Source organism: Magallana gigas, chromosome 1, assembly GCF_963853765.1.
Source record: "Magallana gigas chromosome 1, xbMagGiga1.1, whole genome shotgun sequence".
NCBI classification, from domain to species: Eukaryota; Metazoa; Mollusca; class Bivalvia; order Ostreida; family Ostreidae; genus Magallana; species Magallana gigas.
In genome coordinates, this window is record NC_088853.1 from 13,657,871 (window position 1) to 13,729,959 (window position 72,089).

Below are 72,089 nucleotides of genomic sequence, written 5' to 3' on the forward strand. Positions count from 1 at the left end.
CATTCACAAATGATTTTTCCAGACCCGTTTTATAACTATAAATGGTAAAAGCTCATAATTTCAAATTTTAACCTTCCTGTTAGTGAAATGTAAATAGTTTCATGAAAATATGTACTTTATGTAAGTGACTTTTATGGGAGTTGTTTATGCTTGAAATATTCGAAAATAATGTCACAATTTATACATCTTTATTGTGTAAACATGTGGAAAATACATAAGTATCGGTATGGTCTTTTCCAAAAAAAAAAAAAGAAGAAAAAATAAATTACGGCTTGTTGTAGGAAATTCTTTTAAATATTGATATTTAAAACATTTATTTGAGATAACTACAGTATTAAGATTATATATGAGAACAAAAAAACCTTTGATTAAGCATTTCGACCCCACCCCATCTTTCTCTGGATCCGCCAATGTAGAATGAGAAGAGATAAATTATACTGAAGACCTGTCTACTCTTTATATGATAATATGATTATCAATTAATTTTGTTTGGCACAGAGACTTCAGAAAGCCATATAGGCCGATTTCAAGGACGAGTGAAATACGAATACCATAAATCATACACATGGATTAAAAAGTTAAAAAACAAAGATATGCTGCCTTAATTTTTATTATGTACAAAAATTATCAGGTAGTACAAAAGAAGTAGAAAAAAGCGGAGCATTCTATTAACAATCCGTGTCCTGTAAATGGCAAAAAGAGAAAAATTAAAACAAGATTGATGGTATATAAAATAGAAAGATCGATAGAAGAGAGAGAGAGAGAGAGAGAGAGAGAGAGAGAGAGAGAGAGAGAGAGAGAGAGAGAATTGCTTTAGATACTTGATAAATTCTTCTAGTTTTCTCAGGCCTCATCAAATAGTACTTGTCTATTTTTTTTACAAGCAATGTATATCTATTTGTGTTAACATAATCTTGATGGAGGATATCAACCCATTCAGAGAAGGTTTCCCAATACAGCATCTCATACTATATACATGTATATAATATTTAATTCGTAAGGCCTAATTAATTTATTAGGCAATTTCACTTGAACTAGATTGTCGTGAGATCCATGAGAGAGAGAGAGAGAGAGAGAGAGAGAGAGAGAGAGAGAGAGAGAGAGAGAGAGAGAGTGAGTGAGAGAGTCTGTTACGTACATTTGTCGGGTTAGGACGTCCAGCACTGAGTAGAGTTCAATTTAATACACAGAGCTCCTTTTGTATCCCACGCCCGAGTTGTATCCCCCGCCATGATGACCCCACACGCTGGGGTAACCGTTCCACATGCCTTGGTTGTACTGCCAGGGGTTGTGTCCGTAATAGTTGTTGAACATGTTGCCGTATGGTCTGAAATGAACAAATGACAATAACAAACCGTGAACCATCTCAAAAATCCATAAAACGAAATACAAATTCAAAGCAGAGCAACACGGACCTCCAAGTAGATAGAGGTAGGATCAGGTGCCTAGGAGGAGTGAGCATCCTCTACTGACCGGTATTTCCATTATTGGAATTCGTAGAGATAAAATAGTTATATATTATGTGTATGCGTGGGGGGGGGGGGGGGGGGGGGGTTACATAGGATTTTCAAGATTGGAAGTCTCCGCCGGTAATCCGTCATTACAATTTTGTCTGTTATTTTGTAAAATTTTCATTCGATAATTGTGTTGCTAGATCACAAAAATGTTTCTTTTTTTCATTGAAGTTGCATTTGAATTAAAGTCTAATTTTAATGGAATGAAAATAAAAAATAAAATAACAAATATCCTGATGATCCGAACTTTGATTCAATTTTATTTCAAACCCACAATCTTATCAAAAATATCTATATGTAATAAAATGGCCATATCTGATATATCCTAGGGTACTCAGTTGAAAAAAGTCTCATTTGTAACGAATTAAAATATAGGTATGTATATCAGCTGGATACAACTTTGTTGTAATTCGAATTTGAACCCACGGCCACACTTTGAAAAAAAATTATATCAATGATATTCTTCAATATCAACACTGAGTTAGTTAAAAAAATGAAAAAAAATACAACCATTGGAGAGTTTTAAGAAATATATTTCCGTAGAGAATGGATTGAATGTTCTAGTTATAGGACTTCGTACGTTGCAATTCGAATTCGAGTTCGAACCTGCGACCACCCACAACACCTCCGCTTACCTGAAGTAGTTGTTGTAGTCATCATCCCCATACCATCCGTTGTTCAGTCCGCCATGCCATCCGTTGTTCAGTCCGCCATGCCATCCGTTGTATAGTCCGTTATATCCCATATTGTATAACCCATTCATATGACCATATCCAAGGTTGCTATATCCGTAGCCCTGGTTACCGTAGCCGTAACCTCCATGATGACCCTTTCCTGCCTGGACAGCAACAAGACCAGCGAGAGCAACCGCGAGCAACAGCAACCCGTTCATTGTTGTACGAGGATCTATAAAAGAAATTGGCCTTGCATTTATTGTGTTTAGGGTATTTTTTCTTTTGTTTGTGCGCGCTTCCATTTTAGGTATTTTATGCAGAAGCCGGGGGAGGGGGGGGGGGGCAACACTTTTTTACGTTAACGTACAGAGATTTTTAGGAAACAAAATATATACATGTATTAGATAATGAATGTCAATACTACTGGATAATTATCAGTGAAAATAAAATAAAAACAAGCACGTTAAATAATAGAATCGTTGTAAAATAAATCTAGATATTGGAAACAGTTTTTACGTATTTCCCCAATGAAAGAGGACATTTTCTTTAAAATTATATCGTAATACCCATCAAATGGAGTCTGTTTAGAACTAATATATATTTTTGCTTTTTATGTTACACTAAGATGTAGTATATTTTCTTTCTTGTTCTCATAAATTTCTGTTTGGTAAAACAAAACGAATTCTTAATCTTCGATAATTTTATTATTAACCATCATTCTTGTTACAACATGTGATATCTGACCAAATTTCATTTTATTCCATTTTTTTAACTTCAAAATGGGACTGATGCTTGCGCAATTTAAAAATGACCTCACTATATTTTACCCGCCTCGTTCTAAGTATCTAAATATTTTTTTTTTTAATTTTGGCATCGTTACAGAAAATGAACAGTTTAGAAAACCATTTTTTTTTTTATTAAGAATGACAAGAGATTATTATAGAATAAAAATCATATGCTTCAATTTGATAAAAAAGCAAATTTTACCGTTTAGCAACAAAACATCTGGAAAAAAAAATATGTGACTTTATCCCTCTTATTTATATTGTACTTTACATAATCTTTAAATATTCCCTGCTTGTTTAAAAAAAGAAAACATTCGTATATTCAGCTATGTATTTGTATTTGTACTTGTAGTTTATCGTTATCATACCATACAGTTTTTAGTTTAAAGAGAACAAATGATTCTATTTTAATCCATATCTTTAGAAAAAAAGCAATTTTATACATAGTCACACGCTGAACGCTCCTATTCCAAATGTTCTTTTTCAATTCAATGTATTGTATAAATATAGAAATTACAAAATAAACTGTAGTGTTACCAGTATCTGTTAAAATGAATATAATATAGTTCCACTAGTTGCTCTTAAAGATGGCTATGATATAGTGTTACAAGTATATCTTGGAAGTTTATTAATAGTTACTAATATCTTTTTAAAAGGATGTAATATGTACATTTGTAGTTACTAGTATCTTTTCATAAATTATCATACAGAGTTACTTTTTTTTTTTTTAAAGTCCATAATATGATTACTATTTTCTCTTAAAATGACTATGATACAGAGCTACTAGTATCTCTTAAAACGACTGTGATATAGAGAGACTAGTGAATATCTTTTAAAACGCCTGTAATGTAAAACAAATGTAATACATGGATGTGTAAGTAGTAGTTCTTACCTTTGACCAACCTAAGAAATCCCGGTAAAGCAGCTACGTTACCGCTTGACTTTTATACTATTGTTTAGTGACCTCATTGAATTTAATTGGTCGATACCTAATTAAGGATATAAAGTCAACAATAACTCAATTAATCACGTTTGCTACCAAAAGAGGTGTTTCAAAAGGCGATCACTTAGGAGTTGACATAACTAATGAACTTCTGTTGCTATTTTCACCTGTCCTGTACATTATGAATTCATTCTGTATAATCCCTGATTTACGGTTGTTTTGATAGATGCGCTTGTAACCACCGTTTTGTATTTCTTTCTCTCCGCAAGATAATTCACTGTTAATTATCAATTGTATCTAGTTAACCAAATATTTGTTTTTGCTTTTTGTGCCTGGATTTTAACAGACGTAAGGGTTATATGGTATATTGTATTGTATTGTTTATTACCAAGAACCATACGATTCATAGGTCTAACATATATACATAAGTGAACAAACATATGAAAACATTTTTTACAAAAAAAAAGAAAAAAAGAAAAGAAAGGAAGACCATCATAATCTTGTATTAGAGTGCGTGTGCACATAGCAGTCTGCGAAATGTACATGACAGAAGTAAACAGGATAATGAAGAGTATATTCTCAAAACAAAAACAATAATTATAATTTTATCGTAATTTTGAGCATTTATATAGGTATTTACCCAAATTGCACAACTCTTTGATATTCTTTGTCGAGAGTAATTGAATAAGTTTAAAAACAGAAGGCTTTTCATAATAATATTTTTTTACATACAACTTTCTTATTTCCTTATAAAATGGACATATCAAAATAAAATGAAACTCATCTTCAATCTGTGATAGTGAACATAGTGTACCAACTCTCTCATTTTTATGGATATTATAAAATCTGCCACGCTCAATCTCGAGTTGATGAGAGGATAAACGGTATTTACTTATAAATTGTACATATACAGTTGGTATTGGTTTTGTTAAATATTCTTGTACTTCTAAATTATTACATAAGTGCTTATACATTATACATTTGGGAGAATTTTCCAAGTAGCCATGTCCTTCTTGTATAAACATGTCGGTCAACCTCTGCTTCACTTCGAGTAGGAATACTTTGTTCATTTAATTGTTCTTTACAGTTTCATATATATATCCAAAACCTAAATTGTTCTTCAATTGTTTTATGTAAGAGAGCCAACAATTAGAGGCTAACTGTGTTTCACATTCATTTACCATATCTTGGTATATATTGCTAAAAATACAATTATCACTATTCTTTAATTTTATCCAATATTTCAACATTCTATAATTTCTATCCAACTGCAGTGGTTTACGCCCCAATTCAAAATACACCATCATTGATGTAACACTTTTCTTAACACATAATAACTTCTTACAAAAATCTAAATGTATACTTTCTAATTCTCTTGCTGGGTGCTGTCCCCATAATTCACAACCATAATGTACTATGCTACCAATATATGTATCAAACAGTGACAATTTTGTATTAACGTTCAATTGTAATGGCTTCATTTTGGACAAAAAACAATACATCGCTTTTTAGGTCACCTGAGTCATTCAGGTGACCTATTGCAATTGGTCTTCGTCCGTCGTCGTATGTCGTGCGTCGTGCGTTAACAATTTTACATTTTTAACTTCTTCTTGAAAACTACCAGACCAATCGTTACCATTTTTGGTGTGAAGCATCTCTATGGTAAGAAGAATCTAAATTGTGAATTTCATGGCTCTACCACCCCTTGGGTGCCACGGGTGGGGCCAAATATGCAAAAAAGCCAAATTTTCAAAAATCTTCTTCTCTACTCCCATGCATGTGAGGAAAAAACTGGTTGCATGGTTATGATGTCCATGAAGCCCTCTACCAAAATTGTGAAATTTATGGCCCATGGGTCAGGGGTTCTGGCTCTAGGGTGGGGCCAATATGGCCATATAGTAAAAATGTATTAAATCTTAGAAAATCTTCTTCTCTACTACCATATATATTTGTTAAAAACTAAATGCATGATAATGATGTCCATGAAGCCCTCTACCTTAATTGTGAAATTCATGACCCCTTGGTCAGGTGTTCAGGCTCTAGGGTGGGGCCAATATGACCATATAGTAAAAATGTTTTAAATCTTAAAAAATCTTCTTCTCTACTTCAACACATGTGGGCAATAAACTGAATACATGGTTATGATATCCACAATCTCCTTTACCTAAATTGTGAAATTCATGGCCCCTGGGTCAGGGGTTCAGGACATGAAGGGGGGGGGGGCGCAATATGGCAATGTAATATTAATGCATATAATGTTTAAAAATTTTCTTCTTTATTCTCACACATCTGTATAAAAACTGACTAATAGTTATGTTTACCAGGAAGTCCTCTACTGAAATTTTAATTTTCATGTCCCCTCAAGGATGGGTTTTGACTCTAGGGCAGGGCCAAAATGGATGTATAGATGTTAATGCATATAACGTTAAAAAATTATCTTCTTTACTCCCACACACCTGAAAGGAAAATTGAATTCATGATTTTGTAGACCAGATCTTTAGTTGTTCACCAAAATTATAGGTTTCACAGTTCTTTTTGAAATGTGGTCGTCATTACAAATTTATAATTTTTCTACTCCAGTATGAAACTTTATTAATTAGATGCATATTTGAGACTCCATGACAAGTTTGTGTATAGGATATATGCTACTCAGGTGACCGTTAAGGCCAATTGACCTCTTGTCTACTTTGTGATGCTAAAACAATGATATATATATATATATATCTCCAATGCAATGGCGAAAGAAAATTGTCAGAATAAAATAAGAGGGTGGGAAAAGAAACTGTTAATTCATAAATACTGTATACATACTGAATTACTTTTGTTTTTTTTAATTTGTATTTTGCTGTCACAATTCTATATAAACATGATACACACATATAAAGGATCTCTCAGAATTTGTGATATGTAGGATTTTTATCCTACGACTTGTGTGTTTTGTAGAAAACACACAACGAGTTGGGTAAAAGTCCTCTACAGTCACAAATCATGAGAGAATCTCTTTGTCACATGTTTGCCACGTCTTTGTTCAACATCAATTTTTCTTAAAACATTGTATTTGTAAGCCGCACAACACATTTACAACAAGTCGTCAAAAACTTTGCGCATGGAAAAAAGTTCCTTGAAAATAACTTGCTGATACAGATTCTGCAGGGCTGATATTGATTTGTATCGCACCGGACCCCTCTCGGAACTCCTCTGGTATATTCCACTTTATTGAACTCAAAATCAAGTAGCTAGATAGGTGTAAACTTGTTTTAACCAAATTCGTTATAAGCGTAAAAGTTTGAAGGATTTTTTATATTATCGATCGTAATAACTGAGTTTTACTATGTGCAATTTATTTGTGCATTTGACGCCAAATACAAATCGGCAGCTTTTTGGATGCTTGTTTTTACTTATGTGCCTACAGTAGGGGGTCTGTCATGTATTTTTTGTACATGTGTTATATAATATTTCTAGTCCTTCGGTCCCCTATCTTGTGTTTTGTGTAGATATTTATTTTCCATATGTGTGTATAATAGGGGGTCATGGTTGCATTCAGCACCACATGTTTTATTACTATGTAACATGTTTTTGAATGCCCCCTATTTTGTATATATCTTTTCGTCATTTACTAAATAAACGACAACTTTCATTCTTGCACATGTGTTCTGTTTTATACCTGCTTAAGCAAAAACAAGCTCAGTCTCCTTGGCTAGAACATAAAAGCTAAGGAACATAAATCATTTTACGAACTACGCTAAAAATAAATATCGATAATAAAAAAACAGACCCCCTCCCCCCAAAAAAAAAATCACCACCACTACCCCATCCCTGGCAAATATAAACATCCCTCGGACCCTCCCCCCAGCTTTCTCCCTCCCAAAAAAAAAATGGATCCGCGCATGAAAACCTTTTCTGTAATTCAAGGGTACGTGTTTTTATACCTCTTTGCACTCCATCTAGCGTTAATTCAGTGCACAACTGACTGTTGATTTTGCATCGTTGATCGTTTGTTATGCATTCATGTCTGTTGATTTTGCAAAAAGGGGGTTCAAAATGCTTTTCGCTGGTTTGTTTCAAATTTTAGCATGTTTTTAGAAAACAGTTGTTCCCTTTGCATGAATGTCTTTTTTTTTACCCTTTCCGCCGCCCTTACCTTAAGCTTTATTGGATTTGATCACCTAGACTGTATTTAATCACCTTATTATAATCAAAGAATTGTTCCTATAGGTATTTCTTAAATACATCCGGAAGAACGTTTTATTTCATTTTTCTTTTCTGACGGCAGTAAAAGAAGAGACAGAAATTATCCCGCATTTTAGACAAAAATCTACCACGCATTTAATCAACCAATGGTTTGATTTTCAGCGTAGAGGAAAATATGACGAAATTGATTTATACGGTAATATGATACCAGTTTTAGCGGTTATCAAGATTTCCCTTCTCAATTTGAATTTTAAATTTTTGCGGCACCTCAATCATTATAAGAATCACTGTAATACATTTTTCAATGCGGATAAAAATAACTTTGTAATTGCTTCATTTAGGTTAGAAAATTTATACTACACGTAAGATAAATGATTTATGTGAGTGTACCAAAAGAATTTCTAAGAAGGACTTAAATAGGATTTGGAGCAAAATGTATTAAGAAAACAGAATTATTATACTTTGTTCCAGATAATTAGCCCGGAACAAAATAATGTTATACACCTTAATTTATGGCCTCAGTTATAAGCATGCCTTTTCCTTCATGTCAATGACCTGATGATGGGAGAAAAAAGAACGCACATTTTATTTCTTTATATCTTAACGATTTTATTTCCTACGTGTTTTGTACTATAAAGCATACATATAGCCACATAAAAAAATACCGAAAGATTATATTAACATTGAATTAACACTAGTTTTGGCCTGCTATTTAACTGTAGGCACATGGAAAAAGAAGCAGTGGGCGGAGAGAAAGGACGAAGGTTAGTAGAGAATGAGATGAATGATCAGGGATGGACTTGCAATTGGGGCATGGTACAGTAGATGTCAGCAGTCAGGCAGAAATGGAGTTCCGTGTTCTGACCGAGAAGTTGCAATTATTACCAACAATAGCTTTCAAAACACGGTGTGGACTCGATTAATAACAAGGAAGGTTTATCGAAAATAATATCAGAGAAAAAAACCACGAGAAATCGGACTTATAGAGACAACGATTAGTAAAGTGAAATATACATGTATATACCCTTTCCTATATTCAGATTAAACAATTGATTATTGCAAAATGTTTATTACTTCTAACTTTGAGACCGTGAGATAAGTAAAATCCGCATAATTTAGTTGGATTGTTGACGTTTTTTTTAAAATTCATAAAGCGTTCCTTTTAAAGAATTGGCAGTTATGTTCTATTCATATTTTTTTTATCAAAGATTGTTGATTGAATAAATTTGCTTGATAGAGCATTGTATTATTTTTTCCTTTGCGAACAATTAAATGGAGGGTTCTACAAAAAGGCATGGATGTAACTTTAGTATATCGTATATGACGTAGGAGTCGTTACTTTCTTTTAGAGCGCATGCCTTCTGACTATCCAATTTATTCATTAGCATTATTATTGGCAATGTCTTTCAGAAAACTTTGTAACAACATTAAACCCTGTTTACTATCTCACTGTAAGTATGATGTATTATACATACAATACAACTATTTTTGTTGGAATTTTTACAATCATGCAAGCAAAAAGCAAAACCGCTTCGCATCCTTTGTCGAATGTCTCTTATTCTTTGATTGAGAGTTTTAAAGCACCGCGTAGTAATTGTAAAACAAACAATGCCGTTCTTATTAATTTTGTTTACAACAGGTAAAAAACTTAATGAATTATGTTTATCAAGTGGTTAGAAGCTTTTTGAAACTATCTACCGGATAACTATACAATTATGAACCTAGACATGAATTTAGGACTCTAATGATGACCAACAACACATAGTATGTTTTAAACTTCCAATTTGAATTAAAATGATGATTTAGCAAAAGGACTAAGTGCGGTTTTATGCAATTTTTGCCCCCCAAAATCAAAGTTCTAGAAAGAGCTTTAAAATAAGGTGAAAGATAGTTCAAATCATATTGGAAATAAAGGTGTAAAAGGTTATCACCACAGTGACGTCATAATGTAGAAATGACGTCATGAATATTGCATTATTTTGATAAATTGATGTTTGTGGCAATAAATGGGTGTTTTCCAATGATTTTTCGACTGGGAAACATCGAGCGCAGGCTTGCTCAAGTACCATTTTTTAGTATGATATGTATAACTATCTGAAGAAAAACATATGTTAAAATCGCACTTGAGCAGACCTGCGCTCTATACTTCCGAATGCAAAATATAGAGCAAAAATGAGAATATCTTCATTTGTTTGCAAATTTCCGGGAATTAGGTCATTTAGGTGACGTCATAGATAAACAGCGAGTGAAAAATGATGACTAAAATCAAGATTAAAGTTATAGGCATCCTCTTTACAATGATTTGTGAAGATTTCATTTTTATACGATACTATTTAAAAATTGGTTGAAATCGGGGGCAAATATTTGACCATACCGCACATAGTCCTTTGATGCATTATGAAATTTCTGTAATACAACACCGAGGGGAAGTACAACGTTTTGTGTGGCTATACTTTTGGACCAACTCTAGTAATCATCGGGTGTTTTGTGGCAGTGATTATCTTTAGCGTTACTTAGCGTTTGATTAATTCCTTTAATATACTGGAATTAGCGCCCTTTGATTACATGTATAATCATTGCATTGGATAATTACTTTTTCATTTTTATTTTTTCCATTCTTTGTTTATTAACTTCAGCTCCAAGACCTATGATATGGGTGAATCTATCTCAGCAACCCTGGTAATTCGTCCCTCTGAAGTCTTTTGTTAAATATAACATGTAGTGATAACGAACAGTGTGCAAAATAAAATGTCCAAAGGAAAAAATACAAAACAGGAGCAGAGCAAACACGGACCTCTAAAAATAAAAAGACTGAGGTAGGATCAGGTTCCATGGAGGAGTAAGCATCCTCTGCTGACCGATCACACCCGCCGTTGAATATCTTAAATATCTTCTTGGTTTTGTACAAAGGTACTTCACAACACCTTCAAATAGTTTCTCAAATCAGCAGACAATTACTTGATTATGATAGAGAGCATGATGGATAAGAAGTATATATGTCAAATAGGCTTAAAAATGTGCAATTTTGGATAAAAATGATATTTTTAAAAATTTCATTCTGTAAACACGAACAAAAGCCACAGGCGGATTCGAACTCATGATCAGCGGTTCACAAGCCTGATACTTTAACCACTGAGCTATGACGATATACATCTGAATTGATTGATACAAACAATTTAACAAAACATTTAAATCGCCATCTTGTGACGTAGTGTCTTAAAAATTATAAGTCTAGGTGTAGTGAAGTACCTTAACATCTCAAATGACACTTATACTTCTTTCCCTGAAGAACACGTTTTTGCTTTCAATCAAACTATCTACTGTCTAAACTCTGTTTATCCGACTGACAACCTTTTATACCTTTGTGTTTCAATCGCCTTCCAAGTCACGTGACTTTTGAACATTTTACGTTCCAATATATACAAAAGATACATTCTGATTAACGAAACACAGATCAATCACAAGTCGAGAAATATTTACTACGTAAACTATATAGGTCTGTTTTTACCTGTTGAATTGTGCACACTATTTGCTTTGAGTGCATACTGCATACACAACTCTTTTTAAAATGTAAATCAAAGATCGCATTTAAAGTCCTTCTCCATAAATCTCCAACAATGCCGTACTTTCATCGGCGCAACTATGATGACATGGGCGAATAATGCACCCTATGGTCAAACTTCTCGAAATATGAATAACAAAATAGGTATTTGAAGTTAGAATTGACCTACAAACTGAAGGTATCGATGATTATTACAATGCTTACAAAAAGAAAGTATCGGTGATTATCACGATGCCTACAAACAGAATGTATTGATGATTATTATGATGCTTACATTACAAACAGAAGGTACCGATGATTATCATGATGCTTACATTACAAACAGAAGATATCGATGATTATCATGATGCTTACAAATAGAAAGTATCGAGGCTTGCAATGCCCTTTTTTCTTGGCATTTCCAACACTGTAGGAACTATTGTAAACGTATTCTATTTGGCATAAATAAGTTTTTGAACAAGTTGGCGTAGATTTGAATTTGCGTATTCCTGAATGTGACTATTTTTATACATAAATGACATTAAGTGATGTACTTGATTAAGCGCAATCCGCATTCCGCCAAATACAATACACAGCCAAATGTTGTACGTTTACAGTATTTTGTCAAATTTTGATTATATGCATATCCTTGTATATCAAAGCCTTGTATAAAGGTATAGGAAATTAGTCAATTTTCAAAGAAATATTACGTATATTCCAGATAGACGTTAAGGGTTAAGTTTTAGGGCAGCTGAAAATGGTTGTCGATCATCTGTCATTCTTATAATGAAAATCAAAAAATATAGCAGAGGTACGTTGTACAGCCTTTTTAATAGTAATAGTAAAAAGATAGATTATAGTGTTTGCGCTCAAAATCAAAATGGTTTAGAGATTGCGTAGTACGGTGCTGATTTCAGATAGCCATGGACAAGGCATGTCAGAGGGGGATTCGCGGACGTCTGGTACTTCTGAGAGAAAATATGTAAACATTTATTAAACCGGCTTGTTTGTACCTGACTAAAACTGTTTTCAAAGATAAAAAAGCAATTTATATGACTTCATATATGTTGTTTTGTATGCAAATTACGCACAAAAAAAGCAAAAAAAAAACCCCTACCTTTTAATAGTTTTATGATAAGTACGAAATGACGGTCGTCATTCTTCATCAAATTGAATTGTCTCTCTTTACGTTTTGACTACATTTATGTCTCTGAAATTATCTGAAAACTTAATTAGGCGTACACCATTCTAAATTTAATTTTGTTATTTTATAATTTCTTTTAAAATTGGGTCATATTTCCCTCAAACAAATCTTGAAAATAACTTCAGAGAAAATTTTAAGGCTGTAACAGCAATTTGATATCAAAATCAAAATGTACAAATATTCCATATTCCTCTGTTAAATTTAATGTATCTGTAAAAGAAGTGGTCATGAACAGCCTATGTACCAGTTATAAGAAGACTCTACTGATTCTTTATATATTTCATTTGTCAAAACCTAGAAAGAACATTATAAATTTTGAAGTCGGTTTGCTTAATATTTCACAAAAAATGGCAGTAAGATATGCAACTCTTTTTACAGCTGAGAAAGTATTTCTCGGTTCACATTAACAAACCAAACTATTAATATGAAGCATCGTCGAAGAGATTCATTGCTGAAATTTCTGAAGTTCTTTTTTGCTTTTCCTAGTCATAAGATCTTCTCCTTGAGTTTATTTAGTGTGAAATAAACGAATTGGTTCACACTTGCCAAAGTTTGGCCTATTTACAAATCTAATTTAAATAATTTTACCATAAAGGTCATTATGAGCAAACAAATTTATCTGTTTTAATATATGCGATATCGGAATTGTTATTTGACTGTGTCATTTAACACATAGTTAAAATAAAAGAAAAAAAATCATGATTGGATCATTGTTGATTAAAAAAAAGAATACCTATATGTTCTAAAATGTTTGTTTATTATTATCAGAAAAAAGTTATCTTTTATTGTATATCATTTACTATTTACGATTTCATTTTATGAATTTTGAATACATCTATTTATGTTTGAAGATTTATAAAGATACAATGTACATAATATTTGATTTTTCTTCAAAATTGTATCTCAGGGATAATATAAGCATTTTGTAGCATGATTGTATCGTTGAATGATATTTTTACGTTTGTGATATTCTCTATGTATTTTCAAAAGAAATGAAAAATAAGTAACCTTAAAAGAGCATTGTATAACTCCTCTTTTGAATAACATAGGGTAAACCATTTAATTCAATAAAGAAAAATCTTATAACAAATGTTCTGTACTCTAATCAAGTGTTATTAAACGGCCGGTGTTTAAACACATTATTAAATCAAGTCAGACTATTCATAACGACTAATTTTGATTACAACAATCTTTGAAATGGCTACTAATTTCAAATTATTCTTAATAATTTTGTTTATTAGGTTTGTTACTGACTGTTTACAGAAATTTGTGGGATCGGTAAAGTTCATAGAAAAGGTGAGGCGAAGTGTTTTGTTATGTCGAGGACCTAAAGTTTGATATGTTTACAAACAAAAGATTATATAACAATGAAATTCATAGCTTAATTTTCTTATTTTTTTTTTCATTCCTCGACAGTCGTCTGAGCAGACCTGGATGCTATTGTAGAATCGTAATATTAGGTCACGGGCAAAGGGAGGGGGGGGGGGTTCAAATTAAATATTTTGGGGCTTAAAAATTAAAGAAATAGTCGAACGTTTATGTAAAAAATCAAAATCAAACAACAATACTTAAGTTATAAATTTGTAAGTTCGTCATTGCAAGATATTTGTATGGCAATCACGTGACGTGTTTCATCCAATGACGTCGAGACATTCTAGTCTGAGGCAAAACATTGTTTGTTATAGTACCGTTTTCTTATGTCTGTACTATAACGTTTTTTATGTTTTTGCAATGCTAGTCATCCTTTGTAAATTATTGTTTTAATTTCCTCAAACAATGGACTGCATTGTGATGTATTGTTTCAAACTGAATACCAACTTATCACTTATCCATACACTATCTTTATTGCTGTTTAACATTTTCATTTTTCGAAAACTAATTCAGTGACCTGTATAAGCACTTACTAACTCTATGCATCACACAGTCAATATCCCTCCTTTTTTATTCTGATTTACTTACTTATATATTAACACAAATGAATTTAATCAATATAATATTATTCAGGCGTTTAACGTTCTTTTTGACAGCTATGATTTTACAATAATTATATAGAAAAAATTGTTACGGAAATTAACTGCAATTCATAGCTCTGTAGAATCTGACATATCTGAAATAACAACCACACGTCTCGTATACCAATTGGTCAAACCTTCATCGACCTAAGAAAAATCACAGATCGCACAAAATAATCATGACGACGTCAGATTCAAAATCCCATAAACAACGATTTGGCTGTTTCCTTTATCCAACGTACTGACGTTGGCGTTGCAAGAGTTCCAGTCAAGGTCATAAATACTCTGTTTAAAAATATGTTGTACTGAAAGATTTCAACCTTCTCATTATATGAATATTACATATAAAATTAAAGGTCTAGGTATAAATACAGACATTTCCTGTGTAATTCTTAAAAAAATCTATATTTTTTCCATTTGGCAAATAATTTGGCATATGAATATGCAGATGTAAAGTTTGAAACAGGCAATCTATGACCTTGACTGGAACTCTTCAACAATGGAGGTGCAAGTGGATGTGGAAATGAATTGAAAAATAAACAAGTTCATATTTTGTGGGATTTAAACTTTTTAACAGTAGAAAACTAATATGTTATGTTGAAAGGAACTTAAAAGGATGTTCAAAGTAAAAAGTTGAAGCGGGCCCTTGATTTAATTCAGCGTATTTCTATCGTAACAACCGGCCAACGTTGGGGCAAATTTTCCCGAATCACTTTGTGTGGCACTGGTCTGAGATTTGGAAGAGACGTCCGTCAAAAGTTTTTGTCTCTACGAAAATCTCTCTGAGATTAGCTAATAGTAACATCCAGCTACACGTCTGATAAATAACTACACAAACCTACCAAACAAGTTCAACGAATATCCCGTATGTGTTGTGTTTAGTTTGTGTGTATGGTACACGTGTAGTACCCTCGATAACATAACTACCTAGTGACTTATAAAGCGTAAATAAAAAAATGATAATGATAACGCCGACCTATGAACGATAACTCTTACGTTATATAATAAACAAATATGCATGAATAATAAAAAAAAAATGAACACACTTTCTAAAGTGACAATGATATTTATTGTAATACAACTTTGCTTTTGTATTGATTATAGTAGTTATGAAAATATTGAGTTTATCGTCTTTGCTAGAGTAACTCAAACAATAAAACGGTGATCTATTTACTTTATATCAATTGTAAACAAATATATGACTTGAGCTTGTTTGCAAAACAATATAATCTGACCTCTGTATCTTGACATCCATTTTTTTAAATCAATCGAGTAAACCATTTTCTTCTTTAAGATTTACAAGATAAAATGTTGATTCCAAAAAAATGTCTTGGTCCCTTTAAATAATTAGGTAAACCTCAAACACTTTTGTATTACCTGACAAATACGTTCGTATGTGCAAAAATAAATCAGAATGCAAACATACATAATTGTTGCTTATTCATATTATTGTTAACCAATTTTTATTAGCGGTGATTTTGTCTACAGATTAACAGGAGATAAACAGGGTTGTGTTGGCTAATTTTCATGATCATGATGTGATTATCTGTAAAATAGATTACATGTACCAGAGAAATTTGGTGACATGTTCGCGGAGAGAAATATTCGCGGTAACGAGGTTTTCGCGAACCTTGCGTATATTTCTCGCACACAAATAGAAATTGGTTTACAGTAAATGTTTCGAGTAAGAAAAGAAGTTATCCGTTTGATTCATAATGACTTTTCAGTGTTATAAGATTTTCCACTGTAGGATCTACGAAATATTTATACATCTAATGTTATCACCCTTGAGGAAAAACTGATAAGTTTGATTATTAATGACCAATTAAAAATAAGTCAACGAAGTACAGAGATCAGATACTAGTGGTTCATTCAAGACCAGACACACAATAAAGGAAATGAAACCGATGTTTTAATAATTCATTTTATTTGATTAGTTGCAAATCGCACTTTCCACCATATAGTATTCCAATGAGTCCTGTTGAAAAAGAAAATGTGTTTATTGAAGTCAAGTAGAGATGTTGAAACATTCAAACGTCGGCTTAATTTACATGTATCTAGTCTTAAACATTGTGTGTTTAACATTATTCAATTTGTATTTTTGAAAAAAACAATCTACATAAAACTTAAAAAATACATATCAATTAATATTTTATTTCATGTTTTATTTGATATTTAAAATATTCATTTTATTAATCTCGTAATGCATTTTAATAACATCTTACCTCAGATGTAATCCACTCTGGAATTAAGTTTAGGATAGGGTCCTGGTTTTAAGTATGTTTCTGGTTTAAGGAGTGCTCCCGAATTTAGTTGACTAGACGACAAAAAGCTGTTACTTCCTGACAAGCCAAAACCACTATCCAACCCACCTCTTAATCCAAGCGAATCACCAAAATCATCATCGTCAAAACTTCCCGATCTGATCAAATTTGACCTTGTGCCTCCTCCGAGAGCACTAAAATCGTCATCTAATCGTGATGAGAGTGTCAGATCATTTCTTTGTAGTCCTGTCAAACCTCCTCTAAAGGCTGGCAATGGTTTTGGATAAGATAAATCAGAATAAGGATCAGCCCGATAGGAATTTTGTGGAAGAATAGGCGCTGGGGAAATTGAAGAAAAACTATCATCATCGAGTCCTTGAAGCCCAGACAAACTTAATCCAGAACTAGCAGAGAATCCCCTTTGTGGAAGACTGGACAATGGGGAAATTGAGGAAAAACCGTCATCTTCGAAACCACGAAGACCAGACAAACTAAGTCCGGAGCTAGAAGAGAAACCACCACTTCTAATGCTTGGGTAGGTTTCTAATGATCTAGTATAACCTCCAAGCTTGGGAAAGGCCCTCGAGGATAGACCACTCAAGGGGGCAGAGACAGCGGAAGCAGAAAATGGGGCAACAGAAGAGAAATCATCGTCAAAGCTACTATCAAAACCATTAAGTCCTGAACCTCCAGACAAGCCTAATCCAGATCTGGAGGAGAAACTATTATACCTAATGCTTGGGTAGGTTCTCAATGATCTAGTATAACCTTCAAGCTTTGGAAAAGTATGCGAGTATGGACCCTTTGGGTAGGCACTTGAGGAAGAGGAAGCGGAAAATGGGGCGATAGAAGAGAAATCATCGTCAAAGCTACTATCAAAACCATTAAGTCCTGAACCTCCGGACAAGCCTAATCCAGATCTTGAAGAGAAACCAATACTCCTAATGCTTGGGTAGGTTTTTAATGATTTAGTATAACCTCCAAGCTTGGGAAAGGCCCGCGGGTATGGACCCTTATGGTAGGCACTTGAGGAAGAGGAAGCAGAAAATGGGGCGATAGAAGAGAAATCATCGTCAAAGCTACTATCAAAACCATTAAGTCCTGAACCTCCGGACAAGCCTAATCCAGATCTTGAAGAGAAACCAATACTCCTAATGCTTGGGTAGGTTTTTAATGATTTAGTATAACCTCCAAGCTTGGGAAAGGCCCGCGGGTATGGACCACTCAAGATGGCACTTGAGGAAGTTGAAATTGGGGCAATTGATCTAGAAGAAAAATCATTGCCAAAGTTATCATCAAGTCCAGAAAGTCCGGATAAGCCCGATCCAACACTTGCCGAAGAAAAAGAGAGATCCCTGCCGAAATTTCTGGAACCTCTGAAAGTTCTTCCGAGATCGAAATACTTGGGATACGTTGAAGAATGTCCGTGCTTCTGGTAGGTATATCTCCCAGGCAATAAACTTCGCCTGCTTACTGATGATAATGACCCAAGTGATCCCAGGGAATTGAAGTCGTCTAGGCTGGAACCGGAGAATGATGTGGTACGAAAACCCTCATCAAAACCGCCAGATAAACCACCTCTTAATCCACTCAATGAACTTCTTCCGTACGGTCCATATTGGAAGTATTTTCCATGGTATTTCTGACGATAACTCTCTACGGATAGGAAAACCAATGATAGGCTCACAATCAAGAGAAACTCTTTCATGGTTAGGCTCTGAAAATACGACATTAAGCAATTTTTATTAATAAAGTAAAGTTTATTTCTTACATCATTGATTTAATGTTATGATAATCTATTACAGACTGTCTTTAAATTTGCAGTCTTACAGACGCTGGGTGGTTAACAAATTGACCATCAGATCTTCATTAAATTTTTGAATATGATATTTTGGACCATAAATTAATTTTTAATAAAAAAATACACATATTTGGTTTATAAATATTCAGTTTTTTTCTACATCTTTATTCTGAATTCTTCATCCAAAGAAGCTATATATATAGTCTAAAAATGGCTATGACTTCCAAACCTTTGTTTACCTTTAACCGTACTTTATATCAATTAAAGTTTCATCTCAAAAAATTAATTTCAAAGACTGGTTCATTTTTATTAAAAAAAACCCAATACAGATGTAGGTTGTGACGAACCTAAATACAGACCCCATAAACCTAACGCTCAATTTTACATATCTTTTACAAGTTATTTATAGCAAAAAGGTTTACAGTTGATTAAATAAAATAAATTGAATTCGAAATTGATATATTAGAACAGGTTTCTTCTTTATTTATAAACATAATATTTTGTTATTGTGATAATCTATGATGAAATGCATACATGTATTCTAAAATATCAAATTTTATTTCAGTTAGGTTATTTTTCTTCTTAAAGTGTCACACTTGAAGACAAAATAAAAAAAAACGTTATACCATGATATTTTAAAATATATTGCCGTCTGAATTTCAATTTCTGCAAGATCTTTATTACTTTATGTTTATAAAAATTAAAATAAAAAAAGGAACCAAATCGAATTTCATGTCATTGCAAAATATGTTTCTCGTTGTAACTACTTTGGTTGGATTTGTTCTTTTTTTGGTATATAACTGATTGAAATCCTTAAATGGACTCAAGTAAAGGTGATATTTATATATAATTATCAAGCAAATGCATATAAGCAATGATCACATCGCGAAAAACTGGTTATTTACAAGCTGCAGTCATTGAGTTAAATGTTTTACCATGATAAAAAAGCATACGTATTAAAAGAAATGCCCTGGACTTGCAGAATATGCACTCAATTTAAACATACCTTGATATTTCCAGCAGAGGACTTAGTGAACATGTGAAAAAATGCAGCTCTTTTATAGTTAATGCTAAGAATAATATCGTTGTTGTAATTGGTCACCAAAGCAATTAAGCCCCATCATTCATTTCATACAAGGATATAAGTGAATCTAATTTAATGCACCTTATCGATCACTCATTTCACAGTCAATGCATCTGAAGCCAGCGTTTAAATCACTTCTTCTTATCATTTTTCTTTCTCATTAAAAGAAACACTTCTTTGGTTGTGACACGATTGTCTTCACAGCACTGATATCATATTTTAAATATTACCAAACAAGACCTCCATCATTCATCGATAGGCATTTGTTCTTTTTTTCCCGTCAAGTTAATTTTGTCGTTGCTGAGTCATTATGTAAAGTTAAAATTATAGACGTACATTCGACTTTTTATTAGATAAATTTAGCTTATGTAGTTATTAAAAAGCTAGAATTGTCCATCATAAGTTTTGAGGCTCTTTATAGAACACTATTTAATTTGAGGTAGACTTTTGAACTGAAACCGAACACATTTAAAATCTGGTGGGGATATTTCCTGTTAATTATCAAGTCAATTTTAGTGCTTTGTTATAATTCGTCATCATCATTTAAGCAGATCCAAACTTGCCAAATGTATTTATTTGATGATTTTAAATTGATTTCAATCAAGTATGGAAAATTGGAAATTTAGGATAAATATTTATGAGGATAATATACATGGCAGGCAGAACGACATTTATTGAAATAAATGAACAATTACCTACTAAAAATCAATGTAAAAGAACAACATATTGGAAAAACATATTAAAAACATGTGTGGATTTCATATTTGGTGTTAAAGTCATTTGCATTGTAGAAACGTAAAATTGAGGGACAGGCACATGACATACGTACACTATAAATGTCGAATACCAACGGCATCTATTGCATGAACCCAGGGTTATATTAGGTTTTTGAAAGGTGTTCTTTTATGATGATCACATTCAATGTTATTCTTAGATACAGTAACTGATCAATCTTAAACAATCGTTTCGAAGAATCGAAAAAATTGCTATATGTAAGCATGTGGAAAATGTAATTTAAATGTGCCTCTTCTCTTCTCATCTTCTCATCACACAATTATTTGAATAATATTTTAAGAATAAAAATAACATTATAACTAACATTTTAAACACATGTGGAAATCATATTCTGTGTTAAAGGGGCATGGTCACGATTCTTGTCAACTTTTATTTTTGTGTTTTAATTATCTACAATTCTTAAGGGCTGCATTTCAAATGATCAAATAAAATTTGAGAGTCAGTCGTGGAGTTATAAGCAAGATACAGTGCTCACAATTCTTCGTCATGTAAACCATTTTTCTCTTTACATTGGTTCAATTTACCCGTAAACAGTATGTTTCAAGCTGATTTTTCTATCCTCTTATCCACTCTAAGCATAAATAAACAGTTCCTAACGTTTAACACATTAGTTTTAAGCCTAAATCTAGAATTTTCACATCAACACTCAAAATGTAAACAAAAGCATTGTTTACAAAGTAAAGAATTATAAGCTCCGTAACTCGCTTTTAACTCAGCGTGACAGAACTCAGAATGACACTCAAATTTTGGTTGCGTATTAAAAATGCCTTACTAAAGCATTGTAAACACTAAAATAGAAATTTTTTTTTTTTTACCAAAATCGTGACTATGCCCCTTTAATGTCATTCGCATTAGAGTACATGCAAAATTGAATAACAGACACTTTACATGCGTGCATGTGTAAATAGCGTATGACAACAGTATCTATTACATGACCCATATACATTTTAGTTTTATGAAAGGTGTATTTTTTTTATAATAATTGCATTCAAGTTATTCTGGAAACAGATACTAATCAATCTCAAACAATTGTTTCGAAGAATCGGAAAATTGTTTTACATATGCATGTGGAAATTGCAACTAAAATATGCATACAAAAAATGTGTGACTTTTTTATTATTAAAAAACTCAGTAGTTTAAAAACTCGTTAAACGATACAAACAGAAGAACGTTTTTCTTCTTTTCATTCAAGCATCAAATATATATTTAGCAATAATTCTAATGACAAAAATCAAGAATTGTTTTTATATCTATAATTGTTATATTTTACACACTAAAACAATTTTAATTCTTTACTGTAGTTCTGTTTTAACTTTTATTATTTCGAAAATGGGACGTGATGTTAAAAAATCCTATTATCAATTGCATGTGCATCAACCAACTTGCTAAGACTGATGAATCAACTTTCCGAAAAAGCTACATCAATGCATTGTTGAATTGTACCTTTTGAGGTTATATTACGTAGCCCTTCGCAGTAATTGCTGTTACACAATGAAATGTATTTTACAAACCCATGAATTACAAACAGCACTAGATCATCATTATGAAAATTTTAGGAGAGCGATGATATAGGAGTAGCTTTACAAAAACAGAATGTACTTGACCACTTAACAATGAAAGTAACAGATTTTATCTACTAAAGCATTACGTTGAATCTTAGGGAAGTTTAATTTAGTACATTATTCAATCTTTGTGAGTTGATTGATAACATCCCAGTTACATAATTCGTAAAAAAAAAATATTTTATTCACTAAAAAGAGGAATATATATTTGACTTAACTATTAATATAAGAACTGGTGTACTTTAAATTTATTTGATTGAATGTGACACGAATTAATAGTTCTAAAATGCAATCGTTATGTGTGTACTTTTCTTCATCCTACTATGGTGCTCTTCATCCTCAGTCCTATCCACGTCTACACTTTACCTTATGGACGTTGTTTACTTAGGGTTTGAGTTCTCAAATCCGGATTGTTAAAAAGTTAAATGTCATGAGTAAAATTTGTTCTAAACACAAAAAGTATTTATCAAATGAATTATTATTTACAAAAACTCGATATTTTTTTTTACTAAATTATGGAATTAGGCTCAAACAAAGTTTGACTTTTAGCAAAACAGAGGAAATTCGTTGCAAATTTTTCAGATTTTGTTTTCAACTGGAAAGTTTTTGGTAATGCTATAATATTAAAAAATTAAGATTTTATTTTTTGGTCAACATAATTTTGCATATTTTCTGTTTGTTTTATCTCGCTCTTTCGTTAAAATAATCGTATGGCACATACAAAAATATTGAAAAATGCTTAAAAATGATAAAGGACACCACATCTAGAAATTTTGATCATTAACCTCATATAAATTTTATGCCAGTAGAGAAAGGTCAATATACTTAGTTAAATGCTATAAATGTTTTAGCATTATCATCATTCAGTGTTTTGTTATACTGAGTAAAAATTGGTAGGGAGTTGAAAACTGATAGAGGAAATTCTGACTTGAATATCTATAAAAAATTTAAGAGAACTTAATGCTTTTTATCTATTTAATGTCACTGCAATTCATAAACTGTATTTCATTTGTTAAATAGTTTAGCAATTTGAATTTTTTTCACAATTAAGAAAATCTCAATTATAGTAGAATTTTTAGGGATTTTTCTTAAATTACCAAAAAATATTCAATGGCCATTAACTCAAAAAGTAGGTCATTGAACTACTTTTTTAAAAAGTGAAGAATAACACTACCATGTAAGGTCTTTAACACGCAATAGATGGTTTTTCATTATCATCAGTGGAATTTTTTTTCATTCTGAGTAAACGTCATCCTTAAGAAGAAACTTTTTACGATATACTAGTAGTTTGTAATAATTTTTCTAATTAGAAAATAATAGCAAGAACTTAAAATTTTATGGGCGCGTGCTTCCAGTGCTATCAACAAAAATCCACTATTTGAGATGTGAAAATGAACTAAATATTATAAAGACAATAGGTAAACATACAATGCTTTCGGCTTTGACGTCTGTAAATATCATCAAAATGTAGGTGGTTTTGAGAACCTTTTTTTTGTTCATACGGGTTATTTCATATTTTATTGTCCTGGTCAACGGCTTTATTAAATAAGTTTTTAACCAACCAAATGTTTTCGAGGATCAACCTGCGTTTTAATATGATTTGTTGATAACATATGTTAAACTCTTTGTGACTGTGTCAATAGAATTCCATTTATTTACATTTGTATGTCCTTTGGTACAATGTTCCTCAGTTCTTACATCAGGTTCATAACAGTAGTTTGAATATATCAATAAACGTCTGTCTAAATATCTTTTTTGCTCCCGACTGATTAAAGTGGTGTTGTCTTGTTGACCAAGGATATATGCGGTATTATGCATTTCACGCCCCTTAACATTAAAGCTCTACTGTATAACGAGATTTAAAAATAAGGTTAAAGATAGTTGAAATCATATTGACAGAAAGTGTGGAAAAAGGTATAACCACGGTGACGTCATAATATAGAATTGATGTCATAAAGATTGTCTTTTTTTAATAAAAAAATGGAGCGAAATACGGGCGGTTTCCGGTTTTTTGACTGGGAAACATCGAGCGCATGCCTGCTCAAATACCATTTTTTCGTATAATATGCATCATTATATGAACAGAAACGTGTAAAAATCGTATTTGAGCAGACTGGCGCTCTATACTTCCAAAGGCAAAATATGATTGGAAATGGCAATATTTTCACTTGCTTGCAAAATTGCAGAAAATTTCAAGTGACGTCATAGATACACAGCTAATGGAAAATGATGATTAATACATGTAGCAATATCAATATAACAGACATCCTATATAAAACGTTTTGTGAAGAGAAGATTTTTGTACGATAACATTTAAAAATTGGTAAAACTTGGTGGCAGATAGTAGACCATATGAAATATAGCCCTTTGCAAAGTTGTAATTAACTACCAAAATGCAAAAATAAATTTGTTCAATTATCTGTTATAATTTATGTTTTTATGAGAAAAAGTATGTGCTATGAGAGTCATTGATTGAAGCAAAATAACATTATTGTCGTGTACAAAAATTGCTTTCCCATTTATTCCTTAGTAAATGAATATTTTTTTTGCAAAAGTTATTATTATATAATTAATATACCGTAAGAATTACATCAGGTAGGCATTTATCATAACAGCAAATTTTGCAGCTCAATAAAACTCTAGAAAATACAGCGTACATTTCTTTTATTTCAAAATGAATAATCTGGACAAAAAGAAACGATACAGATAACATTTTCAGAAAATCGGAGACACATTTACACTAATACATCATGTTGATACAAATGTAAAAAAAATGTTGATGCATGAGTTATGTTATAAAACCATGCACTGAGCCTCACTAAACAATGAACTGCAACAATTAACTAAAGGCGTTACATTTTAATTAATTAGGATGTGGCGGATACGTCTCACTCTCCTGGTTTGCGGCCTACGTCTTTCTGAGAATTCTTAAAAAAAAAAAAAATTCGTGTTAACCCCTGGTATTTAAAGAATTTTTTTTTTTAACAGCAACACATATGCATGTAAATCTAATATTCTAAAAGAAAAATCAATCCTCTTAACCTACAAAACTATTGCAAAATAAGTGAAATTAAATTCTGTATCTTTTTTTTATTACATGTATAATAGACATGTTACTACTATAGTTAAATTAATCGGCATATTCATTTTCAGCCCCCCCCCCCTCCCCCCTCTTTCTCGGATATTTTGCATAAACGAGATAAATAGAACTTAAAAACTTCTCAGATTGAAAATGATAAGAAATCAAAAATTGTACCACTTACATAACTTTTAAATTGATTCAATTAAGGGTAGATCATTAAAAAAAAAATCGAATTAATTTTGAACACATTGTGTCACGGGAGTGATAAAAAATAGACTTTACATTCAATTGGCTATCATATTTATGAATATTCCTAGGCTTTTATGACTAACATGCTGTTTTTATATGCTGCATCAGCGAGTCTACATTTGTAGGAAGTAAACGGATGAAGGAGTCCTCGACATATAAGCAACAGAGTGATTTCACCTTTAGAAGATTGAAACGTCTGACTTTTGTCCCCACTAAATTTATAAAATAAATGGTACTTCATCTTCATTATTGCATGGGCAATGAACAATGCACTTGTGAATGGATACCGCATATTAAAAACACCATCGGTAAATGTACTATATAACTTCCCGTCTTGACGTCAGCAAATATGACAGGAATAAAACAGTTTTGGTCCGAGATACTTCCATTTTTATGTTGATCTCAGTCACGGCAGTGTTGTATCAGCGCTTCCGTACGTAAGTTTATATTTCAGCACAATTTCTTGATAAGGGAATTCTGTGTTTAAATATTGTGTGCTGTTGATGAGAAAAAAAAGAAGACCCATCATGTTAATACTTTATTAATCGTTTGAATTGAAAGTCCAGTTTCCAGTTACTGTAAACGTATTATATTTGGTGTGTACGATGTTTGGCGGAAATTGTTTTTTTTTAACAAGTTGGCGAGGATTTAAATTGGCGTATTCCTAAATGTGACTATTTTTATGCATATATGCATGGCTAATTGCGATGTACTTGATTCAGCGGAAGCCGCATTCCGCCACTAGCGCTAAAAAGAATACACAGCCATATTTAGTACGTTTAAAGTAACGATTATTTTTTTATCATTACAAGTTCGAGTGATTTCTTGTAATGTTGATATACAAACTTAAATGTTCATCAAAGTGCAACATGTAATAACACTATTAGAAAGGCTTAATCTATTAAAAATTCGTTTTGCTAAGTAAGCCTTAATTTGGATTATATTATTGAATTGGTTAGCAATAAATCTGGAGTATACCTAACTATATCTTCATGCATTCTGTTTAAATTAACCTAATTCTGAATTCAATATGAGCAGCAACATTTTCCTTTCTGAATTTTATTTTAGAAAAAAAAAAAAATTTACAACTAAAATGAAAAAAAAATAGATTATAAATTTATGTTAGTTATAATTTATACTATTGAAATAGTTCCAAGTGAAGCAATTGTCGTTATGTGCAAACATTATTTTGCTATATATTTCTTAGTACTTAGTAGGAAAAGCTTTATTTTGTTAAAATTTTATGATTGTACAAATCTTGCAGTTTAATTTTTTTTATATGTGGATTAGTTTAATTTTCATGAAACATTCATGTACTTGTAATTGATGTTAAATCAAGTTACTTGATATTATACTGTTTGTAAATGATTCATTTACCTGTGTATCTGATGTATCCTGGCAACGAAACAGTGCGTAAACATTTGATAAATTCACCGCTATTGAATATCATGGCGATGTCAGATGTACGTCGACGCTGATGAGATTTCAAGAGCGAAATACTTCGAACTATTGAGAGGTCTGGGGTTTATATCGGTCATGCAGTTGTTCAGTTTTAGTCTTAATGTGGTATGGATCACCTCCATAGTATGACGAACTTCCGAACGAAATAAACAATAACATCATTAATAATTTCAGATTTTTTCATTTCCGAAATTGTTACCTAACAATGTAACGTCACGGGATGGCACTTACCTACGAATATGTAAGTCATGGGTTTAAATCGTGCCGGAGTTTTTATTTTTTTTACCTTTCCAAAAAATTTCAAACAATTTGTTCTCGTCAAATATTGTTAAATTTGAAAATTATTTAAGACCTCATATATAATAGAAAAAAAAGTCAAACAAGGACCGATACAAAACTATCTTTTTTTTTAAACATTGAAAACTGTTTCCGACGTTTTCAGGTTTGAATTAAGGATTAAAGAGGAGACAAAACTGGAATATAATAAATTTTCGACCAGACTCCTGACTTAATTTTTAACCTGCTTTAAAAAACCATAAGATTTTGTGCAATAAAGACACCTGTTTTTTTTACACTTTGGAAACAATTCAAACATAAAATTAAGAAAGCCTTGGCTATCAAATTGTTTATCTTGATGTTTGATTTGAATGATGAAAACTGAAAATGTCTCAGTTATGTGAATTAACTGTTAGATATACATGTTATTTATTTGGCGTTAACTAATTATAAAAATGTAATAATTCTGTCAAGAAATACTGCGCACCTCTGTTCAATTGTGACAGCTTAAGCCGTCAATTCTCTGATGGATGACACGTTTTTTTGCATGTTTTACGCTATTGAATTACAGACGTTATGATGGATGTATTGTGTTTGAAACTGTTAACGATAAGCTCTCAAATAATTTTGGTTGCAATATGTATTCTTCTTAAAGTCACATCACATGGGAAAACAAATCATAGCTCCTTGTTAATGTTTTTCAAGGAAATCAATATAAACTTGCTTATCGAATTTTTGAATAAGCTGTTTATTATCAGCAAGATATTCGTTGCATTATCTTTAGATAAATATTTTAAGCTATAATTTGATTTCTTCATGATGTTAACTATTTTTTCGTGAAATGTAATCTTTTAATGTTGTTTATTACTTTTTATAAGTGTAAAGAGTTTGATAATGACTTCGCCAAGCTGAATTAGATTTGCAAAAATGTAACACCGCAACACTTCAAAATACGACTTAATATACTTTTTAAAATGTATCAAGAGGCTATTGCAGAATTAAGCACGCTTTTTTAAAAAGCATGTGTAGGTAACACTAAATGCAACAGGATATAGGCCAAGAAACCCACAATAGTTGTATTTAAATATAGAAATACAATATAAATGTATTATCGAACTATGACGGATTACCAATTAAGTGCTTCGTTTTATTCATGCACTTTATACACAAAAATTGGTTAAGATAAATGAGATAACATTGAACTATACATAACAACTCGTGACCTATTTACAATGCCACGTTTTGAAAAAGCACATTTATGAACCGCTCTTTTCATTGTCTGTCTTCGCCAATGAAATAGCATAACGATTTTTTCTGTATATAATTAAAACTGTTCAGTCAAGCGAGATATAAAAAGAGAGATACATGCTAGTTTCTTTACCAGCAATATCTGAGAATAAATCACTAAGCCTGTTATACGCATATTTTTAACATAATATGGGCAAAAATTCTTGATTTTCGTTGCATTATCTTTAGATAAAAATATTAGGCTATAATTTGATATCTTCATGGTGTTAACTATTTTCATGAAATTCATCTGACTAATTTTGATTGCTATTCAAAATCGTAAGAGTACCTACTAATCTTTTAATGTTGTTAATTACTTTTTATCAGTGTAATAAAATTGCTAATGACTTCGATAAGCCGAATTAAATTTGCAAAAAAAATAACACCGCAACACTTCAAAATATGACATAAGATACCTTTTAAAATGTATCAAGAGGTTAATGCAGAATAAAGCAAGCTTTTTTAAAAACATGTGTAGGTAACCCTTAATGTAATAGGATAAAGGCAAAGAAACCCACATAAGTTGTATTAAAATATAGAAATGCAATATGAATGCATTGTCGAACTTTGACGGATTACAAATTAAGTGTTCTTTTTAATTCGTGAACTTTATACACACAAATCGGTTTAGATAAATAAGATGACATTGAACTATACATAACAACTCACGACCTATTTACAATGACACGTTTTATAAAAAGGACATTTATAAATAGCTCTTTTCATTGCATGTCTTTTCCATTGAAATTAACATAACGATTTTTTCTGTATATCATTAAAACGTTCAATCAAACAGTGGATAAAAATAAAGGGACATGCTAGTGTCTTTACCAACCATATCTGAGAATTAACAAATAAGCCTCTTATATGCAAATTTTCAGCATGAAATAGGCAAAACATTTTTTTTATATATGTATAGTTTTGTAGTATGTTGATCTGATAAACATTTGATTTTGATTAAAGGCGAACCATAAGAAAATGAATAAAGAAAATTTCAAGATAATGATGGATTTTACATACAAAGAAAGTGCTTATACATGAATTGCCATCATACACAGGAACTGCATATGTATCAAAGAATGTTAATCCAATTAAATGGGACTCATTCGTGTCATTGCTTTAAAAATAGATAACTTTATAAGTCGAAATTTTAAAGGAAATAAAAGGGATGTAAGATTTTATGTAATCCATACATAAATTAATATAAATTTACATATCTTTTATTTTGATAAACATGGATGGTTTCAGTATTTCTTTTTCATTTTCAATCTGTGTTGAATTGAATATCGATGTCAAATTCACGCTGTTAAGATATGAAAAAAATAGCTTTTCATTATTTTATATTTTGCATGAAAAAGTCAATGGTGTACTTTTTCTTTTTCTGTTGAAGCATAATCAATTCTGAATAAAGATCATTTTTTTCAAAACATGAATTAAATAGTGAATAATGACACAACAGTCTTAATAGAGATCGATTGAGACAAATTGCATTTATATAATTAATTTCATTTAATATTATGCAAAAAACTCCATTTTTTGTGTTATACTGAATTCTGGGCTGAAAAAAATAAATTCACAAATCCAAAGTAAAAAATAAATACTGCGTTTCTTAAAAAGTCAAAAATAGCCTTTCAAGAGTGATACGTATGCACGGAAAAGGAATAATGCACTTTGTATTTTGTTTTCTGAGAATGATTAATTCTAAAAAAAAAATGTATTTAATCATTGTAATTATGTCAAACTACCATTTCTTTTTTAAAATCAAAACTACAGGTTTTAACATGAGTAATGATAAAGCAGATTTGAGAGATATAGATTAAAAAGGATTTTTTCTTTTCATGGCAAATATGTTATGATAGATACCTCAGATTCTAAGTACGAATGAAACCATCAAAGGTGAAAGTCTGGTTCAAGCTCTGTCACACATATTTTTGTTGCTTTTAAATTGATGATTGGGTCAGCGTAAAAGTGAAACAAAATTACCCATTTTTTAGACATAAGAACATATTTACATTTTCTGGTGTCTTTGTCTGTGATAATACTACAAGTTAAATCTTATATATATAATTAGAATCATGTTGTCAATGACACAAATGACGTATTATGGGGCGCAAGAGGGTTTGCATAATCATTCTAAATTAAAATGATAGTGTCAAATGATTACTATTTGATTGAACAATCGATGTGGCTTTCAAAAGATATAAATGAAAAGGAAGATCATTTTTTGAAATATTATGAAATGATCAAATATGATGGGACGTAATTAAGTTGATAATATTTTTTTTATTTTTATTTGATCATCTCTGATTGTAATTATCAATCTCGTTAACACCGGAACTTAAGATGGTTGTAATGTGTGAATCAAACCTTTTAATGGATTGTACTCTAATTACAAGAAATGCCTCTTAAACATGCATCATTAAATTGGAATGAAGTCTTCAAAAATCCATAGGAGGTCTAGTTTATTTTCTTCAATTAATGAAATGGCAATAAACATTTTTTGGATTGATTTTTCTTCGTGTATGATTTTCAAAAGAAATAAAATTTCTTGTCAATTGGAAATTATCCGAATTGATATCTGTTCTATTTTGGATTCATGAAAGGATATATCCAATACACGAAAACAGCACACATGGGAAGAGTACAACAATTAACTTCGAAACACTATTTAACAGATGCATAAACAAACTGTATCTGTAACAAATAAAGATAAATTTAAATCTTTATAAAGTGACATTTTACTTGAACTTAATTTGTTTGTTATATAAAATGAGTGATATATATTTATTGTATTAGTGCGTATTTTTGTCATTTGTTTATAAATGCATGAATGCACACACATATGTATGCATAAATTTATGTAGGTGTGGATGAGGGGTGGGAGATACACAGTCAGTGGTGATGTTAACGTCAGCTATTTCCGTTCATAAATGTCGACGTTAGAAAACCTTTCCCAAGCTCCATAAAAACTTCAAGACCTTATGTAAAATTCAGTGTATCTAATCTAATACTTTACAAGTAAAATATACGTGTGGGTTGTTTGTGGTTTTTCTTTGACTGTTTACGAGGTTCTTTGTTTTCATGAAATCTGATAAAAGGGTAAATAATATATTACACAATATTTTTTCAGTTTTTTTTTCTTTTTCTTTATCTCTATCATTTGCAAACTGTGATTCTGAAGGCTAATTTTTAATATCGGCTAAGAAACAGTGTCAATCAATTTAGATGGTGTTTTATCTATTCCTCAACAGTTTTTCTTTGTTGCATCTGCGATTGAAATGAATAAATCGCTTTAAAGGAGGCTATAAGTGCTGTAGGTAATCAATATTTCTTTTCAGAATTTTCTCGTTTAACGTGTTGATTTCCATGATTATGCTTCAATCGTAACATGAGATATTTGATATCAAAACACATTTCTTTTACATGTATGCTTATTAACTTGCAAAAACTTATGAATCAGCTATTTAGAAGGAAACGACAGTAATGTATTGTATTGTTTTCATGACCTTTACTGGTGTTATCGTATATATCCATTCACAATTTATATAGTAACACAATGAAATACATTGTCTTTTTTTAAATTCATGACGCACATGTTCAAAACAGTACTTCATCATCATTAGGAGAATATCAAACGAGCGATGGTATGGAAGTAGCTATACAAAAACTGTATGCACTTGACCACTTTAAACAGCGGGAGTAACAGATTACCTCTGGTTAAGCATTACTTCTGAATCTCAAGGAGGATTACGTACAATAATCAAGTTGTGGTAACTTATTGCATCCAATAACATGATTTGTAAAAGATTATTAAAGTTCAAGTCAAATGTCAGAACTAAGTAACTTAATTCCAATGTCATATGATTTTAATCAACTGCATTTTATATTAATATCACCCCCTCTCAACATTCAACAGAAACTAAATAAAATTGTACATGTATACTAAATGATATTTGAGATTTGAAAAAAATGATGGTATTGAAATCGAAATCGTTATTACACTGTACATACTGTATCAACTATTTTACATTGCGTAGGATGCACACTAATGAACAACTCCTAGACGGATATGCACATGGATGCCTTTAATCTCTAAGAATTAAAAGTTTTATTTTCTTTGTAGCCACTACGTTTATAAAACAATAGCGCTCAATCTTTGTTACTACATGGATAATTAATAATTAACGTGTGACATTATCATGTATATGATATAGGCCGTAATCGGTAAACGTTTACAGCTACATGTACACGCTAAGGTAAGACGTCTGCAAATATAACAAGGGGCCTGCTCTTTGTGCTGATAAGAATTTCAGTCTTTGGCGTTCCATGCCTCCTTAAGTAAGTTTAAGGAGATCCTTAACCGTAGTTTCATGCTGAGTCTTCAATATGTTTGAACATGATGGGTTGGTAAGCAAGTTTCCTTATATGTAAATGCTTTAATGACCATATAAATGTATTCAATGCATAACGACCATATTTGTACCTAATGATGGTAGTTCAATAATTCTTATCTGACAGTTTTTTACGATTGGATGAGAGGAAATGGAGAAGAAGTACTTTGTCTACAATTCATTATGACAACCATTTTGTTATGAATGGTTTTAATCAACAATCAAAAAATATATCTGTGTTATCAAAAATGTATATCTAGTAAACAAGTTGTGAAAAAAAAAATTCTTTTGTTTGCAGTACAAAAGCAACTTTTAATGATATTTTTGAGTAAGCAAAAAAGCGAGGACGCCCAAAATGCTTTTACTTCCCATAAAATATTTTACTTGCATTAGTACATCTTTCTCATCTTTCTGAAACATTTGAATATTAATTGAAACAGATTTAATGTCAAACTAGTCTACACTGCACTTACAACTCTCTTGCAATCATCATTCGGTGTTATTGTGATTAAATGGGGAAAAGTAACCGGAAAAAGGCTTAATTTGCAATTTATAGATGTAACAAATAAACTTAATTGTATCAGAAACTGACTAAATGCATCTTTTTTCAGTTGAAGAATTGAAATTATAAAAAAAATATACTAAATTAATGTTTTTCAAACAGGAAAAACATATCTTATAAAGGTTATGTTAGTTATCTTCAGGAAAGGGACTCCAAACACCAAACGGAGGACCCTAATAAAGAATCGAAACCGTAGAATAACAAGAAGGTCATCCGTTGGAAACGGAAAAAGAAGCTGAAAAAACGAAACAAATAGGTCTTCCGTTGAACCCAGCGTTTATAGACACTTCAAGACGTACTAGCGGCACTACATCGCCTTGGAACAACTGTAAAAAATGATACACGAGCTACCTTATAAAACCATGCACTGAGCCCCAATCAACAATGAACTTGAAAGAACTATTTAAAAGCGTTACATTATACTTAAGAGCATGTCTACGAAAGAACCATGCAAATATGGAAAAAAGCTGTGGCAGCAAGTCTCAAGAATGAACAGAATTTTATCATAGATTTAAAGGATACCCATCTAGAGTCAGATATATGATGTTTGTTTTTGCACTGGATGTTTCTATTTATAGTAACGTCCAGTATTGCATTCTGGTTAATTTGCCTCTAAAATCCAGAAAAGTTAAGAGAAAAATTGTCAAATTCAGTAATTAATTACAAAATGTAAAACAATGTTTGAAAAAAATAAGACTATATTCTTAAAGAGGAAGTCCAAACCTTTGATCGTTGCATATTTATTTTCATATTTCTATTTACACCATGAAGTCCCAAGGGTGTAAATGTTGGCAGGATGCCAAGAAATGATAATTATACATTTTTGTCAATTTTTAAGAAAGAATTTCTCAAAAAATGGCGCATTATTTTTAGAAAGTTTGAGTTAATAAGAAACTGTCTGATGTATTGTTACAAATATATAAAATTCATCTTTGGACTCTCAAGGACTAAAAAGAAACAAATTAACAAAAACATCCCATTTTCAAATATAATAAAAAAATTTACAAGCGATTTTAATCCACTGAAGTCAAAATTTGTAATTAAACATGAAAGTAACACCTTATTTTGCTTTTAATTAAAAAAAGAAAAGTTGTTTTCATTGTTTCTAATAGAATTCTTATTCATTACATGTGCATTTCATTACTACTGTTAGAATTGTCTCCCCTGTTGCGCTCTTCTGTAGAGAAGGTAAACTATTTAGAATGCTGACAAAACTATACAAGTTCAAGTTCAGGCAAAGTATTGAGAAATGCTGTGAGTGTAACTGTTGTTAATATATATTATGATATTGAATGATTTTAATTGCACAAAAATTGTCCCATCTTGTTATATCACATATTGAAGTTTGATGGAAACTTGTATCTAGTCTATAAACTGCTACATGTATTTTCTGTCCCGATATATTTAAGCAGCACATTTGGACGATTTCGATTTTTAATCAAAATATACAAACATGTGATAGAAGTGCAATCAAAATAGATGAAAGGGAAATTTTCTAAGATAATATCATTCACAGATTATCATATTTTACTCGAAAAAATCCACAAAAACGAGAACTGATTTCTTAGGCCTAAAAAAAATAAATTCTGTGTTAAGGGTAACACTGATGAAAAAATTAGGTTAGGTAGGTAGGGATTTTTTTTTATTTTATCATATTTTTTTCTGCATAAATCCTAAGAATGTTTGTTTGTGTCACATTTAAAAACAGATTTTTTAATAAAAATAATAAAAATTCACAATCGGATAAAAACAGACATCTAAGATGGTAGGATCGGGGCATTTTTGTAGGTTAGGTCGGGTTACCCTAAACGCACAACTTTTTTTAGGCCTTACAAAGATTCAATTTATAATGGGGTATGTTGAAACTAGATAGAATGATATATCGTTAAAATGACAGATGTCCTACGGACCCGGTTTGACCTGAGCGTAGCCTGGTCACGGTAAGATTATTCTTTCTATGTTGAAATCATTTGGAATTCACTAGGAATGCCTCATGCAATTTTTCATCGTTATCATCAGAGTCTGTTGCAAAAGACATCACATTTCTGTACGTGTATATTTCATTGGCAATCTATAAACCACCCTGCAGATGTTAAGGTTACACTCTTATAAGTATTGATTTTAACTGTTTGAATTAAAGTAAGTAATTGCATCCCTTTTCAATGTGATTCGCATTTAAATCTTAAAATCCTAATTAAATTACTTTTATCAAATATAACCATACCTGTACGCAGTATCATTGCAAGTTTTGATCCGCCTGATGGAAGAATTTATAATGTAAGCTATAGTTCTTTCTTTGATCCTTCTTTTTACATATTTTTTTTATGAATCAGACTTTTTACTAAGTTATAATATTCATGGAATCTAGAAATGACGGGGAGGGGGCCAGGTTTTTTTTTAGTTCTTGAGAAATCAGAGAATGTATCACAGTGAGTACATCTGAAATAAATAAAAAGCTCTACTCCCTACCTCTCTATTAGCAGTTTATCTCGTCTTGGAAAAAATTAAAAATTGCACCTTTTCTTAGAATTGAAATATAGTTGTAAAGGAAAAAAAGAGGTGTTAGGTTACCCTTTCCCCCGGGGATCTCAACCTGCGAAAACCCAAAAAATATTAACATAAACTATAAAAAAAAGTTATCCCAAATATTAATAAAGACACCATAACTTGTTTTTGTGGGATTGTTATTTGGGATGTTATTTAATCATAACCCATGAGAAGAAGACCTGGTCCCAGAATTATGAAGCAGTCTTAGAAAAAAGTCAAAATTTTTACACTCTCTTATTGTCTTGTAATTAAAAAAATTGAAAAAATGAAATGCTAATAAAATGTGTCTCTATATTATATCATGCTGATATTTACAAATTTTAAGCGTAATTTATGATGTATTATATTTTTATTAACGATTTTTCAGGTTTGATATTGGGTCCCTCCACCCCTCAAACAATAAAAGTTCTATTCTTTATACTGTCGGACCAAAATGATTACCAAATCTACCTTATTCTATAATTATTTAATGTGATAGAAATTCATTGGCAATGGGTTCCACACCACTTCCACATTTTAAAAAATTGTCTGTTAATTTCAACAAATATATGTTTAATCATTTCTTTCCATTGAGGTGATCTTTTTGGTTTTGTTTTTGTTTGTTTGCTTGTTTTGGGATTTTTTTGTTTGTTTGTTTGTTTTTTTTTGGGGGGGGGGGGGGCTTTGAAATTTGGTCCTACTTCCTGCATTAAAAGATCACTAGTTCAAGTATAAAACATGAAAAGATCAATGCATGAGAGAGAGAGAGAGAGAGAGAGAGAGAGAGAGAGAGAGAGAGAGAGAGATTGCCAATCTGTAGTAAACAATATGTAAAATTACACACCAAAAGAGCCCGGCTTTAAGTACTTCAGTACTTTGAGTTTTAAAGTTTTGCTCCTGTAATTATTCATTCGTGTATCTAATGGGTACTCTGTCTGTCTTAATGTGTAGCACTGGCAAATAATGGGGTGTGGGGAGTATGTAAGCTTGCTTACTTTTTCTTTCATTAGTAGTGAGATATATAAGATTTTTAAAAAATAGTTAAGTTCACTTCAGCTTACCTGTATATTCAAATTCCGATTTTCCCATGATTTCTCGTGTTTTAATTAATAGCATTGATTTAACAAAAAAAAACCCCTGAAATGTGTTGAAGCAACCCTTCAGCTCAATAAATATTGTTTGGCTCGCGAATATATCGGGTTTTTTCCCATAATATACTTGTGACAATGTAAAACTAACGCTAAACTACAGATTCTGGAGAGTTTTAAAAGTAGAAAAATGTCCAACTTTAAGACAATATATTTGCAATATTATTGAGAGCCCAAAGACAGATTTTTGATATATTGTAAAGATAAATGTCCTTTTATAACTAGAAACAGATTTAGTGAATTTAAAGTGCCATTTTCTGACTTTTAAGCATTTAAAAATGTATATTTTCATAATTTTACAAAAAGTTGGAAACATGCCAAATTCGTGACCTGTCTGCACTTAACAGAAAGAATATTTGGGAATTCTCACAAGTGTATCTTGTTAGTGTTAACTCTAAATGACTTTTTGAATTTATATATAAACTAAACTCAGAATTCTTAACCATAATTTGGTGAATTATGCAAAATTTTATTCTTAAAAGGGTCAAAATGCTATTTTTAGTAACAGTGCTGCAGAACCAAGTTTAGACTGACCACATCCAAAAAGAAATTGTGGCATATTATTTCATATAGATGCACACTGTTACTCACAAAATATGAAGTTGATCAGAGAACCTTGCTCCCACCATCTTTTGCATGGTTTTCTCATAGACATGCTCTTAATATGTGGATGTTCTTTAATGCACTGCTCGTAGTTAAAGTTATAAATTTGTGCCTTTAAGATTGCGTCTGACTATAGGTCGTATAGAAAACATACGTTGACCTGCGAGATTCAATTACAATATACACATTTTATTGTGTAGACTTATTAAGTTGGTGATGCACTTTTGTTGTGAAAGATTTAGGATTTTATATTTTTGCAACATGTTTTGCCTAATTACCCAATAATATAACATATTCACCTAGTTGTATTCAACGAATTAGCAAGTTGTTTTTCCTACGTAAAGGTAGGTTTTACGTGTTTCAGTGAAAATGACTAATGAATAATCTGATAAAACGGCTAACATTGCATTTGTGCATAAAATATACATGGCTTGAGAAAATACGGTAACTACATTAAGATGACCAAGCTTTGTAAACCAATTAGTTAAATATGTTTTATAGACGTTAGCTAAATAACATCCCTTTTTTAAAGTCGATTGATGATTTAATTTATGATATGATATATTTTCATCAATAAATATAGGGGAAACTGTCAATGCTTTGATGGATTGCATCTTTTTTTTTTTTTTACATGTTTTACGCTATGGGTATACAAACGCTTGCACTTTAGGGGTGAGATCACTGTTTATAAATAAATCAATTATCATGATCTTAAAACTATAATGAATGACAATTTAATCATAATGATCTAAAATATATATTCATTTATATGCTACAGTTATTATGTCCCTATAGCTTGCGTTAAATTATTACATTAGATTGTGTTGACAGGCACGTAGCATCGGGGGGGGGGGGGGGGGGGGGTGCAGGGGGCCTGCTAACCTCACTTTATCTCGCAACAAACTTTTTTGTTTTAATTTGCAAAAAAAATGTTAATAAGTAAATCAAGATGTAGTCGGTCCTTACTTTTTTGGGAGCTTGTAAAACATTGAGTTGAAAGGTAGGAAACTAGCATTGAAACTAATGTTATATGAACTAATAGGTACGTCTTACTCTGCCCCCCCCCCCCCCTCCCCGATTAGGATTTTCATGATTTTTGAGAAGTTGCGGTTTATTTTTTGCTTGTCAAGATTTTTTGTAGATGTTATGAATTTCTAAAAACTGTATCATTGAGTAGATTTAATGCCTATTTTAAATGTTTTATGTTCTGCATTGTACACGTTTAGATTGACAAACATTTACGTGATATAACATTTATCTTTTAAAAAAGAAATCATAATGGCGATATATAGTATGAATAATTCCTTATTTAACAGAAGCGAAAAAGGTGAATTTTGATCATAATAATAATTTTTTTTAAATTCTGAAACATACACTTTTAAATGATTAATGCAATACTGAACTATCTCTTCTAATGTGAATAAACGCGCTAGCATCAACCAATACAACCCATCAATCAACTACGAGCATAAGGTAACATGTCTAAGGGGAACAAGCATTTTGAACCTATTTTATAGTTTGATTGTGGAGATTATTAATCTTAACTATTGAAAATTGCATACATCTTTTCATTAAAATCACAGACATTAATTGAATTGATACTACCTTTTCATTTTGCCGACAGAAACAAATAACCTATGACTAAAAAAATAATTAGTTTGTGGTCTTTGCAAATTACAAGCAAATACTTATTGTAATACTTTTTCGTTAGACCCGTTAAAAAATAATAAACGTTTTTGATTCACTACAGATTCATGTAAGGAGACATACTTGAAAAAGTATGCAAATTCTTATTTAAAAATATTGTTGCTTACATTTAAGTATGTGTACTTTACACACCACCCCATCCCCAATTGACATTACTGATAGTATGAAAGAAAATGTAGATTGAAATACTATATCTGTAAAATGTAGGAATCGCTATTCATAATTATTTAACATCCGACAATAATGTGTAAAACCGTTTATCTTTTTATATCTATAAATGTGACGAGATATAAACATATTTGTCAAAACAATCTTTGATGGCTGGGAAGGTATATGTCAATGTGAGAGTTATTGCAATGTTCTGCTTTTATATGTATATATCTATGCAATCTGTATCGTTCCAATCCTCTCAAATTTTCGTTTAACCGTACTCCAACTGTAATCTCGTTACCCTGTAGTAGTGAGTATATATATATATATATATATATATATTATGTATGGTAGTACTTCATAATTCCCCTAATTTAGTTCACAAAATAAAAATTCTTTACATAATGTGAAAAGATTTTAACTGCTTGAAGCGACCATCGTATTTATTTGGGATATTTCATAAACAGTCATACACTGCCAAAGTATTACAACTGTTCAAAACTCTTCACAGTGACTTTTTAAGATTAAAACATTTCATGAGTAGCCTTCAGAATAAAGCGTCGTACAGGCAAAGTGCATCCAACCCTTCAGTGATTCCAAGCGGCAGATGAAGCATATAAGTACCACATTGGCAATCAATTTCCACGACATTTGCAAAATCCGTACGTACATATATACATACAAACATACGTGCTATTCTCTTTGTCGAAATATCAAATTTTAACATTATCCCACCTCCATGAGTCATGTTTATGCCCAGTTGCATATGTTAGCAATCCGACTCTTTTTACAATCAGTTTATCGAATCACGCTGCACAGTAAATATTTTTTGGATGTAATTAATCTAAACAAGGTGACAAAGATTACGACATATGGATGAAGTACTTAATTGTATTGTAAAGAAATTCGATGACAATACTGGAAAAAAATAAATTGTAGACATCTACGAGGGTCAATCCAAAAATACGAAGACAATGTGGCTGTCTATCATATATTTTTCATGAAAGTCATACTTAACAGATTAATCTGTGCACCAACTCTTATGTTATTGATATGCAAAGTTTTAGTCCAATTTTTGTATTTCTGTTACCCCTTTTTAAAAACAACATGTTTTGTCACCACGGCGCACGTTAACGTTCAAAACATGACTTCAAGATTAAACACGCACAGTTTATAGATAAACCCCATCTTTATATCACGCTTAGTCTCTTGTGCCTTACAATTTAAAATGGCACTGAATCACTTAACATCTTATTTGCACACATTTGTTCGAGAATCACAAGTAAGTTCTTCACAGTTTTCATTTTCTAACCGTGTATCTCTTAGTTTATAGTAAGGACAACCCTGAACGACGGTTGACGTTACTTATTTTTTTACCAAATATTTACAGATAATCTACTCTCTTTCGGACAGTTTGATATTCAAAATACCACCCCTACAAAATGTATTTCTGTTAAACACAAACTTGCAAATAATTGTTGACTTATTTGTTGCACCATTGAGCATTTTTCACAGCTTGTATCGTCCTTTTCCTGAGTTAAATCTGTTTTGTTAGTACTTCTCGTTGCGTCGTGACGTCCGGCGACGTCGATGTTTTTAGTCAATTCTAAAGAGGACTATCTGTCTTTAGTTAGTAATATCTTTTCGAAAAAAGCAATATATCCCGTCATTATTTGGAACATAGAATACCATGATCATACTAAATTTGAGGTTTCAATATTATTTGGTTTTAAGCCCGATTTATAGAGATATTACTTTCAACATTATATAGTTTATTGTTGACATAACACAAATTTTGACCGTGCGCTGTGACCTCATTTTTGCAGGATTAGATTCTTAATAATTGTTAGAATTAAAGGAATTTATTAACTTTTTTTCTTGTAAATTGTTTGAAATTATTGTTAAATTATGTCTACTAAATTTAGTAACGATATGACGTTAAGTAACATAGCTATGACAAAAGTCTTCGTATTTTTTAATTGACCCTCGTATGTTTTAACATTTACAGAAAACTGAAATGACAGATTAGTTTTTGAGCTTATGGCATTTTATCTGGATTCTTCTGCCTTTTACTGCAATTACATTTAAAATTGTTGCACGAAATTTAAGGCATGAAACAATAGGTAAATTAAACGTAACAAAAACATATCGACTTATATTTGAAAATTAAGACTTTGCGTTATTTTACATGTTAGTGTATACATTATTGATTCTAAATAAAACCAAGTATTTATGCCCTATAGTTACACGGTGTCGTTCGAGCATTTCTCTGACTTTGATAAGAGTAATTATGAGTAACCTAGAAGAAAACGTCAGATAAAGTCGACAATATACAAATTTAATAAGTGATTACTAGGCGCATTGGATGTGTATTATTGACTTACTTATCACAAAAAAAAATGAATGAATTTTTTTCCTCAGTTTAGTCATTAAAGGTCAACTTTTTTCAAAATATATTCGGTGAAAAAGTCATATGAAAATGTCTATGAGTGAAAAAAAAGAAATAAAAAAAGATAAATAAATAAAAAAAAAACGCAATCAAAATAAATATTACATTTCAGTAATTCCCATTCGACAAAGAAAAGAATTTTTTTTTGGTACTAAAAACTTATGTTTTTGTGTTAAGGTGTTAAGTGTTTTGTGTGTCAGTGGTCACTTTAGCTTTATATCTATTGTATGAATATCAAAACTCAAAGCTAGACATTAAAATTCTGACCTACAAAAAATAGCAAGACCAATTGACTTAACGAAAATCTCCGGTTTTTGGAAGAAATACCATTTAAATCTCGAAAAATTGTGAAGAAAAGCTCTTTTTTTGCTTCTCCAAAACTAAGTAGAATTGTACAAGCGAAAAACAGGAAAATGATTTTCATCTGAAATTAATGTGAAAGAGTGATCAAAATATGCTTTTTTCTACATTGACGAAAATTAAACAGAAAGCATATTACCGCTACCATGTAATTTTAAGTTATTCTTAAAAACTGTTAAAATCATTAAGTAGAAAGAAGAGAAACAAATTTTAGAATCATATTTGCATTTTCCTAATGACACCTCATTGCAAAAACCTGATTAAGTACGGTGTCGCAGAGCATACATTTAAGATAAACACAATAATAGGGCAATTCTTTAAAAAGATTTTGTCTGGAGACCTCACTGAACAAATTGCAATCTGAAATGTTTTATAGAAAAAGCTTTGCTTACCTTCAATTCGATAAGCTCATCTAATAGGGATAAATTTATTGATATAAACAGTAATGAAATCAGATGAAAACTGGATGGTTCATTGTCTAATTTCAAAAATATGAAGTAAGATGTGTATAGGTTTATTGTCTGCTTAAGCCATAAAAAGTTCAACAGATACGGATAAAATGACACAATAAGTGTTCTGAACATATGCATCTAAATATGAGACCAGTCATGCTATAAAAAGTAATTCCACGATGTCAAATTACCACTGTGTTCAATGCATGTCAGAAAACTCTTTATATGAATAAACTCGATGAAAAGTAATCATTTTAGTCTCTATCTGTCTTTCTCCCTGTTTCTGTCTGTCTGTCTTTCTTTGTTTCTCTGTTTCTCTCTCTCTCTCTCTCACTCTCTCTCTCATTTGCATTTGGTGGTTATTATTTCTAAGTCTAGCTTTTATTGTCGGCTAAGAAACAAGGCCAATAAATTTAGATTGTGTTATTTTGATTGCGCTGAAGTTCTTTTTTTTTATATGTTTATAGGTGTGACCGGTCAGCAGAGGTTGCTCACTCCTCCTAAGCACCTGATCATACCTCTATCTTTTTTAGGTCCTTTTTGCTGTGCTTTGAATTTGCAATTTGTTTTATGGATTTTTGAGATGGTTGACGGTTTGTTATTGCCATTTTTTCATTCCACAATTTATATATACATGGATTTCAGTAATTTTATTGGTGAAATCCGCCGCTTGACGATCTATTTTCCACATACTCTCTTGGATCCACCTTTGTGTATATTTCATACACATGCCAACGCCAATTGTGAGGTCCAACTATTTCGATAGGTCACCATTTATCAAGCTCAGTTCAAACCGACATCTTCCTATTTAAAATGTTCTGTTTTTTCTCGAGTACACGAGGAACAGAAAATTATGTCCAGCATATTATTCTTTTTTAAGGAGAGTTAACTTAAACGAATAAATCGATTTATATGAGGATACAAATGTTGTATATGACTAATGTTTCATTTCAGAATTTCCTCTTTCAACATTTTTTTATTTTATTGATTCTGTTTCAAATGTAACATAAAATATGTAACATCAAAACCGAAATATCTAATTGCCTGTAAATACAAGTTAAACAACTTGCTTATAAACAACCGACAGTAAGGTATTTTTTACAGGATGTATCTCTGCCATTCAGTAAGCTGAATGTTTACTGAATGGTCTGGAAACCTTACTAAATGGCAGAGCTATGCCATCCAGTCACGTTTCTGTTATCTTTCAGTCCCATTTCTGTTGACTGATTGGCATATGATTGATGTAATGGATTTTACTATTATCGTACGTAGCCATTTACATTAAATGTAGTAATATAGTTAAATTCACTTGTGAAAATCCATGATACACATGTTCAAACAGTACTACGTTATCATAAAGAAAAGTTTAAGGAGGCGATGATTTAGGGGCATCTTTACAAAAACTGAATGTACATAACCACTTAAAACAGTGGGAGTAACAGAAAACTTATACTAATACTACTTTTGAATCTGAAGGAAGATTAAATACAGTATTTTAATTTTAATTCAAACATGTCATAGTTACTGATTACATCCTAGTTACAAAATCTGTGAACGATTACATAAGTTAACTTCGAAATGTAAGAAAAAGTTAACTTTATCACCATTTTCTAATGGTTTCAATCAACTGAATATCACCCCACTTTTTTCTCAATCTTTGGCAGAAACTAAAAGGAAAAGTGTATATATAATAGTGAATAAAATTTGAAAAAATGACAATAAACAATGAAAATTACAAATAAGAATTGAAAAAAAAAATATTATGAAATTGAAATTGTAACTTCATACTGTATCAATTATTTTATATTTCACAGCCAACGAATGAACACATCCTAAATATATATACAAAGGAGTGTCTTCAACTTCTAAGAATGAAGAGGATTGATCTTTATAGCTACTATGTTTATGAAACAATAGTGCTTAATCTTCGTTACTACATGGACAATATAATAAACTATTGACTTATTACTCTATGCTGTATGTGACAACGACAGTCTGTAAACCCTCACCGCTACAGCAAAGTTAAAACGTCTGCAAGTAAATCATAATAAGGGTCTGCTTTAAATTTTACCGCATGTTTTGCGCATATTTTGTCATTAGTATACAAATCTCAGTTACTGGTGTTCCCTGCTTCCTCGGTAAACGTTATATTACATAATAATGTGATGTTGAGTCAAATCATGTGTTTGAACAAGAGCGGTGGGTTCGTAAGAAAGTTTCATTATATGTATATAAATGACCGAGTTATGATATGTAATATATGTTCAATGCATAACGACCATAATATGTATCTGATAATGAATAATCAAAAATATTGAATTGCAGCAGCATTTTTATAACCACCCCCCCCCCGAAACCCCCCCCCCCCCCCAAAAAAAACCCCTCAAATTACTGAAATCATATGAATTGCATTTTTGTCGTTTTTTTGCAATTGTAAGTAATTACTAAAAAGTGAGTATGGTTGAGAAAAGTTGTTTGGAGGATATGATTGAAGTAATACTTCATATCCCTTAGTAGAATTTTTTTTTTGAAAAAAGTTATTCATGAAATAAGATATTACACCAGCTTTTATCTAAATAAATAACAAAAATAATTGAAATGATGAAATCAGCGTTTTTATTCTGTTTTAAATATTTTATCCTACATGTTATTATAACTGATCTGGTTAGAGACAACACATGGACTGGAACACAGCATGTCGAGAAGCTTCCGACAGCAACATGTAGAAGGCAATTGCCCAAGCTTTGTGTGCCTCCTGCAAGTGATTTAACGTTTATGTAAGGAATAGACAACACAACCTATATTACACTTTATTTACGTTACAAACTTTTCCTTAAAATCCTAATATTAGCGCAGCAGTGAGAATAGGATCAAAAGAGACTTTTAAAACTGCGCTAGATCACTTCGCTGAAATTTTTAAATTAACAAATCACTTCAATTGGAAACTAAAAAATGACGGACCCGACTCCCGATATAATTTTTACGTTTTAATGATATACTAGTGCTAATTGATATTGATTGAATCTTATGCAAAAGGACACCTGTTTGTCGTTTTAAAATGTATGGTTGAATCTAACTCATTGATTAAATAAAACGTAAAGGGTTTAACACCCTAATGTTTTGTCTTCTTATGAAACAATTTGACTAAAAGATTTGATTATGATTGGTATCAAAAGGGTGTGAATTAACATATATTTGATTGACATTTACTAGAAATGTGAATATATGTCAAGAAAGAGTTGTTTCATAATAATATCCCCCTATATCAACATGTCAAAGTAAATCTGTCAATTGTCTGATCGATTGCACTTTTTTTCTCATGTTTAACGTTACTGGATAACAAACGTGAGGACAATGTAGACGTGTGGTGACTGATTTGGTATTAAATAAAGTTACATGGGCTGTAATTTAAAACCATACAAGAAGGAAGAGCAATCAATTCATTATGAGCTGACATATTTATTATTTTCCAAGTTACAAGCTCAGCAATATTTTTCTTATATCTAACCACTTTGTTGCAGATAGAGAATTGAAAAAACTTGTCCACTTAAATCATACATATTTATTACAGAAGTTTTTTTGTCTTCATTCAGCTGACAGAAAACAAATACATTGATTTGCTCATGAGTACAAATGTGATAAATGATCTTTGCAAATTACAAAACGTTCATTGCTTATACACCTTTTAAAGAGAGATAACAGATGGCAGGCCAAAAGACATGTGCGTTTACATTTTATGTAACAGAGATACCGAATAAAGGGTTTTAAATCAAGTGCATTGTACAACTAATGTGTTTTATTCACCAAATAGTTAAGATAAATGAGGTGAATAAGAATATAATGACTTGTTCGGAGTAAATCACGTGCATGAAAACTTTCATTGATTGTCGATGTCTATTTCAAAATGACTTTTTCATTTAATATTTTTGCAATTGTTCGATCTATCAGAGGTAATTAGGACAGAGAATGCTGATTTCTATATAAAATATCTCAAAGAAAAATCATTCAAAAAAGTTGACTGTAGTTCTAGTATGAAGAACTAGAAAAATGTGGTCTGTATTATTTAAGCATGCTCTCTTTTTATGTTGACAGGCACACTTCTAATAAGCTGAAGCAAACCAAGCAACACAATTGTATATCTTGATATCAATACTTTAAAAATATATTTGTAAATGCTTATACTGGATATGTACATCATACTAAAAAACTACTTTCGTATAAAATAAAATACATGACTTTAAATACATGTATCAGTTCAAATCAAACAAAATATCGCCAGGGAATAAGAATAACCAGCGCTTCCGTAATTCATGCGTACTTTAACACAAATTTACATATAAATTATCAAAGTAAATATAGATGGTTTCCTTATTTCTGTTCAATTTTTAATTGGTTTTTGATTTAATATCAATGGCAAATCCCCTATATAGTGAATGACACGAAAAACAATAAACAAACAAGTAGTAAATTTTAAAATGAAATAATCTGGATAAAGTCAGACGTTATGTGTGAAAGTAAGATATTATCATGCCTGCCATAGAAAAGTATGTGGAATATTGTAATTTAGATTTAAATGCGATTATTTTATAAACATATGTATAACTCTCTTCCCGGTGAGAACTACTATGCAACAAAAGAAAGATAATAATCTGGTATTTTTCTGTCTTAACTGTCCAATGACATTTAATAAAGAAGGGCGCGTAAAGATACACAATAATAATCGCAATATCGTTCAAAATGTATATTAATTATATTTCTGTAACTCAGATTCAGTATCAATTTAATGCTGATGCTGAGTTACAGACCTAAATTTAATGGGTGAAGGTTGTAACCTAAAACGGCTCAAGGACTATGTGCAGTATGGTCTAATATATGCCCCCAATTTTAGCCAATTTTTAAATAGTGTCGTATAAAAATCAAATCTTTATAATTCATTGTACAGTGGACGCCTATCACTTTAATCTTGATTTTAACCACCCTGGCTCATTGGCAATTTATCTATGACGTCAACTTTATGACCTTATTCCCGCAAATTTGCAAACGGATGGGAATATTCTCATTTTTGCTTTATTTTTTGCATTCGGAAGTATAGAGCGCAGGTCTGCTCAAGTAAGATTTCAACATATGTTTTACTTCAGATAGTTATAAACATTATACTAAAGCTTTATAAAACTTTAATTTTGTCGGCAAAAAATGCATAAAACCGCACATAGTCTTTTGAAACAAAGGAAAACTATTATGCAACTGACCATTGTTATGGACCGGGTCTGGTTCATTGACAAATATAGTTAATTTGTCGACAAGGAATAGCATGTATGGGCAATGTTTGCAAATATAGTAATTTAATTGCAATTGTGCTTCTTATATGATTTAAAAGATCATTAGCGTTTGGAGGCAATGGACACTACCTCCGGAAGTTATAATTGTTTAGAAATTCAGGTATTATAGATAGTGCTAAACTAAATAAAAAAGAAAAAATAGTTTCGGATGCTGACTGCAAACAAACCCAAAATTTTACTGATGCAGGTATCAGATAAATTTATTTGACGATATCTCATGCAACAAATAAATATTATATAATAGCATACTTTGCATAATTTTTTTTCTGTTGATGCATGATTAATTCTATATAAAAAATCAAATGTACCCATCAATATAATTACGTACAATTCTTTTAATTAGAACTGCAGGTTGAATCATTAATAATGATAAAGCAGGCAAAAGTGAGATGAGCTGAGACAAATGATAAATATCCCTACAATTGATGGTTTAAAATTTTTTTCCAAATACTTAATGATGGATAATGCACATTTCTGAAAGAATTGAAATTCTTGCATACTATTCAAAATGCAATTCAGGTTTAAGCACTATCATAGATTTTCTAAGAATAAGAAAATACAATGAGGTCAGTGTGTATTTAAAGCAGAATTACTAATTTTTCAGACATCATAATGATGAAGCTGCTGCTATGATTTGTTATCTTGATTTTAATCAACAATCAAGAAATAAATATATATTTGGTATTATACAATGCATATCTAGCAAATAGACCAAGGAAACAAGAAATGAAATTACTTTGTTCAAATTACAAAAGCTTTTTAAAACTAAACAATTTTTATCATTTTGTTCATTTTTTTTTACCGAACATTCTAAGCCCCCCTCCTCCAAAAAAAATGATATTAGATATGCATTCAATTCCCTTCATGTATAAAAAAGCTTGTTTGATTTAAAAAAAAACCTATATTTTTTTTCTATTGGCGTAACAGATATATTTGATTGACTGTATCATAAACGAAATAAATACATCGGTGTATCCCAGTTGAATAATTGGGAAAAAGACGAAATGGATGTTTTACACAAACGAAGGAAATATAACTCTTATAAAAAAGTATTTTAGTTACCTCCAAGTAAAAGGATCCCAAACGGAACAATGTTGAATAGGTAGAAAGCATATTTTATTTTACTAATTCTATTTTATATAAATTTAAAACTACAACACTTTTAAACTTGTTCGATGAATGATTCAATATTTAACAATTGCCAATTGATAGTAAAGAAAATTTTATATCAAACCAAGGTAACTTTGATACGCAGTGCAGGAATCGATTCGAATACATTTAACAATCTGCGTATTTTTTTTCCCTGTAAATCGTCTATTTTGACGTTCAGTTTTACATATTTTTTTCTTGATTGATAGAAAAATTATTAAATACAAATATAAAAGATAGATATAAACTTTTGTAGTTTTTATTGAAATCATAACTCAACTGTATAAAATGTCTGAATCATTCATAACAGTATCACAATGACATTTTATGCAATTAAAGACAAAAAAGGTATAAAAAAAATAACAAGATACTAAATACATATATTCACATTCAATGCTCAAATGAAAATATCAGGATAGGTGATTAAATGTTTATAATGGGTGGCACTTGATGATTTATTTTGAGTTCATTTGGAAACTAATAATATCCCCTTCTGCGGAGACCTCTACGACCAAGGCCCAAAAGTCCGCGGCCACCGAATCGACCAAATCCGGAATTCCATCCGCCGAGTCCGCCACCGATCAATCCGCCCCCGTAATATCCACCTCCCAGTCCGAGTCCACCGTAGTAGTTTCCACCACCCCCGTAGTAGCCACCCCATTGACCTTGGACAACGGAGACAAGGACAAGGGCCATCAAGAGTGCGAAGCAAAAGGATTTCATCTTTGTTGGTGATGTACCTTAAAATTTAAACAATTTGATTAATATCAGAAAGTTAAATCATTGTTTAAATTTAAGACAGAAAAAGCCCCTCCCCGCCCCCTCAAAAGCACAAAAAAACCCAAAAATCAACCGAATAAATAAAAAAATATATCAATACATTGTATATCTTGTGGTCGTAAATTAAAGATGTTTGTTATTATATTGCCTTTTTTCTATGTTGAACAATAAAGATACTTTTTAGTTCCAAAAAATAAGAACATAAATTTGTTTTAAAAGATTTGTTAATTATGTCCAATTAATTTTATCCGTCACGAAAACTAAAAATAATTTTTAGAATCCTATTTAGTAACGGTGCAGATATATGTGAAATGCTAAAGCCTGGGCACCGTTAACATGCTCTTTAATGTTATACATGCAGTTATTCTGATCGTCTTTCGTGTTATTCTTATATAATGATTTTTCCTCTCGTATTTTAAATCTACATTTTTTCGATTTGCTTTAACATGTTCATTTGTCTATTAATAAGACACATACGTAGTGATTAAAAAATGCTTTTTAAAGTAATGTAGATGTAATATTTTGAAAATATAAAAAAATCATATTAACTGTAGTGATAAAATTGAATCTTTACCAATTTATTATAAAACAAAATAACTTACTTTGCGGAGTTACCCAAAGATCCGAGGTGTTTCAAGCAAGCGATTGCAATGATTGTTTCGTCTCCCAAATAGTAATATTTATATACATTGGTCAGTATTTCCTTGTATACTCATTCTATGTGTAAATCTTATTACGCATATCAATGAAACGAATAGTAAACAAAGGAACGATAATCTACTACGCAAATCGCCATTAATAAAAGTTTCGTCAATGGTCATTGCGGTGGAGCGTCACGTGACCATGTGTGCAACGTCACGGTCACGCGACACTAAAACCTGTCAGTGCGCCTCGTTAAACCTGACAGGTTAATGTTAGTCAGTTAGCGTGTGATGACCAGTCTTTGATCCAAAACAAACATAGCCCTGTTTTAGATTTGATCGTGTTTGAGGAATTTCCCCATTTTTTAAAGGAAGTACTTCATGACTATCGGCCATATCGGTACAGCCACAAAGGCAGAATCAGAACAGGAAATGCCTGCCACACAATGGGGTGTATTTTGTTGTATGTGTATATATATGCTGGCCAGGACGTGGTCAGACATAACGCATTCTTACTGCAAACAATTTCTTTTTTAGAGAAAAGGTACGTACACGATTATTCATATACACTATGATTTTGTTATGAGAAATATACCCAAAGAATCTAACTTTTTTAAAAAAGGGCCATGCGCCATTTCTATCTAGTAAAACATTATGACAAATTAAGTAGCCGATAGGATTTCTCGTTTTTATAGTCTTAGTTTATTTCCTGAGATACTAGGAACATTTTCACTATTTGTTTTTTCGTCTTTTCTTGGCTACATTTTTATCAGTATTACATATATGTGATAAATTTACTATAAAAATATCCATGTTTTTCAAATTAAAAGAAGCAGTTCAAATTGAAATGATATTTACTTTGAATTGATTTTATTTAGAAAACCACCTCAAACATGAAATCTGTCTGCCTCGCTCTCCTTGTGGCCTGCGTCATGGTGTCTACAGCCATAGCAACATACGGGTCTTATGGCCGTGGAGGTTTGGGTGGAAACTACTATGGTGGATACGGACTAGGTGGTGGATACTACGGGGGCGGACTTCTAGGTGGTGGATACGGTGGATATGGTGGATACGGCGGATACGGCGGATATGGAGGATATGGAGGATATGGTGGATTCGGAGGATTATCCAGACGCGGATATTACTAAATTGTTATATTGATGTAAGTGAGTATATAAGTTTACAAAAGTTTTTTGTTTGTAATTTAACCATTTCACGAGACAAATTGGGATAGATTTGTACCTGTTTTTGTAGACGGGATGTTGTGTCAATGGTTACTTGTGCATAATAAATGATTTTTTTTTTCAATTTATAAAAGAGTCCATAAAATTTACAAAATTTAAACCACTTCAGAATTTTGAAACCTTCATATGGTTTTATTGTTTTGAGTTATTGTAATATTATGTTCACTGTTAATGCATTTTGATGGATTTTGCTTTTCTTTTTCTTTTTAGATGTGTTGTGAATGGACTCCTGATCTGAACTTTATTTATTGTTTGAAAAGTGAGTGAATAAAATACAAAAAAATATCAAACCAATGAGTTCTTATATATTATTAAAGCTGATGTCGAGAGTCTTGCTTGTACCGTGCCAAGCTGTTGATAATTAAGGTTTCAAAGAAAGCATTAGAAGAAGTTTTAATTTCAGTTTTTTTGTTCTGCCATATGGAAACAGTTTTGATGCCTTTTGTTTTACGTGTTTTTGTAGGAATTTTCAACTATTAAACAGTTGTCTATTATTAAAAAAGTACCAAGTTTCTAAATTATCGTTTGTATTTTCATCATTCTAAACAGAAGTTTTAATATAAAATCCATACTGTTGGCTTTATTTTTGTTCTACTTCTCTTAAGCGACATAGTATAACAGTTATTAAAAAGGTAACATACACTTAAACATTAAAGGGGCATGGTCACGATTTTGGTCAAATTCTATTCTTATGTTTTTAATATTTACAATGCTTTAGAAATGCATTTTTAATGATCAAATAAAAATTGAGAGTCATTCGTAGAGTTATAAGCAGGGCTCACAATTCTTTGTCATGTAAACAAGACTCGTGCCCTGTTTTTGTTTACATAGGTTCAATATACCAGTTAAAAATCTTTTTTCAGCTTATTTGTCTATCTTTTTAATTATTTAAAACATATTGAAACAGTTTCTAACGTTTAACACATTCGTTTTAAAATTAAATTAAGCTGAAATTTTTACTTCAACGTTCAAAATGTAAATATTGTTTACATAGCGAAGAATTCCAAGCTTTGTAATTCGCTTATAACCCAACAAATGACACTCAAATTTCAGTTGCCTATTAAAAATGCCTTTCGTAGCATTGTAAATATTAAAATCGGAGAAATAATTTTTGACCAAAATCGTGACCATATCCCTTTAAGCTAGGCACACTAATTTATATCACTCATCGTAAACTCAGTACCCAATTTGTTTGATCCTGAAGTTTTACTCATTCCCTTTTTGCCAAATTTGATAATGTTGAGACCAGAGAAAAAAAATTAGACTAGCTCTAAAAACATTTAAAAATTGCTGTCCGACGTCAAAGTATGGCATTAACTCCCACTTGCTTCCGATTTCGAAATAAGCTTAAAATCTGTAATATGTTACCTATGCAGCCGATATGGTGAATGCTTTTTTATTGTTGTAAACAATAGAAAGCATAAAGGTACAATCCATACTCTTTCTATATCTAGATCAAAAGATCCTCCTTATTTTTGAACAGAGAACTATAAACTTATATAGGTTGTAAAAAATTGTATAGAATATTGCAATCGTGTTGCATTATCAATTTCTTATTCTATTATCATATCAGTGAGAATTCGTCTGCTAAACAATTCGAGTTTTTTCGGACAGTTTTATTTCAATTCTTGGAACGACAACCTTTGTTGATTTTTTATAAATGTAAAGTGTAAATGCTCAAATATAATTACTGTGGAATCATTAAATTTCGTGGGGGCCAATTTTCGTGGATGACCTAAATTTTACAGGTTCGTGGGGACGTAATTTCGTGTATTCATATATATCAACAAAAGGGAATATGACTTTATTACCCTAGTTCATCAATTCGTGAAGGATGTTATTTCGTGGATGAGAGGTACCCATGAATTCCACGAAAAATGAGCCACCACGAAATCTAATGATTTCACAGTAATGCACAATTTTTATTATTACTGAATCATGCCCGGTTGTACCTTTCGGTATCATATGTCTATAGCCGTATACCTTTAACTATTTAATGACTAGAGTTAGACATCAAACAATTTTTCCCTATTATACGGTTTATTTTTAAATGAATAGATTTGAAAGATTTTTGCCTTCAAAGTTCATTGTTTATTCATTATTCTCTATAGTAATTAATGACTATATGTCAACGGATCTATCCAATTTTCCGACTACGACAAAGAGCACACGGCGGGTGTAACAGGTCAGCAGAGGATGCTTACTCTTCCTGTCCATGGCACCTGATCTTTCCGCTAATGTTTTAAAAGGTCCGTGGTGTTTCCTCCTGTTTTTTATTTTTTCGTTGGTCTTTTTATTTCGACACTTTTAGTAATTACCACTTTTCATTAAAATGAAAATTTTAACAAATTGTTTTCAATTGTTTTAAATATTTTATTCAAATCAAAAACAAGTTATTAAAAAATAAAATGTCATAACATAGTGTAGCAGAATCACATGGACAGGTGGGGGAGTATATGCTTCAATACATGCAATTTACGACAACAGGCAGTAACAAAATATTCAACATTCACACTAAAAATGATATTAAATAATGATTAATTATCAAAAAGTTCAAAATGGGTGATGTTGGATGATCATGACTGAAGTTTGTGAGTTTTTCACATAAAAATTAATAATATCCTCTTCTACCGAGACTTCTACGTCCAAGACCCAAAAGTCCGCCGCCACCGAGTCGTCCAAATCCGGAATTCCATCCGCCGAGTCCGCCACCGATCAATCCACCCCCGTAATATCCACCTCCCAGTCCGTGTCCACCGTAGTAGTTTCCACCACCCCCGTAGTAGCCACCCCACTGACCTTGGACAACGGAGACCAGGACACAGGCCATCAAGAGTGCGATGTATACAGATTTCATGTTTGTTGGTGATGTACCTATAAAGAATAAGGACAATTTCTTTTATTAAATCATGATTAGGGTAAAACATACAATATGCTAACCAATTTAATGTTTGTAAGCACAAGCCTTACAACCTTATACAATGCAACAATAATTTAAATGCTAAAACGTCAGTTTCATGAATATACACAACATATGTCAAGAAACAATCAGCTTTTTGTTTTTAGCAGTAACTCTTTGAAAAAAGAAAACAAAAAAGGAACAAATAAACAGAATATTGCAAGGTTGACTGCAAACCAATTTCTGCCATTTAAGTTAGTATCCTATGCAAATTAAATAGGTAAATCTGTAGTGAAGTTTTCTAATTTTGTTGTATACATGTGAGTAAAACTTACCTTGTAGAGCTATCTTACGATTTCAAGTGTTTTAAGCAAGCTGTTAGATGATAATTTTATCTCAGATTGCACAGTTTATATACAGTGCTAACAATTTCCGTGTTCTTTTATTATATCTACTATTACGCATGCTAGTGAAAAAAGTACATTAAAGACAGTAAAAATCTACGCAGATCATCGTAAACAAACCGACTATTCAATGGTCAATACCGTGATGCGTCACGTGACTAAATGTGCCACGTCACGGCCATGCGACATAAAAATCTGTCAGGGAGCATCGTTAAATCGGCGAGGTCATTGTTTCTCCATTAAATTTGATGACCAATCTTTAGATATGAAGAAACATAGTCATGTTTTAGATCAAGTTTTCTGATACGGTTTTCCCCAATTTTACAGGAAGTACCTTTACAACAATAGACCATATCGATAAAAAAATCTAAAATGTCAAACCAGAAGAGGGATGTACTACAAACTGCATGATTTGTTACCAGTTTTCCTAGATCTAAATATATGTTTATACTTATCAGACCATAACTGTTATAATAACATGTCTAATAATGTTCTCGTAGAGAAAAGGAGGTAATAAATGAATTACAATTAGAATTTGTTCTTTTTAAAAATACAATGAACATTTATCATAACTTTTAGAATATTATACTTTTTGGAGATTTTTTTTTTGGTGGAAATTATTGAGTCACATTATGTCCGTCGTAACGTTATGTCCGCCATTTATTTTTCTAGTCTAATTATATAAATATGCTTATGTGGAAAATAAAAAAAAAAATCAGAGAAAAGAAGAAAAAAAAACTAAAATATTTTTTATTCGTGAAAACATTTAATTAAAATCGTTCATTGTTAAAATGGCTGTGTTTTAATGACCATATCAATTATTTTTTATCTGTTATACTTTTTAACGCTGTATATTTTAGCACATCAGGTAACGTCTGTCAAACGGCTATTGCTTTTTTCCTAAAAAAAAAATCTATATCCATTTGACAGACATATTAATGAAAGTTTTGATAACTTGATTTATAAAAAAAATTTGAAACGATTTGCGCATCCTCTAAAAAAATATTTTTATTTCTTTTGAAGTGAAAAAATACATTATCAAATCTAGCTATATAGACAAAGACTTACAAAGTTATGTAACGAAAATATGTGATTTCTAAAAAGTCATTGAGATTTATACGTTTTTTAAAACATATTGGGTCGTATTATACTCGGGAATTTGAAGCGGTTAAGCGAAGTTAACAATGCTTTATTAATGATCTTATTGCACAATTCTTATTAAAAATAAAGAAATAATATCATACAGGCCAACCACAAAAAAGCAATTTCAAAATTTGAAATTTATGGTTTTTTGGTATATTTAAAACTTAACAACCATCCATGCTCAATTCTTGTAATTGTGATGAAGCTGAAACAATGAAGACTTAGAGTTATCGAACTTGATCCAGCTAATTTGATGCAAAGGGCAAAAATAAAGCATAGTCCCTTATTCCAGTGTAATCTAAAATTATAAGTGTTGCATATTATACCGTCATATTATACCATGTATTAAACATTATTGTCAGCTTCATCTCCGTTCATGAAAAAAATATTTTAAAATGCTAAAAATATAAATATTCCTTATAAAGTTCTCCGCAACAACTCAATAGTCAGAACAGTAGATAAAGATATCTAAATTCATCAAACAGCACATTTCATTGGTACATGTTTTGCAAACTCTGTTTTATACGAGGTCTACATTATATTAGTGCGTGTAAACTTCCTCGCCAAATGAGCGCAATGATTTCTTTTAACACGCGTATTACTATACTAATACTTTGTTATATTATTGATGCATGTGACTCAGTGTGTGTACCAGTTACCGTCAATACAAAATAAGAATTTCAAATACCTATTTAATACCCAGTGCTTTTCTATATAAGAAAAAAAACCGACAGATATATTATTTTTATGTTTGAGAGCAGTATTGTTAATCTAAAAACCACATAAAATTGTTTGTCACTATGAATGTATTAGTATTTAAGTATTTACATGTAGGATCTTCAAAACCTATTGCATTATATATTACCAGAGAATCATTCCACTGACAAATTTTTATTTTTTATTTGGTTTAATTCTTATCAAAACATATTGCTTTTTTTTTTTAAACATTTTACAACATTAGAAAAAAATAGCTGCTTAGACACCACAGCTTAAAGTTTTCCCTATATTTAACCAGCCGCCTAAATATTTATGTTGTGAATGAACATGCGTATGTCTGCTTTTATAACAGTTTTGTTATTGACATTGAATAATTTTTTATCTTTTCAAAATAGATGCATACAGGAAATGAATACAAAATTTCGTATTGTGAAAGAGCATGTATACTTCTTCTTTCATAACAATTCAGCAATAATGATAAGTGTTAATTTTTAATAAATTCAAAATAGATACATACAAGTAAAGGATATAAAATCTGGGTCCGCTCACCCAACCTTTTGAATTCATTTATGTATTTAACGTCACAATGTTCACATTGATCAACGTTGACGTAAAGGCTACTTTACAAACGATTGAATGCAACTTTAGGAGGCCGATTTTTTTTAGGCAAAAACTCTTTATTTTTAAACCATACGTCATTTAAACCAACTAAACTAATTTATTTGCGAAATTTTAAGAAAATCGACCATCTGGTTCTTTTTAGGGACCATCTCAAAATAAGGGAGCATTTACTATAGGATTATATTTGAAATTGTTATATTTTCCGCACTTCGAAGCATATTTGAAAAATACTAGAATATAATTCTTCTGTAATATAAGATTAGTAATATCATTTGCTACCTTATTTGAAAAAAAAAAAATTCTTCCGTCTGGTTTTTAGTGGTGGCATCTCAAATATTAAAACAAACCAAACTTTGCTTTGTATTTGAAGCATTACGAATAGAGTTTGGTATAATGGATTCATTAAAAAAAAAGGAAAGTATCGTAGACAATAGCTGAATTCAGTGTATAAAATTTCAACGGCGTAAATTTTTATATTTTTTATGCTATTTCTTATAACGTATTCCTACAAAGCTTCATTTGATCATAACGTCATAAAACGATATGGCATTGCTTCCCTACCTCACAACGGAAATATAGTTTAAAATAGAAAAAAAAAGTCCTTAAAAATTTAAATATTTTTATCTGTATTTTGTTTTACCATGTTCGAATTTTGAAGAAAAATCAGTATAGAAGTATAAACACACTGTATAAAACTAAAATGCGCAAAAACGTGGGCAATGAAATCTAAAGTCGGTTTCCTTAAAGGTGAATTAGAGGTTGTTTAAAGAAACTACGACACTCAGGAGTACTTACTCTTTATGTAAATATTGATATGAATATCCCTTAAATAACATTTTAACTCATAATATGTACTATTTAGAACTTGCTCAATCAAGTTTTACGTCCAGTGTGGTTCTAGGAAAGATCTCAAAAATGTAAAAACAAAATATGACATACAACATGACAGTTAAACAGACGAACGCAGGACAGATTTGTTCATAAAAACTCACTTTAGCTCTCTGCTTAGGTGAGGTCATAACAATAATCTTACATGTACAAGTATAGATAATCAGAGAATAACATACTCTCATATGTTTAGTTTAACTGGTCAAATGTTGGCATTGTGGTTTTACAAAAATGAATGCTAGTAAAACAAAATAGTAAATGTATTTCCTTGAAACTTGAAAAACCATTCTAAGAGGATTATAACACTACTGTTGCACTTCAGGTGCAAAAACTGGTCATTGTGGCGTATACGTTCAAACGAGTTACTCTGACAGATTTTATTGTCTTTTAACCGTGACATTGCACATTAAGCACCTTGACGCACCACATCAATGACCAATGACTAGACATTCTATTTACAATGATTTTTTTACGTGGAAGGTTTGTTTATATTAATTGTAGGCGTAATACGAACGAGATTATAGGAACGCGGAAATAAATACCATGGTATATATTTGTTGGACAATTTGGAAACTTCTTCACTACTGTTGCACTAGCTTGTTTTAAACACTTAAGTTCTTTGGATAACTCCAAAAAGTAAGTACATGTATTTTTTTCTCATTCAACAGACAAAAGTAAGTACATGTACTTTTTTTTCTCATTCAACAAACGTTTGGTATAATTATTTTAGAAAAAAACTATTAAATAATTATAACTTAAGAGAATTTGATCAACGCTAAATTTCTGTTTAAAAAAAAATAATAGTTATAGAGTGTGCAAGCCGGTTTGTTCATTTTGAAATCTTTATATTTGCAAGTATGCTTCCATATATGGACCTTTAAAATAGCGAAAACGTTCAATTCTGTATGAATGTTTTCATAACGTCACAATGATCACAGCACGCGCTTTTCGCTTGGATTATTGTTATTATAAAATCTCGGTAATTTGAACAGTTCTGAACAATTTGTCTTTTTCTAACGGAAATACTAGTAATAAACAACAATGTTAAAAAAGTTCACCGGGATATGAAGTTGGTTGGTACGTGATAAAATCTACCGCGAAGCCCTTCGGGCTTCACAGGATTTGATCACGTGAGAAATTTACTTCATATCCCGGTGAAATGTTTACATTGCTGTTGATTTCTTAAATACAAAAAAGAGACATGCAGATCTTAAGCTTCTTTTTGATCACTGCAAAACCAAGCAATATTTTTTTCATGCCTGACATGCACCAATATACATGAAAATGATGTCCGATAAAATGTTTTTACTATTTTTGCACTGTTTAATATAGATCTCTGGACAATATAAACTTAAGACTATTTAGTTTCATTTCAAGCAAAAATTATTCTGTTTATTAAGTATGGCTTTCTATTATGATACTTCTTAATTTGATTTAAAGTGTATTATTATTTTCAATTGTTAACGGAATTTTGAACCGAAATTTATTTCCAATAAAAGTGGAAATTTCCATACAGTCGACAAATGTTATTTTACTAAGAAGCGTTTTCTTTATGTAATTTAAGTATGTGTGCATTTTTTCTCAAGATTTATTTTTATCGTTTCTGTAACCGAAACTCGTTTTCCTTGAAGGTACATCACCAACAAAGATGAAATCTGTATGCATAGCACTCATGATGGCCCTTGTCCTGGTCTCCGTTGTCCAAGGTCAATGGGGAGGCTACTACGGGGGTGGTGGAAACTACTACGGTGGACACGGACTGGGAGGTGGATATTACGGGGGTGGATTGATCGGTGGCGGACTCGGCGGATGGAATTCCGGATTTGGTCGATTGGGTGGCGGCGGACTTCTCGGTCTTGGACGTAGAAGTCTTGGAAGAAGAGGATATTATTAGTCTCATGTTTACTTCACATAACGAACTTCACTGAAATCACTGTGTTGACATTAATCCAAATCATGAGTGACAGCCATCACAGACTTTGACCATCAGTCATTTATTTAATATATCATTTCTCGTTTGTTGTACGTTATGATTACTTTTTATTTATATTTGTTATTATATAAAACAAGATATTTCATTGTATGTTTTGAATGGAATGCAATGCTTTTTAAAATGTATATTAAGTTGATGAAATAAATGATAAAACAAACACATGTTTCCTATCATTCTTATTCAATTTATTATTTTATACCAGTCTTTTTAACTTTGGTTATTACCAAGAAATAAATAATGATATATGGTTTGCCTCATATTTCCTATATTTCTTCGTGGTGAGGCTAAAATCTTTAAAAAAAAAAATCATATAAGTGTAGAAAAAAACCACGTATATTCTTTCTGTTTACGTCATAATTCTTTCAGTGTGTTACATAAAAACGTCTACGTTTAATGTAAAACAGTACTTTGAAAATCCTTTAAAGATATCAATTACAATTTCGGTCCTATCCGGTGAGTTTGATTTTTTTAATTCAGATCAAATTTTGTAAATTTTGAAACTCTGATTTGGTTAAAAATATCTGAGTATCTTACCTTTTAAATATTAAATTCGGTTCGGTTTGCTTTATTTAATAGGGCAACGTGTCAAAATAAAATTAAAAGTTATGAACTAAGAATGAAAACAGAATCTTGAATCAATATTAGTCAAGGAATTATTTCAGATTTTTATTAGAAGGAAATTAAAATAAATAGAAACAAATGCCATAAAACTTCAAATTATAAAACTCTTTTAACACAAGGATTTTATTCGGTATATCGCGAAGACCGCCTCAGAAATATATATTTATATAGACAAATTCAAAATGATTAGAATGAGGATATAAAAATGAAATCAATAATCTATTATTGAAAAAAGCAATCACTTGCTTTTCCGATGATAGTTCTTTTAGAAACTAAAGAGAGCACTTAAACCTCACCAGTACTTATAGCAGGCACATCAGTGTACAACAGTTAGCAAAAATAATAACACTAGTGCACAATGTATCCAAACCTGACCACTATTTAGGCATAGTACATGTACAGCACAACACTATTATTTTAAATATTATATTTCGCAAACACGCTTTCCAGTCGTTATCACATACATACATTTTAACCAAATGAAAATATTGGAAAACTATGGCTTGAATAATATCACTTACCATCAATGATGAACCTTAATAACGTTTAACATATTCTTATCCTTGATGAAAACGTTAGCACATAGTTGTCATTATTCTGAATATTAGTGGTGTGTTTTGTTGAAACATATTCTAATTGTATAAACAATAATGCATCGTTTAAGAAATTGATCGTGCATGTGTATGTAAAGCATGCTTTTGAATTAGGTATAAGTTGAAAAGCATAAACATTATAAGCAGATAATGATAGTTAATAGCTACATTAGTAAAGAAAGCTGACGATGGAAAACAAATTCATCACTTTTATCATATCGTTTTGTTGTTAGGTTGCAACTGTAGTTAATGGATAAAAAGCCATCACTTTATCTAAATGTCGAGTGAAAGGTCAGGTTAAGTGATTTATTCTTTTTCTGCATAAGCTTTAAAAAAAATGCTTCATATGAATTTTAAAAATAAGGCAGCCAATATTGAAGCAAAATACTCAAATATAAATAATGCACAATTTTTACTATTACTGAATCATGCCCGGCTGTACCTTTCGGTATCATATGTCTATAGCCGTATACCTTTAACTATTTAATGACTAGAGTTAGAAATTAAACAATTTCCCCCTATTATACGGTTTATTTTTAAATGAATAGATTTGAAAGATTTTTGCCTTCAAAGTTCATTGTTTATTCATTATTCTCTATAGTAATTAATGACTATATGTCTACGGATCTATCCAATTTTCCGACTACGACAAAGAGCACACGGCGGGTGTAACAGGTCAGCAGAGGATGCTTACTCTTCCTCTTCATGGCACCTGATCTTTCCGCTAATTTTTGTAAAGGTCGGTGGTGTTTCCTCCTGTTTTGCATTTTTTCGTTGGTCTTTTTATTTCAACACTTTTAGTAATTACCACTTTTCATTAAAATGAAAATTTTAACAAACTGTTTTCAATTGTTTTAAATCTTTTATTCAAATCAAAAACAAGTTATTAAAAAATAAAATGTCATAACATAGTGTAGCAGAATCACATGGACAGGTGGGGGAGTATATGCTTCAATACATGCAATTTACGACAACAGGCGGTAAAAAAATATTCAACATTCACACTAAAAATGATATTAAATAATGATTAATTATCAAAAAGTTCAAAATGGGTGATGTTGGATGATCATGACTGAAGTTTGTAAGTTTTTCACATAAAAATTAATAATATCCTCTTCTACCGAGACTTCTTCGTCCAAGACCCAAAAGTCCACTGCCACCGAGTCGTCCAAATCCGGAATTCCATCCTCCGAGTCTGCCACCGATCAACCCGCCCCCGTAATATCCACCTCCCAGTCCGTGTCCACCGTAGTAGTTTCCACCACCCCCGTAGTAGCCACCCCACTGACCTTGGACAACAGAGACCAGGACACAGGCCATCAAGAGTGCGATGTATACAGATTTCATGTTTGTTGATGATGTACCTATAAAGAATGAGGGCAATTTCTTTTATTAAATCATGATAAGGGTAAAACATACAATATGCTAACCAATTTAATGTTTGTAAGCACAAGCTTTACAAACTTATACAATGCAAGAATAATTTAAATGCTAAAACGTCCGTTTCATGAATATACACAACATATGTCAAGAAACAATCAGCTTGTTGTTTTAAGCATAACTCTTTGAAAAAAGAAAACAAAAAAAGGAACAAATATACAGAATATTGCAAGGTTGACTGCAAACCAATTTCTGCCATTTAAGTTAGTATCCTATGCAAATTAAATAGGTAAATCTGTAGTGAAGTTTTCTAATTTTGTTGAATACATGTGAGTAAAATTACCTTGTAGAGCTATCTAACGATTTCAAGTGTTTCAAGCAAGCTGTTAGATGATAATTTTATCTCAGATTGCAAGGTTTATATACAGTGCGAACAATTTCCGTGTTCTATTATTATATCTACTATTACGCATGCTAGTGAAAAAAGTACATTATGGAGAGTAAAAAGCTACGCAGATCATCGTAAACAAACCGACTATTCAATGGTCAATGCCGTGATGCGTCACGTGACTAAATGTGCCACGTCAAAGCCATGCGACATCAAAATCTGTCAGGGAGCATCGTTAAATCCGCGAGGTTATTGTTTCTCCATTAAATTTGATGACCAATCTTTAGATATGAAGAAACATAGTCCTGTTTTAGATCAAGTTTTCTGATAAGGTTTTCCCCAATTTTACAGGAAGTACGTTTACAACAATTGACCTTATCGATAAAAAAATCTAAAATGTCAAACCAGAAGAGGGATGTACTACATACTGCATGATTTGTTACCAGTTTTCCTAGATCTAAATATACTTATCTGTTTATAATTATCAGACCATCACTGTTATAATAACATGTCTAATAATGTTGTCGTAGAAAAAAGGAGGTAATAAATGAATTACAATTAGAATTTGTTCTTTTTTAAAATACAATGATCATTTATCATAACTTTTAGAATATTATACCTTTTGGAGAATTTTTTTGTGTGGAAATTATTGAGTCACATTATGTCCGTCGTAACGTTATGTCCGCCATTTATTTTTCTAGTCTAATTATATAAATATGCCTTTGTGGAAAATAAAAAAAAAAAATCAGAGAAAAGAAGAAAAAAAAACTAAAATATTTTTTATTCGTGAAAACGTTTAATCAAAAACGTTCATTGTTAAAATGGCTGTGTTTCAATGACCATATCAATTATTTTTTATCTGTTATACTTTTTAATGCTATATATTGTAGCACATCAGGTAACGTCTGTCAAACGGCTATTGCTTTTTTCCTAAAAAAATCCATGTCCATTTGACAGACATATTAATGAAAGTTTTGATAAATTGATTTATAAAAAGAACTTGAAACGATTTGCGCATCCTCTAAAATAATAGTTTTATTTCTTTTGAATTGAAAATACATTATCAAATCTAGCTATATAGACAAAGACTAACAAAGTTATGTAAGAAAATATGTGATTTCTAAAAAGTCATTGAGATTTATCCGTTCATTAAAACATATTGGGTTGTATTATACTCGGGAATTTGAAGCGGTTAAGCGAAGTGAACAATGCTTTATTAATGATCTTATTGCACCATTCTTATTAAAAATAAAGAAATAATATCATACAGGCCAACCACAAAAAAGCAATTTCAAAATTTGAAATTTATGGTTTTTTGGTATGTTTAAAACTTAACAACCATCCATGCTCAATTCTTGTAATTGTGATGAAGCTGAAACAATGAAGACTTAGAGTTATCGAACTTGATCCAGCTAAATTGCTGATAAGGGGAAAAATAAAGCATAGTCCCTTATTCCAATGTAATCTAAAATTATAAGTGTTGCATATTATACCGTCATATTATACCATTTATTAAACATTATTGTCAGCTTCATCTCTGTTCATGAAAAAACTATTTTAAAATGCTAAAATATAAATATTCCTTATAAAGTTCTCCGCAACAACTCAATAGTAAGAACAGTAAATAAAGATATTTAAATTCATCAGACATCACATTTCATTGATACATGTTTTGCAAACTCTGTTTTATACGAGGTCTACATTATATTAGTGCGTGTAAACTTCCTCGCCAAATGAGCGCAATGATTTCTTTTAACACGCGTATTACTATACTACTACTTTGTTATATTATTGATGCATGTGACTCAGTGTGTGTACCAGTTAGCGTCAATGCAAAATAAGAATTTTAAAATAACTTTTTAATACCAAGTGCTTTACTATATAAGAAAAAAACGACAGATATATCAAATTTATGTTTGAGAGCAGTATTGTTAATCTAAAAACCACATAAAATTGTTTGTCACTATTTATGTATTAGTATTTAAGTATTTACATGTAGGATCTTCAAAACCTATTGCATTATATATTACCAGAGAATCATTCCACTGACAATGTTTTATTTTTTATTTGGTTTAATTCTCATCAAAATATATTGCTATGTTTTTAAATGCACTTTACAACATTAAAAAAATTAGCTGCTTAGACACCACAGCTTAAAGTTTTCCCTATATTTAACCAGCCGCCTAAATATTTATGTTGTGAATGAACATGCGTATGTCTGCTTTTATTACATTTTTGTTATTGAGATTTAATAGATTTTAATCTATTCAAAATAGATGCATACAAGAAATGAATACAAAATCTCGAATTGTGAAAGAGCATGTGTACGTCTTCTTTTTTAACAATTCTGTTGAAATAAAAAGTGTTAATTTTTAATCAATTGAAAACAGATACATACAAGTAAAGAATACAATATATCGGACTGCTCACCAAGACTAGCAACCTTTTGAATTCATTAATGAATTTAACGTCAGAATGTTCACCTTGATCAACGTTGACGTAAAGGCTACTTTACAAACGATTGAATGCAACTTAAGGAGGCCGCTTTTTTTTTCAGCGGAAAAACTAAAATAGTAAAACTCTTTATTGTTTTAACCATATGTCATTTAAACCAACTGAACTAATTTATTTGCGGAATTTTACGTCAATCGACCATCTGATTCTTTTTAGGGACTATCTCAAAAAAGGGGCGCATTTACTATAGGAATATATTTGAAACTGTAGTTTTTTGCACTTCGAAGCAGATTTAAAAAATACTAAAATAGAATTTTTCTGAAATCGTAATATAAGATTAGTTATATCATTTCCTACCTTATATGAAAAAAACCCAAACAAAATTCTTCCGTCTGGTTTTTAGTATGGGGCATCTAAAATATAAAAATACACCAAACTTTGCTTTGTATTTGGAGCATTGCGAATAGAGTTTGGTATAATGGATTCATTAAAAAAATAAGGAAAGTATCCTCCACAATAGCTGAATTATGTGTACAAAATTTCAACGGCATAAATTTTTACATTTTTTATGCTATTTCTTATAACGTACATGTACTCCTACAAAGCTTCATTTGATCATAACGTCATGAAACGATATGGCAAAGCTTCCCTACCGCACAACGGAAATATAGTTTAAAATAGAAAAAAAAATGGCCTTAAAAAATTTAAACATTTTTATCTGTATTTTGTTTACTGTGTTCGAATTTTGAAGAAAAATCAGTATAGAAGTATAAATACACTGTATAAAACTAGAATGTGCAAACACATGGGCAATGAAAACTAAAGTCGGTTTCCTTAAATGTGAATTAGAGGTTGTTTAAAGAAACTAGGACACTTAGGAGTACTTAATCTTTAGGTAAATAGTGATATGAATGTCCCTTAAATAACATTTTAAAACTCATAATAGGTACTATTTAGAACTTGCTCAATCATGTTTTTCGCCCAGTGTGGTTCTAGGAAAGAACCTCAAAAATGTAAAAACAAAATATTGACATACAAAAAGACAGTTAAACAGACGAACACCGGACATATTTGTTCATAAAAACTCACTTTAGCGCTCTGCTTAGGTGAGGTCATAACAATAGTCTTACATGTACAAGTATAGATAATCAGAGCAAAACATACTCATTTGTTTAGTTTTACTGGTCTAATTTTGGCATTGTTGTTTCACAAAAATGAATGGTAGTAAAATAAAATAGTAAATGTATTTCCTTGAAAGTTGAAAAACCATTCTAAGAGGATTATAACACTACTGTATTCTTCAGGTGCGAAAACTGGTCATTGTGCGTATATGTTTAATCGAGTTACTCTGACAGATTTTGTTGCCCTTTGACCGTGACATTGGACATTAAGCACCTTGACGCACCACATCAATGACCGATGACCAGACATTCTATTTACAATGATTTTTTTACGTGGAAGGTTTGTTTCTATTAATTGTAGGCGTAATACGAAAGAGATTATAGGAACACGGAAATAAATACCATGGTATATATATATGTTGGACAATTTGGGAACACACTCCTGTTGCACTAGCTTGTTTTAAACACTCCAAAAAGTAAGTACATGTATTTTTTCGCATTCAACAGACAAAATTAAGTACATGTACTTTTTTCTCATTCAACAGACGTTTGGTATAATTATTTCAGAAAAAAAAAACAACAATTTAATGATTATAACTTAAGAAAATTTAATCAACGCTAAATTTCTTTAAAAAAAAAATAGTTATAAAGTGTGTAAGCCGGTTTATTCATTTTGAAATCTGTATATTTGCAAGTATGTTTCCTTATATGAACCTTTAAAATAGCGAAAACGTTCAATTCTGTATGAATGGTTTTTTAACGTCACAATGATCACAGCACGCGCTTTTTGCTTGGATTATTATTATAAAATCTCTGTAATTTGACAGTTCTGAATGATTTGTCTTTTTCAAACGTAAATATTAGTAATAAACAAGAATGTTAAAAAGTTCACCGGGATATGAAATTGGTTGGTGCGTGATGATATCTACCGAGAAGCCTTTTGGGCTTCACAGGATTTGATCGCGAGACAAATTAACTTCATATCCCGGTGAACTTTTTACATTGCTGTTGATTTCTTAAATACAAAAAAGTTACATGCATATCTTAAGCTTTTATTTGATCACTGCAAAACCAAGCAATAGTTTTTTCAGGCCTTACATGCACCAGTATACATGAACGTGATGTCCGATAAAATATTTTAACTATTTTTGCACTGTCTACAGTGCTGCTATCGTGAAAGTTGACAAAACTATCCTATCCTATCCTATATCCTGTATCCTGCATCCTATCCTGCAAATAAGCTCTATCCTATCCTATCCTATCCCATACTTTCAAAATATAGGAATGCAAGTTAAATGAAACGAAATCTAAAGATAAAATGATTTTATTAATTAATGTAGTACTCAAAATGAATAATTAAATCTTAAAACCGAATATTCATCGAGCGGGATAACTTACTTACCTGTGCTACGGTAAAATTAAATCGTACGCGGGATGGACACAATAACGTTAACAAACAGGTAAGCGATTAGATTTTTGATTTAATTATATTTATGCATAAAACACAGATAAATAACTTTGATGCACTTATTGAGGAACTGTTTAGTCACATATTTTTTTCAAATTATTTTCTTATCACATACAACTGAGCGTCATTCTCTTTATTCGAGCGATTCGTTCGGCGATAAATGTAAACACGATCTGAAAATAAGTAATTCCTTGAGGAAGTTTATATTGTTTATAGTTTAAACCACTCGGAGGTATTTTTAAAGTATAAATTCTTAAGCATTTATAGCTAGCTAACATTTATTAATTCGATATGTTCAGGTTAATATCGGACAAAAATATGCGTCCCTGTTACTGGGCTTCGAAGAAATTATATTAAACGTGAATCAATGTCTGATTCTTGTATATATGTTTATTTTTTATAATGCCAAATTAGTCGTTTATAAATTCAAGCTTTTATTAATTTGCAGACTTTAAATGAAGTAAATACAGAAATATATTTCTGACGTTGTCAAATGTTGCAACGAATTTTTGCAGTAACTCCGTACTTGCGTACGAATTGACAAAGATGTAGCGCCGACATTTTAGCGCGCATTAATGTTATGCACCGCGTTCGTGATATAATAATTATTCTTAAATGGTTTAACTTGTTAAACGTTTTAAATTGACGTTGAAAATACATTGTTTAGCCAATTTTCGTTTCGCAAAATAACTCTGAAATTTATACTCGAATCTGATTGGCTACAGGATGCAGGATAGGATAGGATAGGATAGAACTTAATTTTTATATTTCTATCCTGTATCGTGCATCCTGCATCCTATCCTATCCTATCCTTGTCAACTTTCAGGATAGCAGCACTGTAATATAGATCTCTGGACAATATAAACTTAAGGCTATTTTGTTTCATTTCAAACAAAAATGATTCCTTTTATTAAGTATAGCTTTTTATTATGAGATTACTTAATTTGATTTAAAGTGTATCATTATTTTCATTCATTAACGGAATTTTGAACCGAAATTCATTTCCATTAAAAATGGATATTTCCATACAGTCTACAAATTTTTTTTTCTTTTTTTTTTTTTACTAAGAAGCGTTTACTTTATGTAATTCAAGTATATGTGCATTTTTTCTCAAGATATATATTTATTGTTTTTGAATATTAACCAAACTCGTTTTTTCTTGAAGGTACATCACCAACAAAGATGAAACCTGTATGCATCGCACTCATGATGGCCCTTGTCCTGGTCTCCGTTGTCCAAGGTCAATGGGGAAGCTACTACAGGGGTGGTGGAAACTACTACGGTGGACACGGACTGGGAGGTGGATATTACGGGGGCGGATTAATCGGTGGCGGACTCGGCGGATGGGATTCCGGATTTGGTCGATTGGATGGCGGCGGACTTCTGGGTCTTGGACGTAGAAGTCTTGGAAGAAGGGGATATTATTAGTCTCATGTTTACTTCACATAACGAACTTCACTGAAATCACTGTGTTGACATAAATCCAAATCATGAGTGACAGCCATCACAGACTTTGATCATCAGTCATTTATTTAATATATCATTTCTCGTTTGTTGTACGTTATGATTACTTTTTATTTATATTTGTTATTATATAAAACAAGATATGTCATTGTATGTTTTGAATGGAATGCAATGCTTTTTAAAATGTATATTAAGTTGATGAAATAAATGATAAAACAAACACATGTTTCCTATCATTTTTATTCACTTTATTTTTTAATACCAGTCAAGCATCTTTTTTACTTTGGTTATTAGCAAGAAATAAAATAATGATATATGGTCTGCCTCATATTTCCTATATTTCTTCGTGGTGAGGCTAAAATCTTTTAATAAAAACATAGAAGTGTAGAAAAAAACCACGTATATTCTTTCTGTTTACGTCATCATTCCTTCAGTGTGTTACATAAAAACGTCTACGTTTAATGTAAAAACAGTACTTTGAAAATCCTTTAAAGATATTAATTACCATTTTGGTCCTATCCGGTGAGTTTGATTTTATTTTTTTTTTCAGATCAAATTTGGTAAATTTTGAAACTCTGATTTGGTTTAAACTATCTGAGTATCTTAGCTTTTAAATATCAAATTCGGTTCGCTTTGCTTTATTTAATACGGCCAAATGTCAAATTAAAATTAAGAATTATGAACTAAGAATGGAAACAGAATCTTGAAACAATCTTACTCAAGGAATGATTTCAGATATTTATGAGAAGCAAATTGAAAAAAAATAGTCACAAATGCCATTAAAACTTCAAACTATAAAACTCTTTTAACAGGATTTTATTCAGTATATCACAAAGACCGCCTTAGAAATGTGCATTTATATAAACAAATTCAAAATGATTAGAATGAGAATATATAAAGGAACTTGAGAGGAAGAACAAATGCACGTTTATATCCATTTGATTTATGCTTCTTGTACAATGATAATTCTTCTGCTAAACAACTCGAGTTTCCTCGGTAAGGGTAAGGTCAGGTCAGGTGTGTTTCATTTCTTGGAACGACCAATTTTGTTAAAATTTTGTAAATGTACATCAACTTGTTGAATAAATGAATAATTAAATCAATAATCTATTATTGAAAAAAGCAATCACTTGCTTTCTGATGATAGTTCTTTTAGGGACTAAAGAGAGCACTCAAACCTCACAGGTACTTATAGCAGGCACACCAGTATACAACAGTGAGCATAATAATAACAATTGTGCACCACGTGACAAAACCTGACTACTATTTAGGCATAGTACATGCACAACACAACACTTTGATATAAATACGCGAACACGTTTTCCAGTCGTTATCACAGACAAACATTGGAATCAATGAAAATATTGGAAAACTATGGCTTAAATGATATCACTTATTATCTATGATTGATTTAGCTTGACGTATGTAATCATATAATTTACAACCTAAGACAAATTATGTTTTTTCACTCCTAAATGAAGGCAATGGCGCTGTTATAATGAACCTTTCTTACGTTTGACATGTTCTTATTCTTGATGAAAACGTTAACACATATTTGTCTTTATTCTGAATATTAGTGGTGTGTTTTGTTGAAACATATTCTTATTGTATTGACAATCATGTCTCGTATAAAAAAAATTGATAATGCATGTGTATGTAGAGCATGCTTTTGCATTAGGTTTAAGTTGACAAGTATAAAAACCATCAGC

At 31.1% G+C, this 72,089-nt stretch overlaps 2 protein-coding genes and 3 long non-coding RNA genes across 6 annotated transcripts; 1 reads left to right on the forward strand and 4 right to left on the reverse strand.

Annotated features, from left to right (window-relative positions):
* Nucleotides 1–595: 595 nt before the first annotated feature.
* On the reverse strand, nt 596–3,892 carry LOC105335414 (keratin-associated protein 19-4). The gene is made up of 4 exons (XM_011439262.4): nt 3,866–3,892; nt 2,150–2,420; nt 1,139–1,327; nt 596–683 (listed from the first exon to the last, which is right to left on the reverse strand). The coding sequence occupies exons 2-3, from the start codon at nt 2,404–2,406 to the stop codon at nt 1,180–1,182; spliced, it is 405 nt and encodes a 134-aa protein (XP_011437564.3). The 5' UTR covers nt 2,407–2,420; nt 3,866–3,892; the 3' UTR covers nt 596–683; nt 1,139–1,179.
* Nucleotides 3,893–16,770: 12,878 nt separating this feature from the next.
* On the reverse strand, nt 16,771–20,017 carry LOC117688026 (mediator of RNA polymerase II transcription subunit 1-like). The gene is made up of 3 exons (XM_066083556.1): nt 19,936–20,017; nt 17,090–18,845; nt 16,771–16,842 (listed from the first exon to the last, which is right to left on the reverse strand). The coding sequence occupies exons 1-2, from the start codon at nt 19,966–19,968 to the stop codon at nt 17,091–17,093; spliced, it is 1,788 nt and encodes a 595-aa protein (XP_065939628.1). The 5' UTR covers nt 19,969–20,017; the 3' UTR covers nt 16,771–16,842; nt 17,090.
* A 29,787-nt stretch (nt 20,018–49,804) lies between these two features.
* Nucleotides 49,805–51,225, reverse strand: LOC109620236 (uncharacterized). The gene is made up of 2 exons (XR_002200934.3): nt 50,944–51,225; nt 49,805–50,301 (listed from the first exon to the last, which is right to left on the reverse strand). It is a non-coding gene; the product is annotated as an uncharacterized lncRNA (long non-coding RNA).
* Nucleotides 51,226–51,373: 148 nt separating this feature from the next.
* LOC105340265 (uncharacterized) lies at nt 51,374–52,516 on the forward strand. 2 transcript variants are annotated; one of them, XR_010713771.1, is made up of 3 exons: nt 51,374–51,526; nt 51,861–52,148; nt 52,437–52,516. It is a non-coding gene; the product is annotated as an uncharacterized lncRNA (long non-coding RNA). The 2 variants fall into 2 exon arrangements; XR_902138.4 differs by having other exon boundaries at nt 51,375–51,526; nt 51,861–52,144.
* A 2,278-nt stretch (nt 52,517–54,794) lies between these two features.
* On the reverse strand, nt 54,795–55,727 carry LOC109620235 (uncharacterized). Its single transcript, XR_002200933.3, has 2 exons — nt 55,461–55,727; nt 54,795–55,100 (listed from the first exon to the last, which is right to left on the reverse strand). It is a non-coding gene; the product is annotated as an uncharacterized lncRNA (long non-coding RNA).
* Nucleotides 55,728–72,089: the final 16,362 nt, after the last annotated feature.

Excerpts from the sequence above, each read along its gene's own strand:
- LOC105335414 (XM_011439262.4), bottom strand. The coding sequence starts at position 2,406 with ATGAACGGGTTGCTGTTGCTCGCGGTTGCTCTCGCTGGTCTTGTTGCT. Across the intron at positions 1,328-2,149 it reads GACTACAACAACTACTTCAG|ACCATACGGCAACATGTTCA; the intron begins GTAAGCGGAGGT and ends TGTTCATTTCAG.
- LOC117688026 (XM_066083556.1), bottom strand. The coding sequence starts at position 19,968 with ATGTTCACTAAGTCCTCTGCTGGAAATATCAAG. Across the intron at positions 18,846-19,935 it reads CCTCTGCTGGAAATATCAAG|AGCCTAACCATGAAAGAGTT; the intron begins GTATGTTTAAAT and ends TCGTATTTTCAG.